This window comes from Numida meleagris, chromosome Z (assembly GCF_002078875.1).
Source record: "Numida meleagris isolate 19003 breed g44 Domestic line chromosome Z, NumMel1.0, whole genome shotgun sequence".
Taxonomy (NCBI): domain Eukaryota; kingdom Metazoa; phylum Chordata; class Aves; order Galliformes; family Numididae; genus Numida; species Numida meleagris.
Window position 1 is genome coordinate 40,219,151 of NC_034438.1, and position 56,110 is coordinate 40,275,260.

The 56,110-nt window shown below is 40.1% G+C and overlaps 1 protein-coding gene and 1 long non-coding RNA gene across 3 annotated transcripts; one reads left to right on the forward strand and one right to left on the reverse strand.

Annotated features, from left to right (window-relative positions):
- Positions 5,043-47,031, reverse strand: RASEF (RAS and EF-hand domain containing). Of its 2 annotated transcripts, XM_021381047.1 has the most exons (18): positions 46,558-47,031; positions 33,203-33,349; positions 32,417-32,507; positions 29,524-29,619; positions 28,328-28,405; positions 27,736-27,851; positions 26,441-26,509; positions 25,224-25,308; positions 24,148-24,239; positions 20,156-20,390; positions 17,870-18,007; positions 17,601-17,748; positions 16,572-16,653; positions 14,522-14,636; positions 13,517-13,636; positions 11,014-11,090; positions 9,008-9,046; positions 5,043-7,987 (listed from the first exon to the last, which is right to left on the reverse strand). In XM_021381047.1, exons 1-18 carry the CDS (start codon positions 46,926-46,928, stop codon positions 7,978-7,980), a joined length of 2,109 nt encoding a protein of 702 aa, XP_021236722.1. In that variant the 5' UTR covers positions 46,929-47,031; the 3' UTR covers positions 5,043-7,977. The 2 variants fall into 2 exon arrangements, with proteins under 2 accessions (XP_021236722.1, XP_021236721.1); XM_021381046.1 differs by having other exon boundaries at positions 5,043-9,046; positions 46,558-47,030.
- On the forward strand, positions 47,043-48,277 carry LOC110389936. Its single transcript, XR_002433467.1, has 2 exons — positions 47,043-47,128; positions 48,102-48,277. It is a non-coding gene; the product is annotated as an uncharacterized LOC110389936 (long non-coding RNA).

Below are 56,110 nucleotides of genomic sequence, written 5' to 3' on the forward strand. Positions count from 1 at the left end.
TCCCTTCCTTCCAGTGTATCGACTGCACCGCTCAGCTTGGTGTCATCTGCAAACTTGCTGAGGGTACACTCGATTCCATCGTCTATGTCATTGATAAAGACACTAAAGAGCACCAGTCCCAGGACTGAGCCTTGGGGGACACCACTCGTGACCGGCCTCCACCCTGACGTAGAACCATTTATCACAACCCTTTGGCTGCGAGTCCATCCCTATCTAAAAAAAAAAAGACATCATAAAATCAGCTACATAGATTTTCCTATCTGAAATCAAACCAATGCTTAACCACTCTCAAGATCACCCATCCACTACCCAGAATGTTCTTTAACTAACTGCCAAAGGAACCATGACACTATTATTTGAGAAAATTTACCCTGAGGCAGAGCAGAGACAGGCTGGGGGATGTCAGGATGCAGAGCTCATGCCCTGGTAGTGTAGTGAAGCAGAAGTGATGGAAGGTAGGAAAGGAATAGTTATCAGTGAAGGGAAATTGAAGAAGGTAGTAATTGGAAGCAGATGAACAAAGGGTGTGGAAAAGCAGACAATAGCGCAAGTATAGGACAGACAGACAAAGACACAGGATAATGTTACAAGTAAAAAGTCTAAAAATAGAAGTAGAGAATTTCAGGGCTTGGAAGCAAAAAAAAAAAAAAAATGTAAGCCTTTCTGGATGTACTGTGCACATCAACTTTAGGTCTTAACAAATATTTGAGCAGATCATGCCTGACCAATCTGGTGGCCTTCTATGATGGAGTGATGGCATTGGTGGACAAAGGAAGGGCAACTGATGTAGTCAATCTGGATTTGTGCAAGGCCTTTAATTTGGTCCCACACCACATCCTTACCTCTAAATTGGAAAGATACTGGTTAAAAGGGTGGAATATGTTGTGGATAATGAATTCGTTGGAAGGCCACAGCTTTCACAGAGGGTTGTGGTAAATGACTCTATATCCACGTGGAGGCCAGTAGAAAGTGGTGTCTTCTGGGGGTCCATTTTGGGACTGCTAGTCTTTCACATCTATCAGTGACCTAGATTACAGGATCGAGTGCACCCTCAGCAAGATTGCAGTTGACACCAAGCTGAGTGGTGCAGTTGGTATATCAAAGGGAAGGGATGCTATCCAGAGGAACACTGACAAACTCGAAAGGTGGGCCCATGTAAACTTTATGAGGATCAACAAAGACAAGTGGAAGGCATAGCATTTGGGTTGGGGCAATCCCAGGTATCAGTACAGACTAGGAGAACTCCTTGACAGCAGCCCTGCCAAGGACTTAGGAGTCTTGGTAGATGAAAAACTTAACATGAGTTACAGCAGCCCCAAATGCCAACAATATTCTGGGTTGCATCAAGAGAGGTGGCAGGAAGGACAAGGGAGGTGACTGTTCCTCTCTGCCCTTGTGAGGTCCCATTTGGAGTACTGTGTCCAAGCCTTGGGCCCCAGTATAGAAGGGATGTGGAGCTTTTGGAGTGGTTCCAGAGAAGGGCCACAAAGATGATCAGAGGGCTGGAGCACCTTGCCTATAAAGACAGGCTGAAGGAACTGGGCTTGTTCAATCTGGAAAAGAGAAGGCTCTGGGGAGACCTTACTGTGGCCTTCCGATATTTAAAGGAGGGAAATCAACTTTATACATGGTTAGATAGTTATAAGACAAGCAAGAATGGTTTTAGACCAAAGGAGGGGAGATTTTCATGAGGTGTTGCTGGGAAATTTTTCACTGAGAAGGTGGTGAGGCATCGGAATGAGCTGCCCAGAGAGGCTGTGGATGCCCCATCTCTGGAGATGTTCGAGACCAGGCTGGATGGGGCTAGATCAAGCTCTGTAGTGCTTGATCTAGCAGTCAACAACCCTGACTGCATCAGGGGTTTGGAACCAAATAATCTTTGAGGTGCCTTCCAACCCAATCCATTCTATGATTCTACAATATTATGATTCTATGATTTTATGATATAACACTTCGCTTAAAGAAGATAATATTTAAAATATGTCCTGATCACTTGGTTGTTTGTGTCATAAATCTCAAATCTAAGTCAAAAGTAAGGGAAAGATTGGTTTTAACAAAATACTATGTCTTAACAAAATATTTACAGGACTTGTATTTAAAGAAAAAGACTCAGTTTAAATCTGCAAGTACCTCTGTCAGTATTAATTTACTCAGTTATTATATTCATTCTTAGGTGCTTTGTTGGTAGGGATTTTAAAGCTTCCCATCTTACTTCAAAAGTATTATTTGAAAGTACAATTTTAACACATTTATTCAACAAAATCCTATCAGTAGCTAATCACTGAAGATATTTCACACTCCACATCACTTGTTCCACCTGTTTCTTCCATTCACTGAAAAAAAATTCTCTCTACACATACACGAAATGATCTGTGCACACTCCTCATTTAAGGACAGATTTCATGCCCATCACAGCACTCCACTGCTCCAATTATTCATGTTGCACTTCAACAAGCACAGTTGTTCAGTGATAACTGTTGTGCTCATATGGTCTATGAAGTCTTTAGGAAAGACACTATTTATTTCTTGGGATTACTTTGCAATCTAAATTGTTCACATAAAGCTTTGAAAAAGGATCATTTTGAGGCCTTTCTACACACAAACTTTTATGCACATTCCCAAGTAATTACGGAGTAAAATATTAAAAATGTTATAACATCTTTCATGTACAAGGGTAGCCCAAAGCACTTGGCAGTAAAATACTAAAATTACACTAGGGGTTTCAAACACACTGATGTTACCATTTATGAAAACTGCTGGTTCTTGTGATCTCTGGTTAGAATGGGAAGAGCTACAGAGCTGGCAGGCATGGAGTATGGTTGAGATGGGAAGTCAGTGGCGCTCAGCTCTGGCTAAAGACAAGTTTAGTGCCACAGCCCTGTTAGCATCAGAACAATATGTACTGAGTTTGTGGTTAAATGAAGACTAGCAAAGGTATTTTCAAAAATAACAACTCCTTCACAAACTGTTTTTGGAGCTTACATTTGGAAGGTTGGATTATTCAGTAAAATCAGTCAAGACCTCAGGCACCTTTTAAGAGGAAATTTTCTCATAAATTTATTGCAAAATATCCAACAATTTTCTCTAACTACTCCAGTAACAGTCACCTCTGTAGAGATATGCTTCTGACATGAACAGAATTATTCCCTAAGAATGACAAAGAGCCTACAGAAGTGGCTATAGACTAAAGGAGAAAGATAGTCATTTTCTGCATTAAAAAAAAAAGAAGAAAAAAGAAAAAAAAAAAGGCCATGAGGTAGTCAGTATTCTGTTCTCAGTGTTGTAGCTTTGTTCTTTTTTTTATTATTTCTCTCTCTTAAATGTTCCCACAACTCTTTCATTCTGGTGCAAACAATTTAACATTTTCCCTCACAGAAATATGGAGTTGGAGCTGGGGAGCAAAGGTAACAAAAACTCTGTGAAGAGAACTTCTTCCATTCTTTTAAGGTCTCTGTTCTTGATTGTCTTTAATCTCCTATTTTCATGCAATTTTTTTTTTTTTAAAAAAAAAGACGTTTTGCAAAAGGAAAACAACAGCTCTTAGCAAAGTATGTCGTTATCTGCACAAACAAATAGAAAAGTGGAAATTTAAAGTTACCAGGTGAGTATTATTATCTGTAACAAGACAACCAGCTTTTGATGCTGCACATCTCATTTTCCTTCGATTACACTAGTTAATGAACTAGAATTCACAGAATCAGTAAGATATAGGCCCTTAATACAGGAACGTAAAAATTGTTTCTGATTGTATAATGATAGTATCAAGCATTAAACATAGCTAAACATTTCTGTTTCAGGAACAATTTTTAATTTGTGCAAATTATACAGAAGGGAAAATTACATTTTAATTCTTATAACTTTCATGGCCAGAAGAAGAATATATTACAGTAATACAGGAGAAAAATACCTAAAGAGGAAAATAAGCACAAAATTGAAATTTGATGCCATAATTATTGGCTCTGTGTTCTGAAGAATGGAATTCCAACTTTGAAAAGACCATTTTGGTAGCGACAGACACCCCACACCAATCCCTACCTCATTCTTCCAGAGCCCACTGCTGGTCAGAGAGGAGGACACATTCATGCTTTAGGTCCAGATCCAACCACCAGTAAAGCTGTACATGATCTTAGAAGGACAGGACTTGGTCTCACACCATACCCACTGTCCCTATCCACACCCTCTTGCTCTAATTCCATTTAAACTGGAAACTCATATGAATGAGAACATAATGCCTTTATGGACTTCAGAGTAAATAGGAAAACATCACAAATCAAAAACTCTTCAAGAACTGACACCAAAGTCAAAGAAACATACACAGTATACAGAGTACTGCTAGCCAGTGCCACTCTAAACTCACCTCAAGGAGTTCAACCTGTTGAAACTCTGCAAGAAGTACAGATGTCAATAGTACTCAGGAAAGCAGCAGCTGCAGCAGCTGTTCTTTCAAGGCTAAATCAGAGCAGTTCTGCCAGCAAATATGAGAACTTAAAAGTCTACAATATTGCTTTTAGGTTGTTGTCTATTTTTTTAATTAACAACCATACCTACGGAGTATTGTCTCTATTAAGAATTAATTTGCAAGAAGATAGCAGACAATAATTTTCTCTTAAGTCCCAATTGTATCAACATTTAAGGTTGTGAGTTTTATCTGAAGAAGCATTTTACTTATATTTGGGGGGCCTTTTTTTCTTTGATGTATGGACCCCTAAGCATTTTCCAGTTGAAATCCAGAGCTCTACACAGATAATATTTGCAATAGCCTTACTTTTTATTATCTTTTTCTTCTTATGATACTAGTATCACATACTAGTGGAGTCTGAGGGGTTAAAGCATCCCTGTGAAGATCCAGCCTTGCTGGAGATTCACATGGAGGGACATGTTTCAGCAGAGATACAAACTGATAACTGCTCAATGAAGCTAAGAATTCAGGGCAGCCAGAGATAATGGTGGTTGCATCACCCCTGTATTAAGCTGACTAGTCACAGATGCTATGTTAGACTACTGCCGATGAGCAGTGACAAAAGAAAACACAATGCAGAACATTAGCTATTGAAGTGTATTTTATTGTACAATAATTTTCAATACAGAAAATGCAGTTCTTTTCAAACATATACAAAATTACAGTGGATGCAGTGATCTGTTCTTTCAAGGAAGAACAAAGTTCATGAACGCCACAGTTCTAATCATAAACAGTATAAAGTTTTTAAAGTTTTAACAATTTAGAGCCTTATATACATATATTGGCGTTATTAAAAGTTGGCGTGTGCAATTGGCACTGAATTTCTTCCCTGTACTAGTAAGAAAATACACCGCTATTTTAAACACTTCACTTCACTGTGGGAAACCTCAAGAGCTTGTGTCAATTGGTTTAATCGGCCACTTGATTAATATGATTAATTTCATATACACTCCCTCATGGCTCTAACTCAAAGGGCAGAAATTTTAGGAAATTGACTCCATTTTACAAACAATATAATGTATTTTCACCTACATACCAGATACAACTAAGCCAAATTCTCTTTAACCATAAGGAAGGTTTTCTCACAAAACAAGAAATGTGGAAGAAAAAAAAAACAGGCAATGATCAATAACAATGTTTCCACTCCTAGGGATATCAGTAAGAAAAGATTTGGCCAGATACTAATACCCTGGGAGAGAAATACTACAGTCTTTAGTTCTGTAAAAATGTTTCTTCAATCTGTAATAAGTCTGCACATGATCAGAGGGATAGCATCATACTATATCAAACCTGGAACAAGCAGTGGTAAGGGGCATCTGAACTGCAGATGAGATATTGGATTTATTTTTTTCATTGCTTATTACAGGTAAGAAACAATTTGGAATTAAGTTTCTTCCTATAATAATAAAGACTATAAAGTCTATAAAGAATATATGAGCAAATAACTTCCTTCTGTTTATGAATCGGGATCTTTCACTGAAGTCTTTTTAATTTACCTAGCATTGTTGTACAGCAGTAGGCTGGGGGAAAAAAAAGAAAACTTTTGTACAAGGACCTATACCTGAACAGATCGCCTGCTCTGGCACAGAATCTGTTAGCTGAACTGGGCATCTGCATCAGTGTACATCTGCATGATGCTCCATGAAGGAGTGGCCTGTATTTTCCTTGGAATACATTTTAACAGGCATACAGGTATAAACCTGTTACTTATTTTTCCTAAAATAACAGAGGATTTTGCAGTCAGTACAAAAATAGATAATGAAAATCATTTAATCCATGTTAGGCCATAATTGCATGTTTAAGAACAATTAACCAAATGTGCAGCATTAAAGCACAAATGTAAGCCACACAGTGGTTAGAACACTCTTTGATCACAACATTTCCAGAGTATCTCAACAGAAATTCTTGCCTCAGAAATGCACTATGCCACTATTAGAAAAGGTCAAAAACAATACAGGACAAAATAATACTTCCGTATCAACTGAAAAAAAATAATAATTTATTTACAGATTGTGAGGAAAGACATGAAAAGCCTTTCCTTTCTGAATAAATACATGTATTAAGGGTATACATCCACTAACTAAAAAAAATAGCTTTGTATAGTTAAATGAATAGTTCACAAGTACTATGTAAAACAATGAAAACATTTAAAGTACAATAGTGCAACCATGTCAGAGCATAAAGCTGATATTTGTCACTTTACATTTCAGGTAGAAGGCAAGGTAACTTTTTTAAAGCAGAACAATGGAAAACCTTAAATATTCATTATTTCCATGTATAAATACACGCTTTTGTTACTACATTTAAATAAATATTCTTTTCCAAGTTCTTTCTCTTTAACACAAATTCATTCTACCCGGTAGTATGTGAATCTTCAGACTTGATGGAGCCGATCATCATAGATTTCTAAAAACAGTTCCAACTGAGCTATAGCTATATCCCCATTCAGTAGTGCTTTTTCCAGTAATTTGAACATTGATCATAAAACTACTCCAAGGTAAAACTTTGTTATCAGTTTCCAACCCTGAATCCTATTTAAAAATAAAACACTGTTGCTTTACATGACACACATAAAAATTACATAGCTTACAAAAAGTGATTCGGTTTATACAGCTTGGCCAAATAACACAAGATTGATTTTGCTAGTTCAAATAAATGAGAAAAAGTATCCAAAATACCCATGGCCCAATTCAGGAGAGAGAAAAAATAAGTCCCTGAACTCATGTCCTTCAACCAAGTTCTCCACAGGGCACAGACCTTCACACACCATTCTGTACGAAAAGAATTTCAGGTGTGAAAGAAGTTACTGCACGTGCACACACATTGCTAACTTTAAAGATCTGAAAGCCACATTTGTAAGGGGCACTCTACAATGAATTACTCAGGTGAAGAGAAGAGGGTAGGGAGTGATCTTCCAGCAGACTACAGCTACTGAAATTAAATGATCTATCCAGCTACTGATAATTACCACAGCCAAATTGTTCTTGGCAGCAGCACATGGTATCAAAAAGGGGAAAGAGCTGTGTATTTTTACCTAGTGGTTTAGTTTTAAAATAAAAGGGGAGAATTAGATTCATTGTTAGAGGGAAATGTTTTACTCAGAGAGTGGTGAGGCACTGGAACAGATTGCTCTGGGTAGGTCTGGACGCCCCATCCCCAGAGGTAAAGGCCAGGTTGGATGGGGCCCTGAGCAGCCTCATCTGGTGTGGGTGGCAATCCTGCCTGTGGCAGACGGTCTCCTCCAGTCCAAGCCATTCTACGAGTCTACAATTCTATGATTGTTGATGATAGAAATACCTACAACTTCTGCTACATCATACGAATGTTGGGAACTATGACAAGCAGTAACAACTCAGATTTAAGAAATCCTTACACCTAAAACTATCATTCACTGCTGAGTATCTTGGAAATTTCTCACAGTCAGGCAACAATATCCTCATTAAGTGGCTGCCATTCATTCCAGCAATTTCTTTTAATGAACAGTTCATAGAGATGCTTGTGCGCATGCAGTAATTCTTTCACCTAAAACTTAAAAAATGCATAAAGAATATACATTATAACAGGCTCCTCTGTACCATTACAATCCCTCAATTAATGTCTGAATGAAAAGCTTTTGAAAAACACAGGAAAATTACAATCTACATCTCTCTATCACACTGTCAGTGATCTAGTCTAAACAAACAGAAAGGTACTGAAACATTAATTCATCTCATCCTCCATATCACAAGTATTATAGGTCTCTCTAGAATTTGGAACTGTAATGGTCCGTGCTAATGTTCCTTTCACTTTTGAGCTGTGTAGGATTAGAAATAAAGTCTACTTTTCATGTCCCAATCAAACCTCAACTCTTCAATTTAAATAAATTCTAACTCACTGCTGTAAAATTACGCCAATAGCCTACATACCTGCCACTGTCTTCTCCCAGTAAACCATCCCACTTTTTGACCTGAACTTGATTTACCTGTAATTAGGCAATCTTTTAATGGCCTAAGGTTTTCTTAGGAAATTCTTCATAAAGGTGTAAGTCAAGGCCAACAAAAAACTAGATACGCAGATATGAGCAAAAAGATTAAATTAAAGTTCTTGGCAGAACTTTTTTTCTTTTCCTGTGAGTGACATATGATACTGTCCTATCATGTTCTGTAAGAAATAATGAGCCCATAAAGAAACAAGCAGGTAAAGAAGATGAAATGTATTACAATATTTCATGCACTGATTACTGTAGCATTGATTCTGAGCTTGCTTCATTTAATTTTGTTGCCTAAGGTTAGTGAAAACAGAGACTAAGGGTCAAAGCAAGTGTATAAATATGAATTAGTAGAAAGAAGTGTCAGGATTTTTTTCCATGGTGTCCAACTTCTAAATACACAAATGTATAAATCCATAGTAAAAAGAATACATAATTTAAATCCTTCATTTTTCCTTTTTTTAAAAAAAAAAGTATACAATTTACTTATGTCAGGAAAAGTGTCTGTGACTTAAGCATTGCAACAGTTTTTCATGAGTGCTGATTTTTTGACAGGTGTCCCAGCCAGGTTGGTTACTGACCTCGTATCATCTTGATTATCACTTCGTTTTCTCACTTCACTGTGAAGAAAGAGAAAAAAAAACAACCACACAATAAAAATACCGTCAATTAATGTATTTTTATTGAAGCTCAAGTTCACTGTTTTGTTTCTTCCAGTATATCTTACACAGCTCAACATCACCTAACTCCCAGGAAAATATTAATACAATTTTTAGTGCACAGAGTCAACATGTCTTCTAAGGTTTCATTTGGGAAATTTATCAATATTTTCATACAAATCACTGTACATATTTCTGATATGTAAGAACTCCACAATGTTCTTTTTTTCCCCCTTTCTTTTGTTCATTTTTCTTTAATGCTTTTACTTCAGTACATTACCATAACAGGATGCATTCATAGCTGAAAATGAAAAACTAAACAACTGCAATTTCATGTATGAATTCATCCTTAGAGGAAAAACAAAAACTGGATGTTTTGTACGCAGACTTAAAAGTTGTGTATGTATGAGAAATTCTGTATCTTTGCAGGGCCACTGTGATAGAGCCTCCCAGAAACTCAAAAGCAAGTTCTAGAATTTCTTCCTACCTCGTCTATGTATTAAATCTATATATATGCATAATTTAAGTCCTCCTTGTATCAGTAGAATAAATTCATGAAGTTTCATTCAGAGCATCACATTATTCAAGAAAACAAACAATAGGAGAAAGGAATCCTACAAAGAGGTAACAGGTTAGTCAGGAGGACTACCTGCTGTAATGATTTTTTTTTTAGAATTTTTTTTTACTTCAAAATAAAATTTTTCTTTCAAATAATAACTATTACTAAACTCAAGAAACTGCAGCCAACCACTCCAGACCAAGGCTCTAGGGAATATCTCAAGCATTTAAGGAACTATGAGCCTACCAAAGAAAAAAAAATTTTGGAGGTTCTGAAAAGAAATGTACAATTGCCAAAACATTTTTATCCTTGAGACAGTTAAACAAATCTATCATGTTTAAATATTAGAGAGAATTTTCCAACTGTGATTAATGTTATGTAACTGTGTTATGTAAGCTCTCTAATTTTATAAGTCACAGATTCCTGGAAATGAGTCATTTAAATCAGCAATTAATGTTGACACTAACAGAAAAATAAAACACCTGTGCTCTTGCAGTATCTCCAGTGGAGCTGTTTTCTTGGAAATACATGTGCTCTTGAAAATCAAATATGAAGAAGCAATAATGCTCTCCAAAAAGCCAGTATTTTTACTCAGGCCACGTTTTAACACTGAATAAACAAATACTGACCAGATGTCATAAAGTTTGATTATTGCATGAGCTAAGTCAAAAAATAAAATTAATACAGTTGTAATTCTAGCCTTGAGTACCTTGAGTTAAACTGAAAAATCTGAGCTTGAGGACTTCCTACTGCCAGCCTTTCAAAATAATGTAGCACAGAACAGACTGGAAAAGTTGTAAAAGTGTAATGTTTGACTCACACTTCACCACAGAAATACCACATTGCTAAATGGATGTAATGCTGAGTTCTGTCTTCTAAATGACTTAGAGAAAGTGACACCAAAGATAATACATGAGATTAGAGTGATCAATATTAAAACTGAATGTGTATTAATAGATAAGAATTAAGAGTTAATTATATGCATAATTGTAAGTATTAGAAATTGATCTACGTATATGAAAGAATTAAGAAAGTAAATCCATGTACCATTAAACATATTATTGATTCACCAACCAAGTTCTAAAATCGTTAGGTCCATAACTAAGCTCAAATTTAAATATCAGTAAATAAGACAACCATGTAACATTTGAAAGCAAAACCGTTGATTATACTGAGAATAAAACCCACCTCGCACTTATCTATAAAGATTTAATATGGCATTCCTTTTTTAATTTCATATGTTGAACTTGATGTTGGTACAATTTTAAATACGTACATGCATGGCTTTGTATGTAAATTTATATACAATGCCCATTTTATAAAATATATCCAGCTGTGCTTATTTGAAAATAGAAACATGACTACTTACCGAGCAAGATGAAGAACTGCTTCTACAATATTAGCTCCATCTTTAGCACTTGTTTCACAGAATAAAGCATTATAAGTCTGTAAGCAAAAAATAAAATATTAAGCCAACTCATCTGAAATTGAGCTGGTTTGTATACGTATATTTAATTAAACATTGTTTCCTCAATAATGAAAGGAGTAATTACACATGCATTTAAATGAATGGGATTTCCTCTGGTATGCCTCATTCTCCAATATATTCACTTCAGTTAAAAACATATAATAGGCTCAATGTCTGAACTCAATCTTTTTGTCCAGAAGACTCCAAAATAGAAATACTTCCTAGGACAGGTTACTGAATTCAATCTGTTAGCTACTCATAATCTACATAATTCCAGTATTCTTGATCAACTTACAGCTTAACCAGAAACTTAACTCCATAATTATCAGCCATGCTACCTGCCTGGATACAACAAATTGTACATTTGATACACAAGAACTCTCTACATTCCTTATTTTTTTTTTCCTTTTGCAGGATTTGTAATATGTACATCTCTTATCCAAAATAAAAATATGAAAAAATATTGTCCATGCTGTTTATCACAGGGCGTTCCTCTTTTTCTTTCCGTAGACATGGCAGAAATGCAAACCAGTCTCTCAAAGGTGAAAGTATTCCACTTAAGAGCTAATAGGAACAATAAAAATGGTGTTTCTTAATATGTTTACAGTAAAAGGAGGACCGGAGTTAACATTAGTTCGTTACTTGACAAGGATGGTCACCTCACAAACAGGGACATAGATAAAGCAGACTTTTCATGTCTTCTTTGCCTCTGTCTTCAACATTAATGATTAGCGCTGGACTCCCTGCAGCCCTGAGGTGGAGGACCACAACTGCAGCAATGATAAACACCCATTCAGCCTGAAACTTGTGCACAACTTGCTGCTCCAGATAGATGCATGTAAGTCCAGGGAACTCAGAGAGCTGTCTGATGTCATTTCAAGACCTCCATCAACTATTTTTCAGTGATCTTTGGAGTCTGGAGAGGTGCTACTCAACTGAAAGTTAATAGATGTTCTTCCAGTTTTCAAGAACAGCGAAAGAAAGAAGACCCAGATAATTTACTACAGGTCTGCCAGTCTCATTTCAGAGACTAATAAAATGATAGAGACTATTCTGTTTCAAGTTACAGACAAACATTCAAAAGGCAAGGCAGTCATTAGTCATAGCCAACACGGGTTCACAGCGTTAAAGTCCTGTTTAGCAAGCTTACTTTCTTTTCATGACACAACTACCTCCAAGGAAAGACAGTTGATTTTTTGGTTTCCAGAAAGCTTCCAATACCATATCTCACAATACCAAAATGTCCAGTATACAGATAGAGAAAAACATAATGTAACCCTGGATATAAGAACAGACTGGGGGACAAGAGTCTGGAGAGAAGCCCCATGGAAAGAGACCTAGGGGTTCTGGTTGACAGCAAGTTGAACATAAGTCAGCAGTGTGCCCTGGCAGGACAAAGAAACAACCATACCCTGTGGTGCACCACCCCAGCACTACCAGCAGGCGAGGGGAGCAGTTGTCTACTCTGCTCTATGTCATGCGGCCCCACCTCCAGCACTGGGTACAGGTGCGGCATCATTACATTAAGAAAGATATAAACTTGTTAGAGTTTAGAAGAGCAAGATGGTGAAGAGTCTAGAGGAGCAGAACTATTTGGAGTGGCTGAGGTCCCTGGGTTTGTTTAGCATAGAAAGGAGGAGGCTGAGGGGAGGCCTCATGGCAGCCTACAGCTCCTCACAGGGAGTAGAGGGGCAGCACTGAGCATTGCTCTCTGGTGATTGTGACAGGATCCAAGGGAAAGGCATGGAGCTACATCGCATGAAGTTCATATTGGCACATTTGGTCTGGATGAGATGGAGTTAACTTTCCCCACAGCAGCCCATATTTTGTTGTGCTCTGTATTTGTAGCTAGAACAGTGTTGGTATCACACCAATGTTTTGTTATTGGTGACCAATGCTGGCACAGCATAAATACTATCTCCAAATTACTCCAAGCAAAACCAGTAGGTTGAGGGCAGCTGACCCAAACAAAATAAAAGGATACGTCATGCCATGCCATATGTCATACTCGGCAATAAAATCAGGAAAAAAGGGGAAAGGGATGGCGTCAGGCTGGAGGGGACCTCTCTTTATGAAAAAGTCTGTCCTCCCAAACAACTGCTATGTATATTGAGGCCCTGCTTCCCAAGACATGCCCATTCTCCTAGTCCATTCACCTTCCAAACATGAAGACCAAGAAGAATATCCCAGAAAATAATAATGTTCAGCTCAGCTGCACTGAAACAAAATTTAGCTCAGCAAGCACCACCAAAACAAAAAAAGCTTTCATGAAAAATGTCCACGAATCCTAATAACTAGATCTGAACAAGTGACCAGTAAATGACTTCTGTTTACAAGTTATTCACAGTTTTCAGATTAAGTTATTAAAACCATTTTATACTGAAAAGAGAGCCACAGATCTTACCATAGCCAGCTTTTCCCCATAGTTTATAGGTACACATTTTTGTCCTTGTTCTGTAACTGCTTGGCGAAGATCTGCTTTGTTTCCTACCACCATAATTGGAATATTCTCATGAGTTGCATCCTGTAAAGAAATTGTTTCCTTATTGCTAGAATTCTCAGAATAAAAAAAAGTTAACTAGCATCATGTCATAATGACATCCTTCCCACAAAAATTCTTATGCACTACCAAAAAACACATAATTTTATATGTTATATAACTGTTCAGAGATAGTACATACTTCAAGAAGCCAGTTTAAACATCAGCCTGCATAGATGTGCATCCATACGCATAAACCCTGTTACACAACCATGAATTTAATGTTCTAGCGGAAACAGTTGTTATATCTAAATGCTTTATGACAAAACTACTGTGGGAAGACTGATCAACTGCTATAGTATTATTAAAAAAAAAAAACCTGCCTTAAGAAGAGGAATTTTGCTAACAGTTTCCTTCCAATTAAACAACTGAGGTACAAAAGAAAAATTCTTTTCATCAAATTCAAGTCTGTATTAAAATAAACAAGTAGTAGCAGAGAGAAATACTGAAAATTTCAATTGGAGAATGGCTAGTTTACAGAATTTAATATACTGATTTAAAATGCAGAAGCTCCAAGGAATAGCCAAGCTATCCAGGAAGGTAACTGAAATGGGCTCTCATGCTTCTTCCAATAGGAAGTGAATGGGAACAGTGATAGTCTTCATATAAAAAATGCATTCATTTTAACACTATGCATATCAGAATATACTTTAATACCATTAGAACTTCCATTTAGCTTGTACTTCCACAAGAGACTGCAGTTTGGCTAATTCCTGAGTTACTCAAGTTTTACCTATTAAACAAAACAATCTAAAAGGTATCTGGAATTCTAAAGCAAAGAGTAAGCTTTTCATGCTTACTTTCTTCAGACAGTCAGACATTAGAGCAATGAAACATAGTTTTAAAGTTGCAGGTATTTAAGGTACTTACCCCAATCATATCGACCCATTCTCGCACATTAAGAAAGCTTTTTTCACATGTTACATCATATAAGAGTAAGACGCCATCAGCTCTTCTGAAGTACGATTTAGCAATACTTCGGAATCTTTTAGGAAAACAAAAAAAAGACCTGTGTAAGGCTGGGGAGTTATATTGCAGAATGCAGCAGAGAGGATTACTGTGCTACATTTGAAAAAAATATAAAGCAATTAATTTCCAGGAATTAATTCCAGGAATTAATTCATCAGTTATAATCATCTTCTCTAATTCACAGAGCACAGTCTACTTAGCAACTGTACAACAACTAGGTAATTACATTACATATTAAAATATCCTTCACAAACTTATTATGTGGGAGGAGAATGACTGTGTCTCCAACTTCCTATGACACTGTTTTAGGCAAAAGTAAACATACACAGCCTAGTACAGAGCTCTGCCACTGAACAGATAAAACGGACTTGGACTTGTCCTGTTCGGTGTCTTTATTGATGACCTACTGAGTACACCATCAGTAAGTTCATAGATGACACCAAGTTGGCAGTCTGGGGGTAGCAAGTCCCTGCAGAGAGATCTGGACAGGCTGGATAGCTGGGCTGAGGCCAATGGGATGAAGTTCAACAAGACCAAGTGCAGAGTCCTGCACTTTGGCCACAACAACCCCAGACAATGCTACAGGCTTGGGGCAGAGTGGCTGGAAGATTGTGCACAGGAAACAGACCTGGGAGTGTCTGTTGACTCTCAGCTGAACATGAGCCAGCAGTGTGCCCAGGTGGCCAAGAAGGCCAATGGCATTCTGGCTTGTATCAGAAATAGTGCTGTCAGCAGGAGCAGAGAAGTGATCATCCCTCTGAACTCAGCACTGCAAGGTCACGCTTCGAGTACTGTGTTCAGTTTTGGGCCCCTCATGCAGGAAAAGACATTGAGGCCCTGGAGAGTGTTCAAAGGGCAATGAAACTAGTGAAGGGTCTGGAGCACAGGCCTTATAAGGAGCAGCTCAGGGAGCTGGAATTGTTCAGTCTGGAGAAGAGGAGGCTCAGCAGTGACCTTATCACCCTCTACAACTACCTGAAGGGAGGGTGTAGTGAGGTGGGAGTCGGCCTCTTCTCCCATGTAACTAGCAATAGGACTAGAGGGAATGGCCTCAAGTAGCACCAGAGGTGGTTCAGGCTGGATATTAAGCAGTACTTCTTCTCTGAGAGAGAGGACAGGCACTGGAACGGGCTGCTCAGGGTCAGCAACCCAAGAGATGTTCAAGAAACATTGAGATGTTGCAGTGAGGACATGGTTTAGTGGAAAAATATTGGTGATAGGTGGACAGTTGGACTGGACAGGTGGACTGGATGATCATAGAGGTCTTTTCCAAACTTGGTGATTCTATGATTCTATGACTTCCAAGATCTTAGATTAAACTCTTTATAGGCCCTACAAGATGTCAGTAAAGTAATGGCTCTGTAAGTAAGTGACATAGGATTTTGTGAAAGCTCTGTGTAGAAAATTGAAGAACATTAGTAGCATAGTCAGTAATCTGCAAAATTCTCCTATATGATTTTTGAGTTTCTGGGAGAAGAAAGATTTTTCATATGCTTAATGCAATGCAAATCAGGATGAGGAATTTCAAGGAAAATATATACGTAAAGAGTATCTCAAATATAAACCTGTCAGAAATACACATCTGTAAGAACAAAGACAGCAAGAGGATAAAAATGGAAGAATCGGTTTACATCTACTCCATATTTTTGTGTTGCAGGAGAAGGACACATGAATCTAATTAATGCTGTGTTGAACCTCATCTAGTTCTCTCCGTGGAAAGATTATCTCAGGCATCACCAAAGCTAACAAATAAATATTCCACCTGTCTCAAATTCTCAGCTGCGCACAGTTACATCTTCCTACACACATCTACATACAGTCATAATGATTTATTTACAATCAGTACACGTTGTACTTATTGGATTTTTTTCACCTAGATGAAAAAATTCAAATTTAATTTAGAAAAAAACCCAAAACATTGGAATGACTTAAGTTGCAGGTAATCACTAACCTCTCCTGCCCAGCTGTGTCCCACAGTTGTAGCACTGTAGGTTCTCCATCAACAATTAGCCTTTTCATTTGAAAATCGACACCTGAAAAGAATAATTTTATATAGTCTAATAAAAAAAATTAACAACCTTAAAAATCCACAGAAAGTTAAATGTTATGCTGCATATAAGAGGATATAGCAGTTATTTCAAACTACATTGCTTGTACTAGATAAAGAGATTCAGTCAAATAGCTCTGAACTGCAATAATCCCCTGAATGTGGAAACATGTATTTCATTTGTCTTTAGAAAAACATTTGAAGGAATATTTGAACCAGACATTTTCCCAGAAGCACTGGCACAAGTTTAGCATTATGATCAACAAACAAGATCCCTTTGTGCTTCATTTTGCAAAACACATCCATAGGTGAAAATGTTTTATAAGACAGACTTTATTTCAAATCCCAACAAAGGAAAAAATAAATTATAACATAACAAAATCCTAAGTTTGAGCCAATAAAACAAATACATAACTATGACTTGACTGGAAAGCAAAAATTCAGTCTTTGGAAACAGTAAGTTAAGTTTGTTATCTTGCATTTAGAACGATATACACAATAAGCCAGTCAGAAATCCCTCCACCTTCAATAACACTTTGAAGAAATGGAGATAAAGAACAATACATGAGACATCACAGGATATCATGAAAAACTAGAGAATTAGAAGACCAGACAGCCACAAAAACTGTGAAAAAGCCTGGACATACATTCCAAGTTCATTACATTGAAACTCCCTTTATTGGTACTTTGATTTGTTCAGCAACAGACTTTGAGCTTTACAAAGAGTAACTACATCAGAGCACTATCCCATTATCCACTCCAAAAAACAGTTGGGCAGTTCTAAGCTTTAATGCTCAGTTAGAGCTTACCACCTAAAAACTGCAAGTCTACTCAGGAAAATCTAGTAATCATAGGGGGTAGTCTTTTCATCCACTACCTTTGCATAACAAGAGTAATATTCACTTTAGTATTTAAGAAGAAGAACAACTGTACCGAGGGTTGCACTGGTACTGCCTCTAAACTCATTCTTGCAAAGTCTCATAAGGAAACTAGATTTTCCCACTGCTGCATCTCCAGCAAGAACAATCTTGTAAGCCTTCTCTGAACTTGGGCATTTTGGAGTGCATTCTGTAGCATCTGACTGGAAAAAAAAAAAAAAAAAGAAACCACCTGGTTCACCTCATATAAAGCTATTTAAAATACTTTATATAGTATTTTAAAAAATAGCTTTTTATTTTCTCTTTCCCTAGAGAACTGGTTACCTGAGGAGTCAGAGCAGATATGTACTTCCTTGTTGAAGCAACTGAGCTGCTTCGACTTACTGGTCTTGAGGGCTTCCAGTCTAATACTGTACTGCTGTTATCAGGACTGTATGCTTCTTCATCCCTGATCTCAGGAACCTGAAAGTATAAGTCAATATGTTAGGTTCAGTGCAAAAATATGCCTTCTGCCTGCAATGACACAGCTAAGACTGACTGAAACCTTTGTTTTTAATAGTTTGGATTAAATAAAGAACCTAACTCAACCGTACGATTCCAGCTGAAACTGTGATTTTTCTCTTCTTCCTTGTGAAAATCTAAACAGCTGTCTTAAGTCACATACTCTCCAAACTAACTAAATAAAACTAATAGCCACTTCTACAGCAAGTTCAAAGGAGAATTCTAAAGAGGATGCATTTCAATATTCTCCCACACATTCCTATTTGTACCCTGAAAACACTACCAAATTCTGAAGAATATGAACTTCTTGTTTCTATGAACTTTTTTGCCTTTCTATGATGGAGTGATGGCATTGGTGGACAAAGGAAGGGCAACTGATGTAGACTACCTGAACTTGTGCAAGGCCTTTGACATGGTCCCACATCATGTCCTTATCTCTAAATTGGAAAGATACGGATTTGAAGGGTGGACTACTAAGTGGATAAAGAATTGGCTGGATGCTTCTAAGCAGAGAGTTGTCATCAATTGTTCTACATCATGTAGAAACCAGTCATGAGCAATGACCCTCAGGGTTCCGTCCTCGAACAAGTGCTCTTCAAGATTTTTGTCAGTGACTTAGACTGTGAGACTGAGTGTACCCTCAGTAATTTTGCTGATGACACTAAGCTGAGTGGTGCAGTCAATAAAAAAGAAGAAGGAGATGCCATACAGAGAGACCTAGACAGGCTTGAAAAGTGGGACCACAAGAACCTAATGAGGTTCAATAAAGCCAGGTGGCAGGGTCAGGACAACCCTAGATATGAGTACAGACCGGGAGATGAATTCCTTGATAGCAGCCCTTGCCGAGAAGGATTTAGGGGTCCTGGTAGATGAAAAACTTAAAATGAGCTAGCAGTGTGGACTTGAAGCCTGGAAGGTCAACTATATCCTGGGCTGCATAAAAAAAAAGGTAGACCAGCAGGGAGAGGGAGGTGACTGTCTACGTCTGTTCTGCCCTTGTGAGGCCCCATCTGCAGTACTGTGTCCAGGGCTGGGGCCCCCAGCACAGGAAGGATGCAGAACTGTTGGAGCAGGTCCAGAGGAGGGACACAAAGATGATCAGAGGACTGGAGCACCTCTGCTATGAAAGGCTGAGGGAGCTGGGATTGTTTCACTTGGAGAAGTGACTCTGGGGAGATCTCATTGCAATTTTCCAGTACTTGAAAGGAGCTTACTAACATGACGGGGATCAACTTTTTACACAGGTATATAGTGATAGGACAGAGGGGGAAGGGATTTAAACTAAAGAAGAAGAAGCTTAAGTTAGATGTTAGGAAGAAATCCTTCACTCAGAGAGAAGGTGGTAAGGCACTGGAACAGGCTGCCCAAAGAATCTGTGGATAACCCTGCCCGGCGGTGTTCAAGGCCAGGCTTGATGGATTTCTGGGCAGTCTGATCTAGTGGTTGGCAGTCCTGCCGATGGCACACGGGTTGGAACTAGATGATCTTTGAAGTCCCCAACCCACTATGATTCTGTGGTTCCAGATACAAATGGTACCACATTTGCTGTCTATTACAGCCTATGTTCTGTCCTTAAATGTGTTGGCTGTTTGGGACACACACTTTCAGTACAGTTTCCAGGTGAAGAAAATTTCCATCGGGAAAATTTCAACTTTGAAAGTAACTGAAAAAAGCAGTAATTTCATAGCTTATTAAACAAAAAAACAAGAGTTTCCCTACAAGACTTTACTCTCTGTGTTATTAATGTCAAGCTCTCATATATGTGATTTTTTCATTCACTGCTATAGCATAGTAAAATAAAACTGAACTGAAAGCTATTTTACTTCTATAGTACCTGCTTTTAAATCATTAGAAAAAGATCTCCTTTTTTTAACTGTTTAACAATTTTCAAAAATACTAAATATACCTTAAAAATGAAGTATTCCTTCAACAGTCTATCAAAAGAAATCAAAACATGTATTTTCTTTTAAAGGAGTAACTAAGAATGTTACAAAAGTCAACCTCTAATTTTACTTAAATACACACACCCCACATACTCAGTTCTAAATGGCCAGTGGGCAAAGATTGACCTAATTCTTGCCTCCAGCCAAAGGTGTTTCTTAGACTTACATCTGTATCAGAAGCATCACCACCATAGTTCTCTTGCATACACTGTGGTCTTTGAAAAATTCTTTGATGCCTGTATTCTACCTCTGAATCATATTCATTTGAATCTCTCAGGGTAGACAAACCACTGTCAAAACAGCTCTCAGGTAAGCTGTCAATTTCACAGTTTATTCTTTGCATGGGGTCACAAAGGGCTAAAGAATCGTAATCTTCATCCACACAAGAAGAATGAGATGACCTAAAAAGTATTGAAAAACAATAAAACAAATAGATTTTATTACACTTTTTTCCAACAAAATCTACACCATTCTGTAATGCTGAATACCTATAAATGCTAACCGTAACATTTAATACATATGGTACTACCTTATTTTGCTTTTATAATTTTTTTTTATCATAGTTCTTGGATGCTCAGATTATAAACTTTATGCATAAATCTCAGTAAGAGTGTTTGTTTATTTATATGTCAAAAAGAATCAGTTTTGCTCTGTCCTGTGGGAAAGGATGTGAAGCACTTCACTGCTACGGTAGACAATATCAACAACAGTCTATAAAGATTGGTGCCAGAGAGGCTGGGATGTTCCAGTGCACAACACAGAAAAGCCAAGATATAGGGTCGTTATGGAATTCATTGTACCATGCAATAACATGCTGAACTGTATAGTTTCCATCTTTGCAGGCTAATGAATAAAGATAGTCTCGGCTGGTCCCTGGCTCAATCCCGGGTTTCGGCACCATTTGTTACAGAACTCCAGCGACCCTTTTAGTATTATTCTTGCACGTAGAGAACCAAAACCCGGTCCTGGCCAAATACCACACACAGTATCAATATGATATGCAGCAAAATGGCCTTTATTGGTAAAAGCTACGGAACTATATAGTATTTCTTATCTTTTTACTAGACTGTTCCAGAAGCTCACGCGGGGCTCCTGGCCAAATTACTGAATCTCCCGCTTCTGACCTGTCACTTCCGAAAGGCCATATACGGAGTTATTATACACCTTGTTATGAAAACAAAGAAGGATGGCCTCTCCTTCTTACAACACGGGTTCAAGTAAAGTAGGTGAACCAATAGCAAGCATATGGGGAAGGGCCTTCCGCCTTACAGCCCAAGCTCTGTTATTCACCTAATACACAACAGATAGGAACAAGCACTATCTATGTTGTGGAATATCATAGTATTCATGCTCTTTGTATTCACATATCTGCTAGCCTATAGAAAATCAGTGAAATACAAATGAAGGGTGCACACTACAGCAAAGTCAAGTTTGCTAGGCATTTACTGGAATAAAAGCCTTTTTTACTGAATTTTCAGCCTCCCTGAAGGAGGGATTCAATACTAGGAATTTCATATGCACTTCAAGCAAGTTAGATCTAGGTGCACTGTAGAGCTAAAGAAGAAAAAATGTACTTACTAATGTAAATTGCTTAGAACATGTTTGAATACAAATCAGTATTTCATAATGCTGATCTGCTATCAGGAGACCAACTATTGAAAATTAGCAGATTTTGAGACATTCATATCTCTTTCTGTCTTTTGATACTACTAAATCATGCCAAGTAACATGCCTAATCATGCCTATTAAGTTTTATTCCTACCACATAAACTCACTTCTGAAGTAGCTTGGAAGGACACCACTAAACTGAGAGGTCTTGGGGAAGGATGAGGATGGGGGATGGGGAAGAAGGGGCTCTAGGGAGCAGCAACTAGCCCGGGGCTCTCTGGTGGATGGTGACTCTTCAACACCAATGTGGAAATCGAGAGCCCCTGCTGCGCTGCCAATGGATATAGCAACGTCTCCGGGCAAGCATGATGCTAAAGGGCTTGCCCCAGGTCTGATGGAGGTGGATCCACCTCCATTGGTTCATCCTCTGGAGGAAGGTCCACCTCCATGGGTTCAGCGTCACTCTCTGGTGGGTCTACTTCCACTGGCTCAGGCTTGCTGCTGCTCTCTAAAAGCCAAAGCTTCTTTGGTGGAGGAGGATCCATCCCCCTCAGGATCAGTATTTGTAGCAGTTGGCAGGGAGGTGGATCATGACATCATAAGGCCATGGTGATGTGACCCTAAGAGTGTCCCATGACAACCAAAACATGGCTGTGTTGGGTGAAGGGAGGCTCTGGTCTAAGAGTTGCCCTGCTTGTCACCAATGGGATTCTGCAGGGCTCCATTTTAAGGCCATTTCTCTTTAATGTTTTCACTGTTGATTCCAATAAAGATCTGGAAGCTGTATTAAGTAAATTTGTGGATGATGCTAAGCTGGGAGGAGTGTTGACTCCCTTGAGGGTAGAGAGGCCTTGCACCAAGATCTGGACAAATTTGAGGGTGGTCATCATCTGCATGAAGAAGAGCAAGTGCTGGGTTCTGCACCTGGGAAGGGGCAGCCCTGGCTCTACGTGCAGACGGAGGCAAGGGGCTGGACAGCAGCCCCACAAAAAAGGGATCTGGGTGTTCTGGTTGGTGGCAACTTGAATCTGAGCTGGCAGTGCACCCTGGCAGCCAGAAGGGTCAACCGTACCCTGGGGTGTGTCAGGCCCAGCACTGCCGGATGAGGGAGGCAGCTGTCCCACTCCACTCTTTGCTGTTCGGCCTCACCTCCAGCCCTGGCTGCAGGTTTGGGTGCCACAACATAAGATGCTATTAGAGAGCATCCAAAAGAGGGCTAGAGAGATGGGGAAGGGTCTGAGGGCACGATGTGTGAGGAGCTGTGTTCTTTGGTTGTCCAGGAAGGGGAGAAACAGGTGGGGATTAGGGACAGGTTCTTCACCAGAGGGCGATGGGCATGGAACAGGCTACCCAGGGCAGTGGGCATGGCCACAAGCTGCTGCAGCTGAAGGGCCATTTGCATTTGGGTAGTCCTTTGTGGAGCCAGGGGTTGGACTTGATGATCCTTGTGGGTCCCTTCCAACTTGGGATATTCTATGATTCTATATTCGAAACATCCAGAGAGATTAGTTAATTCTTCCCTCACTTCAGAAAATTTTTCAGTCTAATATGCAACTTAGATACAATTGCCTCTCTCAACATTTCTCAACAGGGGGAAATAGGTATTATCTGTATTCAGCAGAAGCAATCAGTTTGTGACAAGTAAAGTTTTATAGCCTGCAAACACATGGAGATAGCAGAATAGTGGTACTGAACAAATGTGGACATTATTAGTGCAAAGCAGAAGCCAGCTTAATCCCTGCCAAAGATTTTCATCTCACTGGAAAAATATAAAAGGCTACTATCAACTCTAACTCCTGTAGGATTTGAAGTAACACAAAAAGAACAACAAGATAAAAGAATTTATCAATTGAGTAAGGACACACTTCCAGTTATTTAAAAAAATAAAAATAAAATGTTTCACAAAATAGCAAGATCTAGAGCACTCAACATTGGATCCAGAGCTCTGTGATGTCAATGAGAGCCTCTGCAATGACCTGAACATGATCTCATCAGTGACTTTCAGTAGGTGCGAAACCAAAGAAGCTCTGACCAATAACAATATTTGCTATTAGATAACTTCTTGTTCCCTGTGGCTTTTACTCTGTTAATATCCAAGTGCATTCACTACTTCTGCATGTCAGTGGGAAGTGAGGTTGTTTATTCTTCTAAAAAATTAGGCCAATATGCCTTTGTAATAGTTATTATACGGGAAAAACAGACACATAAGAGAGAAACATGACCAGAAATGTTCTATTTCCTAAATACTAAGGAACATAGGCAACAGAGAGCAGGGGAGATTTAGAATTAACCTAAAAACAGAAAACAGCAAGAGGTTGTCTGAATTCTCTGTTGATTCACTATTACCACTGAATAAAATTTTCTTGAGCTTCCTGATATCATTGAAACCAATGCTGTTGAATTCACCACACTATGGATCCTATCCTACAGTCACATATTTCTTCCGAATCAGGAAGAATTATTTCCTCATTTATTTGAAAATATTTATCTTTTAAAACATTTGTGATGACCTGGTCTTTTTAAACTTAGTAGAAAGCAAACCTGGCTTACCTGTCATAACGTGGGTTTAGAGGAGACTGTCCACCACTACATTTGGGACTGCTTCTAGAAATAGTACTTCCTGGTGAGGTATTTGCTAACCGCTGTGGTAGATAAATAATAAATGCATAACAAGTTTGATGAATACACTGTAAGCATCATATTCATAATGATTCAAGTGTATATCAACAAAATTACTACTGTGCATTTTCATCTATGTCCAACCACTCATTTTTAAATAAGCTTCATTCTTTAAATAGGATTAGAAGTCTAAAGGCCACTACATCATACACCATTTAGGTTCCATTGTTGCCTTAATGCTCGACCTGCTAGCCACATTCAACCATAAAAAAATGGAATTTCCAAAAGGATTATTACATTGAATATGCATTGTGAGTAGAGTGAAAACAGAAATGTCACTAGCTGAGATAGAATTTGCTTTCCTTGTGTATGTTTCTGGGCATGTCAGAAGGAAATCCTGTTTTCAATCTTCCTGTCCAGTATTGTTACTGTAGTCCCATTTTTCTGTCTAAATTATTTTTAAACCGTTATTTGCACTTCCAGTGATGCCCAATTAATAGTTTAAAGTTTAGAAGGCTTTCTACAACCAGAAAAGTTCCAAAAAGCTCCAAAAAATCCAAAAAAGCCCTAAAGGTCTGAGTGAGGTCCGTATTATCAACAGTCGCTCTTAGTTGTCATCCCACTTACTTGTCTGGATGGAAGTTGAAATTAGGTTCAGATCTTGTTACAAATAAGGTAGTTTTCTGAAAATTTATGTTTTCAGTGATAAAGAGCTCCCATATACGAAATTCAAATACACTTCCTTCACTGTGAAACAAATTGCTAATTTATTCACCTCATCAGATACATTTGGCTATGAATTCAGTATTTTCTAAAGCACCGAATGCTTCGCTGTAGCAAAAGCTCTGTAGTTTCACATTAAAATCTACTGAAATCCAACACCAGTCCCAGGTACGATCACTGAATGTAGCTTTTTCAGAGTACACATTGAAGTATAAACAAACTTGTACTTGGTGTGTTATTTCTTATGGCTACTCATATAACATAGCAAAATTATAATTACATACCAATGATCTGTTGAACTTGCTGAAACTGTTTTCAAGTGCAGTTCTTAAACCATCATTACTGTCATGTAGTTTTCTATTAGCTGATCTAACAAGGAAATATAGTTTAACTTATGGAAGTATAACAAATAAAAAAATTATATAACATAAAGCAAAGAAAATTTGAAAGTAATACACATTTTAAAATAAAATGTTTTATTCTGCTTTAGATTAATAGTAAGGATTAATGTGGGACCAGAATTTTGTTCCTGTGTGCTGAAACAAATGACTCAATGTACAAAAAGCACCAGAAAGTCTTCCTAAGTCTTCCCATAACTAGCAGTGCAGAAAAAAAAAAGAGATGATTTCAGACGGCATGAGCAGAACATGAATAGGCTGCCAAAAACTTGGGGGTACAGTAGTTACCTGCTGCACAATTACGATAGGCTAAAAGGAAAAATCAGAAAGGCAACTAATACCATTCAAAATGAATTCAGCCTTCTAAATGTATTTGTAGAAGTGGAATCTCATATACTTTTTTTTGTTTGAGGAAAGGAGAAGCTTAAACAAAAACATCCGAGAGAAACACAGAACTCAGATGGGAGGCAGCCCAGCTCCATGCCATCAGAGCACTGGGCAAGAGGGGCTAAGCCACCAGCAGCGCCTGGCCCTGTGCAGACCAACCTGACCTCAGCAGGTGCCCCATCCCAAGCAGTGGGTTTGTCAGTGCTGCTGATCCGTTCCCCTTGTACCAGTCTATTTTCCATCTCTTATTGAGAATACACATTCTAAATGACTTCTAATGGCACAGCCATAATTTGCCCGTATTTTTCCAAGTCATGCCAAGGGCTGTATTTACTACTTCATCCACAATGAAAGGAAACCACTGCTTCCATTGCAGTCATGCTGGTATGAGAGCACAGCTAAGACAAGCACCATTTTCTACCAACCCAAGGCCTATTGGTGATAGGTGGATAGTTGGACTGGATGATTTTGGAGGTCTTTTCCAACTTTGGTGATTTGATTCTATGATTCTATCTGGCTCAAGTATACAGAACACAAACTTAAGGTGAAATGATATAGATCAGCAGACTACATTTCATGAGAACTGAAGCCATCTTAGTATTTGATATTTTTTCCCAAATCTCATCCCAGTCTTTTGCAGAACAATAGAAATGTTTACCTGTGCCTATGGTGGGACAATGTTTATTAAAAAAATATCTGAACAGCTGAGAACTTACTGAAGTATTTCAATTTGTCTTTCCAGATTATCTCTGTCTTCAGTATACTCCCGAATCATTTCTAGGTCTCTACAAAAAAAAAAAAAGAAGCAGCAGCTATATTTCATAGAGCATTCTTTTTTTATTCTGTGTTGGGGACAACAGACTTTTTCAAGGCATTTCTGAATTAAATTTTTCAGATTTCTAGAATACATTAAAAGCATTTTTACACAAAATAAAATCATTTGCTAACTTCATTGATCTCTGCCAGTACAACTCAACAAAAACTGTGGATGAAAGGTAAAGGTGAGGGGTGCAGGGTGGCATTGTTGGGTTGAGCTGAGCTGGACAGAGGCCTTGGGTATCCCGTGGCCGCACGAGATGAGGGGCAGCATCCAAACTTCAGCAAGGTAAGAGTCTGCTGCTTCACCCTTGTCACAGCACGCCTTGGTCTGAGAGGATGTCATGGTTTCAGCTGGGATAGAGACCTGAAAAGCGGACTTTCAGTAAAAAAGGGGGCTATAAGAAGGAAGGGAACAGACTCTGCAACAGAATCTGTTGTGACAGGACATGGGGAAATGGTTTCAAACTTATAGAGGGGGGTTTAGAATGGGTGTAAGAAAAGTTTGTTATGATAATGGTGGTGAAGCACTGCAACAGGTTGCCTAGAGATGTGGTGGATGCCCCATCCCCGGAGACGCACAAGGTCAGGCTGGATGGGACTCTGAGAAACCTGATCTAGCTGTAGGAGTCCCTGTTCAGTGCAGGGGAGTTGGACTAGATGGCTTTTAAAGGTCCCTTCCAACTCAAACAATTCTATAATTCTATGATCAATGAAATAATCATATGAAAGGACTCAATGCCCCTTGAAATACCTTTTACGTTATATGAAGATTACAATTTAGTAACACTGTCATAAAGACTCTTCTAAATCAATCTGAATATCTAGAAGCAGTGCTTATTTGCTCTAGACAAACTAGCTGAGATGGGTGTGGAAGGCTTCCAAAACTATTTTTGCTAATATTTATAGAGATACTCTTCAGATTGAATGTCATGGTGGAAAAAATTTGTACGCTTAACTGAAGTCCCCATTAGACTTCCTTGAACAATTATGAGTGTTTGCATAATGTCCAGAACTAGTTCTTTCAGATATCTGATAAGCAAAATGAACAGTAGTCATGGTAGACTTTGTATGGCATCAAATATGCACCCACCAATGGCAAACTTAGAAAATAAGTTACTGACTTAAAAGATTATAACTACATGAAACAAAAAGATTCTTTTTGTGGTGACAATAATCAAGTAAAAGCATTTACCTCTCAGTGTTCAAAGTCTGATCCGCATATTCACTTTTCAAGCTATCTAACTCACTCTGGAGAAAAGCGATATTTGTTTGCGCTTCTAAGAGGTCTTTCTTAAGTTTCTGATTTTCCTGTACACGAGATATTAAATATTGGCTGTCACAATCATCTCCACAAAATGCTGACACATTGTAATGCTTAAATAAAAACCAACATAATACATAAAAATGAAACACTAGGAAATCTCAGCAAAGATGGGAAAAGAGAATGAAACATCAGAGAAGTCAGTAAACCAGTAGGCAAGATTCACTGAAATTTGACTTTTGGATTTCACAGTGCCACAAAAATGGGATTATGCCATTTTAAGCCATTTCTAAATGTGATAGTTAGAATGTGCATGAATATTATCTAGAACTGTTTTTTCCAAGTTAGAGATCCTCATACAACTATCAATAACCTTAGATGTTTCTCTCTCATCTCACTTGTTAAATTATGCATTTAATTTAAATTGTTTTATTAAATAGTATTAAATATGAAAAAACAATCTATATTGCAAGAAGAATAAAACTGAAGCTAAATTAATGTATTAATGATAAACACTTCTTACCAGCAACATATCATGTATTCTCTTTTTCAGTTCAATCACATCTTCCCTGCTATTTATGTTTCTGGATTGCTCCTCAAGCTAAAAGAATTATAAAATCACCCAATTAACATACATACTTGATTATTCTTTCAAAGTACGTAAAATGTAATGGAAATCATAACAAATAACTCCAAGAATGTGTCACAGCTATTAAAGATTTAAAAATCTACAGTGTTCCCAGCTGCATGAGTTGGAAACATTATTGCAAAAACTTCTTGTCTTCTGTAAGATTTTTTAAATTAATACATTACAAATATTTAATTTCTACTTTGCACTCTGGAATTTGCTGTAGGTATTGAATGTGTACAGCCTGCAGCACAAAACCCAGCAACTGAGAAGACTGTAACAGCTGTATCCCCACCAACAAATATATACATATGTACTATTTCATCTAATGTCAATTCTGTATAGTATTTTTATCAAAAGCTTCCATGTTTCTTGTGAGAAATTTCCATTTCTATCAGTGCTTTTCTAAGTTCAATTCAATATGAAGAAATGAAAATAAATCCTCAGTGGTTGCAAAAATTCTGGTCAAATTTACAGCAAAAACTAATCACAAAATTAAACCTAGAGTATAAAATAATCCAATCCAATATTCATATCTAAGATGTCAATTTATCTTTCAGTTGGGCTTTGAATTAATCAGTTAGGTTGGAATTAGATTTAGGCTAGTAATAACTAATTCCACTAGTAATTTTTTTTTAAAATTAGAGCTTAAACTTATCTCAAACTTTAAAATTTGAAAGAAATGTGCTCACTGACAACAAATCCGTATTAGTTCAATATACTGCATTTGTGTTGCCAATTTCATCTAAATCTATTAATTACAATTACTTAGAGGCAATATATTAGATGTTTCTAACGTATCACATACAAGACTAGTTAACTGCAGTGGAAGTATCTTGATGGACCTTGAAAATTATTCAGAAAGAGAATTTGATTATCCAGTCTCTTCACTAAGTATTTCAGTAAGTTATACAAAATGTATACAACAGCATAGAACTACAACACAAATCAAAAAACTTATTTGAAATTGCCTTTTACCTGTGCACATAAACCTAAAGGGCTGCACTGTGATTATCCATCCTGGGGAAGGCCCTTCATAAGGTATGCATCTCTTACACTAAAAATTCAAGTCATGAGTTCAAGTTGCTTACCTTTTTAAGTTTTTTTATTGTCACCTGAAGATCCCCAACTTCAGTATCATACTGGCGCTTCAACTCATTTAGTGCTTCTTCAGCTTTTCGTTTCTCCTATAATATTTGTTATCTTATTAAATGTTGAGACAGGTTTCAAATGTTTCTTAAAAGATGCATCCACCAATTTGGAAAGCCAAACATTTTTCCCAGTAGATTAATGTGTGCAATTTTGTCTTAACATTAAGTCAACCACCCCTTCCTTAGATTCACAGACACTGGTTCTACTACTGCAGTCCTCTTATAAAAGACTCAGAGAAACAAAACATTGAGGTAAAAGCAAAGATAGGGGTTCCGCACTGAATTCAGAGCTTGTTTTCACATCAGTCTCCTGCACTTAGCATTTTAAATGTATTAAACAAAGCCAAAAGAAAGATGTTCAGATTTCATTTTTACATATATGTAGGTGTGTATTACATATATATAGATGTCTGTACAGAAAGACGTGCAGGTCAGAGCATTCCACCCTGATTTTCAAACCAGCCTTCTGCACTGTGAGATACAACAGGCTAGTAACAGCACTACTGTGCCAGCATTAGTTACTCGCTTACTTCAAACTTTTTTGTTTGGAAGCATTTGACTATTACAGGCTCATGTTCAGTGAAAGCCATGCTGATGGCAGCATCCTTAGTCATGGGAGTTTCACACAGCAGTTAGTCTTAAACCAACCACACTACTGGGGAAATCATTTTAATTCAAACAAAGAGACTTGGGACTGGGACAAAGAAGACCTTAAGGCTGACAGGAAAAGCATGCATTCAGCTCTGCCTAGCACTCCTGGGTGCAGAGGTGTATAGTGTGCAGGACAGGGAGACAGATGGCAGCAGCAGGACGTGCTGCCAGACTGGCAGGCTGTGCTTCCAAACAAGAGACAGCAGGTGTGGACTTTGCTCAGAATACAGTCAGATGCTGACATCTGTGTGTTAAAATGATAGTCAGTCAAAGTAATCAGCTTAAGCTGGATTCTCTGACTGCTGGCACCTGTACCAGACTCCTAAGTATTATTTGGTAACTATTTGCTTCCCTGAAGAAATAAAATAGAGGATAGGCTCACACTGCAGATACCATCATGCAAAGGCAGGTGTCACAGTGGCGTGAGATCACTCTAACAAACAATGGTCATGAGTACAGGCTCTAAGATTAATGGCTGAGCACAATCCCACAAAGTAAATATCTTACATTTGCTCTCAGGGCGTTTTAGGAGGTGGAGTATTAGGAGCTATGAGCTACAGAGAATGTATATGAGTAAAAATGAATAAAGCACTGCAGGAAACAAGTCCCAGCCCATCTTTGATATCTGAGTGTGAAAGGTGAAACCTCCATCACAGCTCAGTGACAATCTGAAAACTAACACTGATAAAATCTGCAACCTGTTGCCTTGTCATTTTTTCAGCACTTCAATCCAAAGAATAGATTTAGCATAAGTGCTGCAAACTATAAGGCATTTTGCTGCATCACGAGGGTCATTTTAGAAACTAAAACATAAACTATGTACAGATAATAGATAGCAGACTTTTATGTAAAGATCATGCCTAATTGCAGAGGTTCTCAGACTGAATGAATGCACACATCCAGGTCATCTTTTTACAGCAGGGAATAACGTTTATAGGGCTTTTTCCAGTGACTAACCACTTCATGGAGAACAGAAATTTTCCAAAGCAAATGCCTATGTTTTCTAAACAAAAATGCATATGCTCCAGGGGAATAGTAAGTTTTTCTGTTCTGAGTTTCATTATAATTAGTTAAATATACATATGCTATTTTGCTGGGATGGGATCTTGAACATTTTTGTGCTTTGTATTTTGTTACTACGAAAACAACAGACTTTGATGGTAGGAATGTTTCCTCTTGTACAGAAAAAGACATTTGAAGCAAATCTGTCAGAACACTTTTTTCCTTCACAGCTCAATTACTAAGAGATATTTAAAATCAACCCATTGGCTGACTGAACTTTGTTGCTTCCTATTTTGCAAATGCTTTTGTGAAAGAACGCATACCAAATGTGTAAAGGTTCAGTAGATAGTTTTTGCTACTTAAGTAATGATCACAGCCAGAATACACATTTTAACTAGTGAACTTCTTTTCTCCACATTAGAATACTTTGCATGAACTGTTCCTCTCACACTTATTACAAAGCTAGGTTTATCACATAAATTTAGTAACAGTTCAACAGGAAGCAGGCAAGGTGATTTTCTTATACTGCTTTCTGCTTAGAATTAGACACTTGTGGCTCTACTCAAGTTTTCAGTATGAGAGGGGAAAAGGATTCTTGTACTTTGCATCAAGACTGCAAGTGAGCTGAAACAACACCGAAAACCTGAGCACACTGAAACAAGCGAACTCCCCATCAACTGAGAGGTGCAGGCCCTCACACTGTTATCACACTCTCTCACCTCTAGAAGTCTCCAAACTACAACTGCAGAATCAGAATGCATCAGCAGGGGAAAGAAAGGTTACTGCTTCAGTCAGATGTAAAAATGAGAAACAAATGATCTAAGCATTAATTAATTAAATTCTTCCACCATTGCAAGTTGGTTCCATCATTTTCAGGTGAAAGGCCACTTTTTTCTAATCAGTTACCAGTACCGTTCTCAAAAATAAACTCCTTTGCATGAACATTTTCTTACAAAAGATTTTTTTTTCTTGCTTTCTGACATCTGAGCAGCCATTCCCCTTTGGGTAAGCATTAAGAGAACACATTTCCCGTCTCATAGGTAGTTTCTTTTCGACCAGGCTCTGTTCTCAGTGCCTTTGAGTCAGCCCAGCAGCATCAAAGACTTACTTGGCCATTAATCCTGCATAAACCCACAGAGAGTTTGGTCACTATGAAATTGTGCAAATAAAAAATACTCACTTCCTTTTTAACTTTATGCTCTGCAGCCTGTATCCGTTGTTCCATCTCTTCCTCCAGCTCACTGAGCTGAACTGCTGCTTTATCCTGAGCTCTAAAATTTAAAAGTAAATATTGTTTTAGGAATTGTCATGTGTCTTGACAGAAAATTGTGTGAAATATGTTTGCTGAAATGAATTAGATAGACAAATATGGAAACAATTTTTAACAATGGAAACAATTTTTAACAACGTTTAACAATGGCCAGACCTTGAAACTGATGTGATTGGGAAAAAAAATCACAAATTAATTTGAAAATACATGCAAATTAGATTTTAAATTATAGCTGATAGCAAATGATTAGTGTGAAAGACATCCTAGACTTAAAATTAAGTTACAAAGATAAAAAGCCTCTCTGGTTATCCTATGACAAGACTTCAAGACAATAACTACAGCAACTTGCAGCATCCATACAACAAGATCTCTATCCTGAGCTAATCTCCTTGAAGCTGGAGAAGCAAAACTATGTTTTTTAAGATGAAATTGTAGTGGGAGTGTACGCTAAACCACAAAGTTACAGACATGAAGAGTAGTCCAAATGCTTAAGGCATTAGATGTAAGAACAAAGCCAGGACCTATTCAAAACATGAACAGGGAACATTTACACAAATGTGTGTGCATGTAAACAACTTTTGAACTCTGTTTATGAAAATTCTGTTTGGCATATTTTGGCACTAACCAATAGTAGTTTGATCCAACAATATAGGATAGAGAAAAAAGTAACAGAACTAGAGGGAAGATTCACTATACCTTTTCACAGCAATGGCCAAGGTTTCCATCTCTGTGCTTTGAAGTTTGATCTCACGGATGAAATTCTTAATGACATGCTCATATGGCTGGATTAATCTTGGTTCCACTATGTGTATGTTCTGATACAGAACACTGACTTGCTCTTGTCTGAAAAAGACAGATACTTTTTTAACACACTTGGAACAATGCTCTGTAGAGGTTTGAAAAATACTATAAATTGAAGTGTACCTCTTTATTGCCTATTTTTTAAATGTAACAAGTACAGACTCTGAATATTCAGCAAGATAGATCTGAATTCTAAATTATTTTTATGCTTTCCATTTGTTTAATATAGCTACTGCAGAAAAACCTCTTTTAGCTTAAGTAAATTTTTTGTACTTATATTTGTGATACACTGAAGAGTATGCCACTGGACCAATCCATAATGTAAATCAAGATTGTTGGTGGATATAACAATAAACTATACACTGTGGAGAGGTTTACTGCTATAGGAAACTGCATAAAAATATGAAAGGGGGTAAGAATACCCACTACCTAAGTAAAAAAAAAAAAAAAGCGACATCACTACAGGGAGTAAAATGAACAGAAAACAACAACCCTGCAATAATATGGGTAATAATAAATAAGCATGGCCTGCAAAACTCACCTGATAGATGTAAAATCTACCTATGGAAGCATGGAAGAAAACACAGCTACCCACATAAAGCTCGATGCTCCCTTAGCTATTGGATTTCCTCCACATCTCTTGTACAAATAATGTGATGGGAGTTGTAGGAGAACAGAAAACATAGCTCTCTCATTTAAAACAAATTATTTTGGTCCTGATGTCTACACCTCTACTAATGACAGCCTTGTTTAGCACCACAAAAAAAAAATTCTATTTGGTAAAAAGTTAATTCCGTATATGACTCTTACATGAAAGACAATGGACATATCTCAGAAGGGAAAAAGAAAAAAGTCTATGTAGATCCTTGAGTAATTAAAAGCTCTCTTGAAATGTATACTGCTTCTTAAAGGCTGCTCCAGTCCGAGAACAACATTTTCTGATTCCTATTTGACCAGATTTCATTTTAAGTGACTGTACACGGTTTTAATTGTCAATTACAATTTAATTGCTGACAAGATGCAAAGACAAATAATACTGTTAAGCACCGAAACATTGTTACACATATTATTACATAAACAGCCCTAATTTCTGGTCACATAACACTGTGACATATCATGTCACAGTTTAAGTTACACGGCACTTCCATAAGGCAATTTATCAGAGAAAATTGTACAACAGAATTTAGCAATCCCAAGGACAACTGAAGCTGATTGCCATGCAGACAATATTCCAAAACATGAGCAAGTATTCAAGAGCTTACAGATCAAACAAAGGGGGAAAAAAAGCAAAAAAAAAAGAGCAGGTCTACAAATGTACAGGAAGCAGACCAGTAATGAGGAAACACAGCATACCAGCTGCAGAAAGGCAAACAAAAATAATGTTTTGCAATTACTAGTCCCACAGCATTTATAACACATCATGAATGCCTGTCCCCTTTTTATTCTTATAGGAAAGCTTAACCTTTGATTTAAAGATCCTCCGTGTTAGACAGCCGACATTTTCCTGTCTCTCATAAAGGTAGTGCTGATTAACCCATTAACTACAACCATGATATCAACAATCACTGTGATTTCACACCTGAAGCACTTTTACAGTTCAGATTATCAGCATTCCAGAACTTTGTTTACTTTTTTTCCCACTGAAAGTATAACTTATTTTACTACAACAGTGGTATAACTGTCATTTTAGCTCAGAGCCTATTTTAAACAACTGAAATATTTCAAGAAACCATAAAATCTGTTTCTAGCTGAAATGCAGATGTTTATTTTAATATACAGAAACATAACAATAGCACATAAAAATACAGATTTACTGAGGCCAGGGGAATTTGTATGCACATGCAACTTTCTCTCTTGCAAAAAAAGGCTTCTGTTTTAGGTGTGCTTAGCATCTCCAGAAGTTAATTTAAACTCAAGGCCGTACTCTATGTATACATACAATTTTGTTTTCACAACGTACTTAAACAGAGTAATATTAAGGTTCACAAATAGTCATGATATTATACAGATTTATCTGATCAGATGCTATTTTACAAACTATGTAAAAGAAGATATTGTTAAAGAAATCCCCTAATGTACGTTTACTCAATATTTCACCTTTAAAAAACAGTCACAGACATTTTCCTTAGCAACCACACTGAGTTAAAACAACTCCAAGAGAAATACTAAAACCAGGATTTAAAAAAAAAAAGGCTTTTCCCTTAAAATCTGCCCTCCTTCTTCTCTGTAATACATTCAGAGGTATGTGAGATTTCTGTGCTGAAGGATTACTGCACAACAGAGAATTTCAGAATGGTTCTGATGACGGTAAATATCACAAAACACATTGGTGATTCATGTTCACTGGATCTCAGTTAAAACACAAGTATATGGCAGATTTGTAGTATTTAAACAGTAACTTCCAAGTACAAGCAGCTGGACAAACAGTAAGTTTAGTGTCACGAGGTGATACCATTTATAGCATTCCTACCGTACTTCCATTACGGTTAATTAGCCTTGAAGCCAGAGCATGACTGTACTTTAAACATTACAAAACACAATCTCTCATAATCCCTCTATTTGAAATTCCATTTACTTAGATAGCTGGGTATGGTAACATATGCTGCATTTCATGAATTTTTAGCACTTCAGCAGTTGTGCTTCAAAGCTGCAAATGCCTCACTAAAACAGCTAACAAACTATTCCAGTATAGTTTCAGATTTTATACAGAAGTAGCTGCTGTGCATATTTGGAACTAGCTGCTGAAGAATGCCACTTCTTCACACAGCGTGGATGTTCCCAAACTTCTTCAGCAGTGTGGCATGTAAAATGGAAATGACAATAGCCACAGCAAGGTGGGCAGTATCATATAATCACAGAATGCTTTGGGTTGCAAGGGACCTTTTAAGATTATCTAATTTCACCCCTCCACTGCTATAGGCATTGACATCTGCTACTAGACCAAGTTGGTATAAGCCCCACCCAGCCTGGCCTTGAACGCCTCCAGGAAGGGGTCATCCACAACCTTTCTGGGCAACCTGTTCCAGTCTCTCATCACTATTACTGTAAAAAATTTCTTCCTAATATCTAGTCTAAATTAGAAGTTATACATCCTACATGGCAGATACACTCAACACAATCTAGGCCTCTGGAACCAGTGCCCAGAAGAGGTGGTGGATGCCCTGTCCCTGGAGACACACAAGGTCAAGCTGGACCAGGCTCTGAGCAACCTGATCTAGCTGAGGTGTCCCTGTTTAGTGCAGCGGAGTTGGACTAGATGACCTTCAAGAGTCTCTTCCAACTCAAACAGTTCAACGATTCTATATATGATTTTTAGGAATAAAAAACATAAACACAAGATCTATGTTATAAAGTTATATTTTTATCTTCAATTTCAGCATTGCCAAGGAGATGTCTACTAAGAACCTTATTTCCTAGAAAGCGAACAAACAGTGGCAAAACTGCTTTTTACCTGATACTAAGACAGAACATTCGTTACCTGAGCAAATGTTTATCTGAGTCTTTTCCAACTCACAAGTTAGCAAATTGTGGCCAGATATTTAAGGACATATATCACCTTTTTCACAGGAATATAAGCACGTTATCTTTCTCACCTCATCTTGTGCTGGATTAGTCATTTGCTGCCTTCAGATAAAAACAAAGTTATATCCATAAAGCTACACAGTATCTCAGTCTGCACTAAGAGTCCAGTGATAAAAAACAGCACATTCGTATCACCAGAAGTCTCCTGCTTCATGGACTGGTACTGCCTGCAGTGCAACAGAAGGTACAGTCTCTTACATTGAGGAACCAGCGAATCAACCATTACTTTGGACTTTTCCTACAATACTTTATGCTAGAATCAAAAATGTCTGCCATGGAACAGCGTAAGGAATTTCTGAAATTTTTGTTCGCTTTATAAAAATGCCTCTCACTCTCCCTTGCAGCTTTTTGTAAAAGCTTATGCAAATGCACATACCAGAACTGAAGATAAAAATCAGTCTCTCTACACTGCTATGCCGCTGCCATACTGCTGTCTGCTTGCTTTAGGATGCAGTAGTAAAAAGCACAGAAGAGTTACTGTGAGAATTAATTCTGCCTGTGAGATGAAAAAAATTCTTATATTTATTATTCCTCCTCAGATCACTGACTGGTTACCGTACAGATGGACTCAAAATACCTGTGACCTTGTTTTATGAAGGTTTGAAAACAAAACAAGGCCCATTCAAACACAGTCATGCAGAATCCTGGAAAGCACCTGCAAGGCTCTTTTAGACTTAAATCAGCCACTAAAACTCTCAGTGACACTCACATGAGTGCATCTATGGCAGCTTTACAGGAAATCTTAGTTAAAAAAATGACTCAACAAATAATGTAAGCAACAGAAAAACAGGAGAAATTTGTCATGCAACAAAATTAATGGAACACTACTTAAATGTTTATGTCTTCCAGTACCTGAAGGGGTCCTACAGGAAAGCTGGGGAGGAACTTTTTATTAGGGCATGTAGTAACAGGATGGGAAGAAATTGTTTTAAACTGGAAAAGGGTAGATTTAGACTAGATATTAGGATGAAATTCTTTACTGTGAGGGTGGTGAGACACTGGAACAGGCTGCCCAGAGAGGTTGTGGATGCCGCCTCCCTGGAAGCATTCAAGGCCAGGCTGGATGGGGCTTTGAGCAACCTGCTCTAGAGGGAGGTGTCCCTGCCTACAGCAGGGGGGTTGGAACTAGATGATCTTTAAGGACCTTTCCAGCCCAAACCATTCTACGATTCTATGATTCTAAGAGGAATTGTTGTTAATCATTTCGTTCCATATTGTAAATCACTCCTGTTTTCACATGCCACACTAAGTACTAGTGATGCCACTGCAGCAGGGCAAAATGGTTGCAATGGACATTGCCAGATTTATTTGTTTGTTTCCAGTTCCCACTGAATACATGCTATTTCTTTCTGCATATTTGTCAGTTATTGAAAATTTTTTATCAAGGAAAAATCAGACCTTACTGTGATGACTGATGAACACTCAATAGTCTTTGCAGTACGAGAAAGAAATAAAAAGTTATTGATTCAGTTTCAATAAAATTCATGTGAAATGCTCAGCTGTGCCCTATAAAATTAGTCTTTCTATAAAAGCAGAAATCCTATCTTAAACTGATTTATCTGCACCCCTTTAAGTTCCGCACTGACTGAACTGATCAGAGGGCTGGAGCACCTCCCCTACAAAGATAGGCTGAGGGAGCTGGGCTCATTCAGCCTGGGGAAGAGAAGGCTGCGGCGTTACCTCATTGCAGCCTTCCAGTACCTAAAGGGAGCCTACGAACAGGAGGGGAGTCAACTCTTTACAAGGGTTGATAATGGCAGGACAAGGGGAAATGGCTTTAAGTTGAAGGAGGGAAGATTTAGGTTGGATATCAGAGGGAAGTTCTTTACTGTGAGAGTGGTGAGGTGCTGGGACAGGCTACCCAGAGAGGCTGTGGATGCCCCATCCCTGGAGGTGTTCAAGGCCAGGTTGGATGGGGCCCTGGGCAGCCTGGTCTAGTATTAGATGTGGAGGTTGGCGGTCCTGCCTGCAGCAGGGCGATTGGAGCTTGATGATCCTTGAGGTCCCTTCCAACCCAAGCCATTCTATGATTCTATAAACTATAGACATTCAAAATTGCAAATGCATAGAAAGAGCATGTTTAATACAACACATGAAAGAAACTGTCCCATTGGATCTTCTGGCTGTATGCTTGCACTGCCTACCTCATGTGCCCTTTTGCTGCTTCTACAAAGTACAGGCATAAAGCATGAATGGCTCAAGAAAGTATAGTACACTAGAATGGTACTGCCCTGGCTTTACCTTACTTCATACAGGTACCCTGTAAAATTAGTATATGAAATTAGTATATGAAAAGTGTTTTCACATCTTCACATAAGAGTTTCTGTATTACATAAAGCTATTGTATTACAGAAAAAAAATAAATCTGCCCCAAGAATAATGCCATCTGTAATATAATAGATGAAAAATACCAAAGTAGAATACAAGAGGAGCAGAGAAAATGGAAAAAAAAAAAAAAAAGAAAAGCAGGGTTTAGATATATCAGATACTTAGATTACATTACATGGCATAATTCCCTCTAGACCAATTAATATCAACTCATTGTACTGTCCTGGATGGCTGAATGTACAGTGGCTGTTTGCCTGCTGGTCCGCACTCTGAATGCAGTTCAAAGAAAGTTGGTGGAATGTATCAAAAAACGTCTAAGTATTTGCTCAGCTTCTTACATATATTCCCTTTGTAATTGCCAAGGAAAGGAGGCCATGTTACGTGGTCCACTTAGTCTCATCTTACCAGGCGTATTTGCAACACCATTTTCCACCACTTAAAGGACAAACTGCAGCAAGCTAGTGGAAAACAGAAGAAAATCAAAGATTTGCCAGTAATGTTACAAAACCACTTTTCCTTGTATGATAACAATTTAGTTTTTCTTCCTTCCATCGCTATTTGGTGTATAATTACCTGCCTCTGCTTTAGAAAGGTAGAGATTTACAAACTGCAACATAGCAAGATGAGATATAAGCTCACTGGGACTAGAGGTGTCTCTCTGGGCTGGGGTTTTAATGAGGGGTAAGAAAACTTGACCGAATTATAGAATCAGAATATCCCACGTTGGAAGGCACCCACAAGGATCATTGAGTCCAACTCCTGGCTCCACACAGGACCACCCAAAAATCAGACCATATGTCTGAGACTGGTGTACAAACGCTTCTTGAACTTCAGAGGCTTGGGGCCATGACCACTGCCCTGAGGAGCCTGTTCCATGCCTACCACCCTATGGCGAAGAACCTTTTCCTGATATCCAATCAGATCCTCCCCTGTCACAGTTTCATAACATTCCTTCAGATCCTATCCTTTTGTTCTACAACAAAAATCTTTACATTGAATCCAAAGAATCCCTTGACAGTTTTCTGACATTAGTCTTCACTTCTGTCCTCTTCCTTGTCCATACTGTTATTGTCTTTCAGGAACTGGAAAAACATGGTTTTTATTTTTACAGGTGCAGAATGTGCTCCTGTTTCTAAGCTTTAGAATGGTCTCTATTGCATCTCTCTTCCCACTGTAGCTTGTAAAATCACTCATTGTCTGTAGAACCTCTCTTCTAATGTGGATATGAAGGGATGAAATGTAAGGTGATCTCAGCCAGGAAGGCCTGAGTTAGAGGAAGAGAAAGGGGCATTACAATCTGACAATTGTCCTTACACTGGAGATCAATAACCTCTGTTAGCTACCAAGGATAGAGAAATACCTTGTTCAGAAAAGCAGACATGCTGGATATGCCATCATGTTAACCATCAGAAAAGATCCACAAAATCTGTTTGAAATAGGAAAAGTTCTACTGCTGTCACAGATGAGTGCCTAACACACAAGTGTACAACCTCTTGGCTTGCCAGGGCAGCAAGAAGCGAAGAGGAATTGTCTTGAGCCACATAAATGCAGGTTGCTTCAAAAGTAATTATTTACTCATTTAGTATTTATTAAGTATTTATTTATTTCCATGGAAACAACAACTAGTACAATGAGCACAATGACATTATTTAATAGAGCAAATTCACAGCTACAAAACAATATTTTTCTTTATAGTCAGCACTATTAGCTCAGTATTTTCACCAGTGATGAACAAGAGCCTACATGATGTGCTCACAAAAACCTGCACAGCAGAGGTGACCCACTGTCACTCTTGCCACTGCTGAAATGCACTACCCATCACCTCACTGTGTTCATATTCACTGCTTTGTCTCCATAAATGCTTGGCAAGAATCAATGAATGTCAGTGGGTGCCTTTTTTTGCACATGGAGGAATTCAGTGACATCCCTTTGCTTCATACGCACTTCCATATCAGACACCATTCTGTCAAACTGTCCCTCTGCTGACATCTGTCACACAGCAACAAAAAGTAATGGAATACTGATGGGAAAGTTCAACCTCTACTGTCTGCCACCAACATCCACCTCTGACGCTGTGGGTCAAAAGAATAACACAGATAGATAGTATTCTTTTCAGAGCAGCACTCGTAAAATATATCATATAGTTGATGCATATAAGTAACAAAATTTATTTTAATTTTTAATATTTTTATTAAAACACACAAAAAAGGGAGGAAAACAAAACATAAAACAAGTGGGATATTTGATCTTGTTTTTGTGAAACTAATGCATCAGTCTGGTTCAATGGCAGTGCCTGCAATTCTTAGTGAGCTCTCAAGGTGTTTCTCAGGTACTTTTAATGAAATTTTACTCCTCCTGTGTTTCATCCTTGAAAACAATTGCTCACAAATGTACCTGATGCAAAAAACAACGACATGAGTAAGGTGTGATTGTGAAGCACTTTCTCTCTCATAAAAGTCTGGTAGAGAGACATGATCAGATTTTTCAGCTGAACATCTGATTGCAACTCTACACATTCCATTTAAAAAATGTATTTATGCTGAATTAAAAAGGAGTCAGAAATATATCAAAAAATTGTTTACTTTTTTTGGAGCTCCTGAAACCTATTTTCAAATTCCCTTACAGCAATGGAAAGCACAGCTGCATATTTTTTGCTGTTCACAGGACTTTTAGCCAATGTATCAAAATGCATACAGTTATTTGCCATCACTTGAGTCGGCACTGCACTGTGCCCTCTCCATCCTCTGGTTTCAGCCCAGACGGTGCTGACTGCACACTGCAAGCTGGGCCAGGCTATGCAGTGAGGCAGAGCCGCTGCCATGATGGCATGGGGTGGGGAGCTGAGCCAGGCTGCATGCGGCCCATGGGATGTGGGTTGAACAGGTCTGGCCTAATACTTTCTCCCTGATTACATGCCTTGAGGAAACACATGATTCCATGAAATCTTCATACAGAATAAACTTCCAGGTGTTTCTCAAGATGAAATATAGCGTGTTTTTCACTACCACCTTAACCTATCCCTTCACAGATTGTTTTATGTCAAAAGAAGAACAAATCTACAACCTCCATGTGAGAGTCTAGGCAAGAAAACAATTCTGATTCTCAGAGAAGGAATTTTTAATGTTTCCACAGAAAAAGTACTGTTCTCTGCCTAAAGGCAAAGGTGTAGCTCGGAGCAGGTAGTGGGACTGGAGTAGAAAAAAGCCTGTCATACAGGAGGAAAAGATGAAGTCCATGGAAAAGGAGAACATCCCAAGGGATAGACTTAAGGCACAGGATCTTGAGTAACAAATATTTCAGGAAAACAAATGCTGTAGAGCCTAAGTTCTTTCACACAGAAGTTGTTCTGGTTAAAAGGAAGAAAAAAAAGCAGGAAAACTGAAGGTGGCTCTGAAGATGTTCTAGCTCACAGAAAGGCATCTGTCACACTTTCAGCAGAGTGCATTTGCCAGTTCCTTGTAATGAGATGTATTAAAAGACTAGATGTGATTACTGAAGCACAGATCCTTTCTCTAGCACTGTGACAAAGGAGTCCCAAACATCTGCTTTTCCTCAGGCTTTGTCTTCATTACCTCCCTAAGAAACACACATCCACTTCATAGGAAATCTCCAGTGTTCGTCACCTCTTGGAAGAAAATGCAATCTGCCAGCAAGACCTGAAGCTGTGCTCTGTATTGGCTTTATCAAAAATCCATTATGGCTCATGACAGCACAAGTGGAACAGGTTTTGGACTGGTTTTTCTGTAGCTCCTCTCCTCTCATGCAGCCCAGCACTATATGCCATGAGTATCATCTTCCCTTGCACCCAGTTCATTTTAAAAACAACTCTTCTCATTTTATCATGGCTCCAAATCCACATTTTCTATACTGATCCAGTTTGCCTAATATCAGACAAATATCACCTGCTATTGTTAAAAGGGATTCCATTTATTCCAGCAATACACAAGAATGTACACAATACACATTTGAAAATCTTAGTTCTTTCTGATTTAAGATCTTCAAAATAAAGAGTTCAGAATTTGTTTCCTGAGAAGTTTTTGGCTATGATCCTGACAAAGATAACTGTCACAGAGCTCCTAAGAGTTCTCTTGAAGTGTCAGCAGATGTTGGATTATTCTCTGCTCCAAGATGAGGAATGGAAAAGCACTGCCATCAGGAGACAATTACGCATCTTTAAGGGAGCATATACATGCTAAGAGAGTAGAGGGAATCTTTTCGTATTACCACTGAAATCCAAACAGATTTGAGGATGATCACACATTAAAACAAAATGGAACACTAATTAACACAGCTAACAGCTAAAGCCTTCCAGCACAAACAGTACACTGGAGTACTCCTGCCTGGAGCACCACATAGATACATTTCTTAATGCTGCTTCTGCTCCTGTGTCACTGCCAGCACTTCTTAGAGGAATAAACCAGCAAATAGGTCTGAGTTCCCAATAAAACAGATCTCCTGCGGCTCACACACGTATACTCCATTTGGAAATTCACTATGTACAAACCAAAAGCATTGCCATCTTTTGGGCTTAAAAACACAGGAAGAGGAGTTGTATTTCAAATGAAATGAATGCCAAAAATAATGTAAAAAAAAAAAACCTCTACATACAATTCCACTAAAATCTGGCTTCAGACATTATACTGGATCACCAGCCTGGAAAGACTTTCCAGTTTTTTGTGCTCAAGGCACAACTGTCCACTAAGTTTGCATGAAGATGAGGACCAACAGTAATTTGACTCACAATGACCCCCTCACCAAAATATATAACTGAACCCAGCCCTGAATATCTGCTCAGATGGGGAGGGAAGAAGCTAGACTGAAAACAAACTTTTTGATGCCATTACCCCTTGTTTAACTACAGAAGATCACAGTATAAGCTCACAGAACTGTGCAACCCATATACCAAACTACAGAGAGGCATGATCCATTCCATTGTAACAGTATTTTTTAAATATTAACTCAATCCAAAATGTTCTGGAACTAGGCAGTACTTAACAGTAAGCAATATCTATCTGATATCTACTTCTCCATTATGGGCTGAGATAAGAAATTAATCAGTGTTACTAGGGTTTATATGCCTTTATGGTGGCTTATTCATGGTTTTCAAAAGCTCATTTGCAAAAAAAGAGGCTGAACCGTGTGTACTAATGAAAGATTCCCTCTTGATTTCCATCTCTCACATTCCATCCCCCACGCCTTGATTTTTTCTTTAGAAACCACAGCAGCATGAAAGCATGTGCCAGTGCTGTGCTAGAGTGGGGCCAGAACACAGAGCACCTGGAGAGAACAAACCCCCAAATCCAACGTGGCTGAGATCAGAAAAACAGACTCCACTCATCCGCACTGCAGGAGCTTCTGCCTCGTAGTTACTTTTCTCATGATTTTCCAACAAATGTAACTGCAAACATATGAACGGTGATAAACCACAGTGCAAGAACACCGACTGCTCTACGCACTAACATAGGTCTGACTTTTGAAAACAGGTAAAGAAAAAATTGAACTGATAAACAACTAAAAATAAATAATTTAAGTAAAACAATAAGTAACATTTTTGAAGTACTTTTCATAATTTTGTTATATTCTTCCATTTAAAACCCTTCCACGCACAGACTCCTCTGACAATTTTAGGATATTCACTATTACTCACACACTTGATCCAAATGTTTTCAGTGGGACTATTCACATAAAGAAAAAATTTACTAATATTTCAACAACCAAAAAAAAAGCGTGCCACAAACGGAAAAAAAAGCTGAGTTGCAACAAAGGTCTCCTTCCCCAGCTTCAGGACAGGAGAGAGAAAGAACAAGGAAAACAAAGGGCACACTGTTCTTGGGCTGACGCTGGCACACACCTAACAAGCACAGCCAACTAGGAAGGGTGTTCCAAGGTATTAACGAAGCTGAGCAGGAATGGGAAACATTTACATCAGGCAACAGCCCACCTGACACATATACTTAATTACTGACGTCCAGGTCTGTTTGCAAGCTGACGCATTAGAATCCCAAAGTAACATAATGAAATGACATGTCTGCACAGTGAGGTGTCAGAGCAAAGAGTCCGGCTGCACTCACACTGCTGCTGCTGCAGCACTGAGATGGGCTTATCACCGAAAGGAGAGAGATGCTTTCACATGCCATCACTGGTCCTCAGTCATGCTCTTACATCACCTATGGAGTTTCTGTCTGGCTTTAGGCTAAGATCTGAACTGCTGCTGCAGACTCTCTAACAAGAGGCTTAACTTCTCTTTGTCTCTGTTTACAGCAAGGAAGGCATCACAAACTCGGTATAAAAGATCAGATCATTGAGAAGTTACTGATATGCATGGAACATACCAGTATAAGCAGTGTTACTTATACTCTCCTTCCAGAAAAAAAGAACAAAAGAACAATCTCCTCAGGTTGCAGACATGAGGGTTCTGTAACTCTCTCAAGTTCTCTGAAGAGATAAACAGACTTCAAAGTAGCTAGAACCATATTACTGGACCAAGAAGTGATTTGAGGAGCATTATATGAAGACCAGGATTATATATTGGCCTATGATTTGAAATGTGCAAAGCAGCAAACTGTAATTCGACATGAGTGGCAGAAAACGTACAGACTTTTAATTGTCTCCTGTTCATCTCACACTTCAGCTCTATGTAAGTCCCTTTGCATGCAGCCACGCATCTATCCTAACTCTGATCTCCCGCCAAAACCTTAAAACTCTAATCACTTGTTTTTCAGTTTAAATTGAATATTTCAAGTGAAGCAGAATTACTCTGCATTTTTACGGGCAACATTTTTGCAACAACTTAGAGCACCTCCGGTTTCAGGCAGGTTACTGCCAACGCCCTGCAGCGAAACGCGGCCGAACGGCTCTGTGCCGGCAGAACCGATTTACCCTCACTTCCCGACAGCGCCCTTCATCCCGCCCGCACCGGCGGCGGAGGCTCCTGAGGGAGCAGCCCGTTGCCGGAGTGCTGGGATGCCGTGATGTGCGTGGCGCCCGCCTCTCTGCCCGAGAGTCCCGCCTGGGTTGATCAGAAAGCAGCGAGAGGGAAAAGTTGTGCACAGAGGAAAAGAAGAAAAAAAAGAAGAAGAAGAAAGAAGAAAACGAAAAGGAAAACGAAAAAAGAAAAAGGAAAATAAAAAGGAAAAAAGAAAGGAAAAAAGAAAAAGAAAAGCACAAGAGCTGGAAACCCCGGAACCAGAGCGCAGAACCCCTTTCACAGGGCCGCTCCCGCAGGACGGCGCTCCAGCGGCGCAGGGCTGCCCTCGGGGCTCCGCAGCCGCCGGGCACACATGGCTGGGGGGCCCCGCTGCGCCGTCAGCAGAGCGGAGTCTCTGTGCTCCCGGACTTACCTGGGGATGTACCTGGCCTCGTCCCCCAGCCGCACCTCGAAGTCTCTCCAAGGCTGCTCCAGCCCCGCGGCGTTCCACGTCGCCGCGGCCTCCTCGCCCTCCTCCTCCGGCTCCGGTTCCCCTGGGCCGCCGCTGGACCGCCGCCGGGTGGCGCCGCGGAAGCCATGGGCGAACTCCCTGAAGGTGATGGCCCCGTCACGGTCGCTGTCGAGGCGCTGGAAGATCGCCTCGGCCTCGGCCGGCCGCACCCGCAGCTCGGCGCAGAGCGCCGCGAAGTCCTCGCGCTCGATGCGGCCCGAGCCGTTGGCATCGCAGGCCAGGAAGAGCGTGCGCAGGCGGGACTGCTCGTCCCCCGCCGCCTCGGCGTCCATCACCCCCGCTGGCAGTGCTGCCGCGCGGCTCCTGTGAGAGAGGCGGTGTCCCGAGCTGGCGGCACCACTCCGCCGGGCGTTCGGCGGGGCGGGGCGGGCCGGCCGCGCTCCCCGCTCCGCCCCGGTGCCCGTCGAGGCGGAGGGAGGCGGGCCGCGGGCGGTGGTGGACGGCTGCAAGGGTAGTGGTGTCTCCGGGCGAGGTGGGTTGGCCGCGCGGGGGTTGCTGTGGGGCGCGGGCTGTGCCGCCGCCTTCTGCCCCGGTGCGCAGCTCGGCCCTCCTCGCCGCCCCCCAGGAGCCCCCCACGGGCCGGAAAGGTCCCGAGGAAGGAGCGGGCGGGTGCCGGGCCCCGGCTGCCCTTGGCTGGTGCAGGGCGCTCCCGGCAATGCTAACGGCACCGGCAAATCAGAGGCACTGCGATAACAGCGCGGCCCGTTCACCTGCAATAGCTGAATGGGAATGCCGACGCTGTGCAGCTGCCATAAAGTCTTACACCTCAGTCCCCTCTTCCAGTAATGCAGTAACACTTGCTAGGTTCACGGCAACGAGCCCCGGGTTACCCGAGGTTTCCATACATAGATCCTTACTGACCACCTAGGCGTTGCATGTTAAATCATAGAATACCCTGAGTTGGAAAGAACCCATGAGAATCACAGAGTTCAATGCCTACACTGTAAAGAAAGTGCATGCTACTATCTCGCCACCTGTGATTTAGAGAAGCACATTGTTAAAACAGTAAGGAAAAAGCTGTGTGCAAATCAGTGAACCAAAGGAGCCATATTCTAGTGCTTAGCATAGAAGAATTCTATACTGTACTGTCTGTCTTGACAAGTCAAGACCATTCACTTTCTTGAAGTCTTTGGTAAAATTTCAGGTTTCATTGGAACCTCAGAGGAGGATCAGGTTGGAGGTTAAGGTTCTTCACCAGAGGGCAGTGGGCATGGAACAGCTTCCCCAGGGCAGTGGGCATGGCCCCAAGCTGCCGGAGTTCAAGGAGCATTTGGATAATGCTCTCAGGCATAGGGTCTGGATTTTGAGTGGTCCTGCGTGGAGCTGGGAGTTGGATTCAGTGGTCCTTGTGGGTCCCTCCCAAGTTGGGATATTCCATGATTCATTTAAATTCTTAACATGAATGTTTTTAATTTGCCTGCACTTATTTCTGTGTCTATCTGCAGATGTAAACTGCGTATGCCAAAGTTGTGATAGAGTTAAACAGAATGCAATTCCACCTGCTAACGAAACCGTGTTTCCTTATTGACTGAAGTACAGCCCCAGGGCAAGGACGTGATCCAGCAGAGCACAAACTATTCAGCTGACCTCTCATTTGAATAAATCACATATGGTAAATGGAGTATAAAATGCTTCTCTGCCTAAGAGGTGTGGAATGTCCTCGAAGCAAATTATAATTATTTTACAGATTTTGATTATTTTTTGCCAGAGTTAGACAGAGTCAGCTTAAAATTGTGCCATCAATCTATCTCTAGTCAATGAGAAGGTATATGAAGCTTTCCCTTGTACTCTAGATAAATGCAGCCATTTAGTAATTTGAAATACAAATTTTAGTTTAAAGATAACAGAGAATCTTAAGGACTTTGATATATGATTTATTTTTGTCACTACATTTCTGTTACAATTCTACTAAGTGTAGCAAAGCAATAAAATCCTTGGATTCTCATACTGTAGCAAAATCTAGAGTTTTAGTAAAGCAGAGTTAATTTAACAGCAGAGTTCTTTCTGTTCTATATTTTCTAATCTGCCAAATTTTTGTACTCAAAGAGTCAACTGAGTCAATCATAGGGTCCTTACAGGGTTGATGATGCTATTGCTCAGCCACCAAATAAGGCATATTTATCCTGTTCACACCCACCAGCCCTCTGTAATAGACTGACACTCAGCTTTCATTGTTGACAGGCTCCTGATCTGAATTGCAACAGCATCATCAAGGGTGGAATGGGTTTCACTGCACAAGTAGTTCCGAGTTAAACTCATATGCTCACCTTATTTGCTCTTCTGGCTGCAGGCTTATGAGGTGATGTTTGTCCTGTATCCTAACCATGCTCTTACTCACTCCATTGTGCATAGTTCTTGGGCTAGTGCTTACATCGGCTGCCAAGTAGAGGACATACACTTTGGACATACTGACCCCCTTTTTTTTTTTTCTCCGAGATTTATCATGATATTTTCCCAACTGTTTATATATAATGCTGTTCTTACATGACTTTGGGTTTTAGAACCCAAGGCAACAGCATGGAGCTGTGATGGGGGGGGGTCATTTGGGTTATCAGGAAAAAATTCTTCACCAGAAGCTGGTGGACATGGAACAGGCTCTCCAGAGCAGTGGTCATGGTCTCTGGCTGCCACAGTTCAAGGAGCATTTGGACAATCCTCTCAGACATAGGGTTTGAATTTTCAGTGGTCTTGTGTGGAGCCTGGGGTTGGACTTGATGATCCTTCGGGTCTCTTCCACAGAATCACACAGAATCACAGGAGTTAGAAGGGACTTCTAGAGATCATCGAGTCCAACCACCCTGCTAATGTATGTACTATACAATAGGTCACACAGGTAGGCATCCACATGGGTCTCAAATATCTCCGTTGAAGGAGACTCCACAACCTCTGTGGGCAAACTGTTCAAGTGCTCTGTCACCCTTACTGTAAAGAAGTTCTTCCACATGCTAGTTCAGAACTTCTTATGTTCAACTTTTTGGCCATTGTTCCTTGTCCTATCACTACACACCACTGAGAAGAGCCTGGCCTCATCCACTTGCTTCCCACCTCCCTTCAGATATTTATAAATATTAATCAGATACTCCCTCAGTCTTCTTTTCCCGAGGCTTAACAGACCCAGGTTACTCAGTCTTCCCTCATATGGGAGATCTCCAGGTTCTTTATCATCTTTGTGGCCCTTTGCTGGTCTCCTTCTAGGAGATCCCTTTCTTTTTTGTAGTGGGGAGCCCAGAACTCAACACAGTATTCTATGCAGCCTCACCAGGCCAGAGTAGAGGGGGAGGATCACCTTCCTTCACCTGCTGGCCACTCTCTTCTTAATGCACCCCAGGCACGCTGCTGACTCGTGGCCAACCTTTTGTCCACCAGGACACCCAGGTCCTCTGCAGACCTTCTCTCCAGCAGATCAGCCCCTAAGCTATACTGATTCAACACAGCATATTCTGTGATTCTATTTACTTTCCTTCAAATGCTGCAAAGCTCTGCATTTGTGTCTTCTTAAGCAGCATGATGTTTCTACTTATGTGGCACAAGTGAAAAACAAATGGAAATCTTCACTTTAGTATTCAGTTTTGAATCAAGACATACAAATGTATTGTAATGTTTGCCAATGCAATATCCACATGTTTCAGATTTCTTCATACACAGGCAGCCACCTGTGGGTCCAGTGAATAACTGCGGTGAGTTTATATGGCAAGGTTTAGTCATCAGGGAGGGCTGGGGGAACTTTTTCACTGTATGTTCTATCCTGCAGAAGAAAGGGCATGAGACCTGTGCTGTGACACTAAGCTGCCTACCAGTAGTAAACCACAACATCATAAAAGAGAATTTGCTCCTCAGTGTCTTTCATTTTTCCCGTTACAGAAATTTTTGCCCATGGTACTAGGATGAAGTACTGCATGCCATTTAGCCATTTAGACATTGGATAGGTATATCCTGCAAAAGAGATGGTGCCTTCAGTATTGCACAATGCCAGATAACAGTGCTTTCTTGGCAGACCTTGGTTCAGTTAGAATGTCACTTCACACCAGAACAGAGATAGCAAAGAAAATATGCTTTATTTGATGAGGCCTAAGACTGAGTATTGAAGGCAAGATTCAATAGGCAGGCAATGACATGTGAGTGCTTTCTTCTGAAATGATGTGCCTTCTCCTGGGAAATTTTCCTTCAACCTATCTCTAAATTAAATAACTATACAAAAGCCAAGTATTTTTTTTCAGTGCCCTACTAGGGGAGATATGGTACAGGAGAGTTTCAAATGCATAGGCAAGATACCAAGGCTACCGGTACAGATACACTCCAAATGTAATTTCAGTCTATTTTGTTTTATCATGTCAAGGAACACACCAACTAGATTCAGCACCTACTTGGCTGAGGAAGCATAAAAAAAAACATGAAACCATGCTCAGGAATGTCAGGGAAGCTTAAGATAAGGCACGAACAAAACAGTCATTGTATCGCTATGAAGGTGTCCTAACATGCAGAAGGGGAAATTGTGGGTTTTGATGCAGTTATGGACACAGTGGTTAAATGGTGGGAGTTAAAAGAGATATGGAAACCAGAAACAGGAAGTATGGCATCACATGAAATCATTGTCCCAGGGAAAAAAAAAAAAAAAAACAAAAAAAAAACAGAGGGAAAAAAAAAAAAAGCAGAGGGACAAAGCAAGATAAGCTAGACAGCTCTTAAATTTTCCAGTTTTATTCAGGGATACACCTCATGTGAACCCCAAAGAGTACATACTTATATCCCAAACATAGGTGGATTATAGACCATTGCTACATAATGTCATTCCCTGACATGTAAATTATAGTACTACTGAATATGGTTCACTCTTATTCTCTTCTATTAAAAACTATGGATGGTATGTGCAGAAACTAAGTAACTTAAATGACATTGCAAAGGAAAAAAATCTTAGGCTTAGATTTTACCAAAAAAAAAAAAAGAGAGAGAGGGAGACACAAAGTAAAATAAAGGCTCTTTTTCAAAGTGCTGGTACCAAAGCCAAAAATATCTTTCAGAATACACTGAACTTTCATTTGGGAAAATTCATTTTTTCATCATAGCATTTGGGACAGCATGATCAAAGAAGACATTCGTTTTATTGACTTCTTTAACAGATACCAGATCAGGACTGCAGAAAACATAAGAGATGGTGCATCTCCAGTCTGTAGGAGAGTGAACTGACCATTAATAAGAGGATGGGGGGGATAGTGAGCCTTCCTATGATAAGGTGCGGGATGACGTGGATGGGGTGCTAGCAGGGGCCTTGAATAACCTGCTGCCTTGAGGAGTGTTAGCAACACTGCAGCACGTATGAAATTCGTGATGATGAGGCAGTGACTGCTGGGGCAATAGGAGAAGGCAATGGGGAAAATCAAGGGAAATACTTAAAAGGAATTAAGGGGTTATACTTTACGAAAGTGATGAGACCAGCTGCCCAGCTGAAGTGCCTCTACACCTATGCACACAGCTGGGGAAACAAACAGGAGGAGCTGGAAGCTACTGTGCTACTAGAAAACCACCATACAGTTGCCATCACCAAAATCTGGTGGGATGACTCCCATGACTGGAGTGTGGCTATCAATGGCTACAAGCTGTTCAGAAGGGACAGGCAAGGAAGGAAGGGAGGAGGTGTTGCTATCTGCATGAGGAAAGGAGTAGAATGTGAAGAGCTGTCCCTAAAGAGGAGCCATGAGCAAGCTGAAAGCCTATGGGTAACAGAAACTGAGGCAGCAAAGGGAGTTTCATGATTGATGTCTACTACCGTCACCTGATCAAGTAAAGCCTGTCGATAAGGCCTTCTACCTCCACCTACAGGAGACACCATGACTGCTAGCGCTTGTCCTGCTGGGGGACTTCAACCACCCAGATATCTGCTGGAAAAGCAGCATGGTGAGCTGTAGGCAATCCAGGAGGCTCCTGGAATGCATTGAGGATAAGTTCCTGAGCCAAGCAGCAAATGGCCCCACCAGGGGGAATGTAATACTGGACCTGTTGCTCACCAGCGCAAATGAACCGATTGGTGACATCAGGATTGGAGGCAGTGTGGACTGTAATGACCATGCTATGATGGAGTTCACAATCCTGAGGATATAAGACAGTCAATGAGTAAAATGAGGGCACTAAATTTTAGGAAACCTAACTTCCAGCTCTTCAGGGAGTTAGTAAACAAAACACCCTGAGAAACTGTCTTCCTGGGCAGAGCAGAGCTGGTAGATCTTTAAGGAAGCTTTCCTCAGGGCACAAAAGCTCTCCATCCCCAGATGTAGCAAGTCAGGAAAGGAAGGCAAGAGACCAGCATAGCCAAACTGGGACCTGCTCGTTGAACTGAAGAGCAAAAAGAAAATGCACATGGAAACAGGTACTGTGGGAAGAGAATAATAAAGCAGCTAGGCTGTGTAAGGATGGGGTCAGGAAAGCCAAGGCCCAACTTGAACTAAACTTGGCAAGAGGTGCCAAGAGAACAAGAAAGGATTCTACAGTTACCTCAACCAGAAAAGGAAACTCCAGGAGGGCATACCCCCCGTCTAGTGAGTGACACAGGCAAGCTGGTAACAACAGACAAGGAGAAGGCTGAGGTACTCAGCAACATTTTTGCTTCAGTCTTCTCTGATAACTGCTAGTCACACAGCCCTCAAACTCTTGGTTTGGAAGGAGGGTATTGGGGAAGCAACGTCCCTCCTGCTGTGAATGAAGATCAGGTTTGTGACCACCTGAAAAACATGAGCATCCACAAGTCTGTGCATCCTGTTTGACCAACCTAGTGGCCTTTTATGATGGTGTAATTGCATCAATGGACAAGGGAAGAGCCACTGATGTCATCTATCTGGACTTCAGTAAGGCCTTTGACATAGTACCCCACAACATCCTTCTCTCCAAATTGGCAAGACATGGATTTTGTGGGTGGACTGCTTGATGGACAAAGGACTGGCTGCAGGATCAAACCCAGAGAGTGGTGGTCAATGGCTCAGTGTCTGGATGGAGATCATAGAATCACAGAATCATAGAATTGCTCAGGTTGGAAAGGACCTTCAAGATCATCAAGTCCAACCACAACCTAACCATACTACTCTAACAACCCACCGCTAAATCATGTCCTCGAGCACCACATCCAAATGGTTTTTAAACACATTCAGGGATGGTGACTCAACCACCTCCCTGGGGAGCCTGTTCCAGTGCTTAACAACTCTTTCTGTAAAGAAGTTTCTCCTGATATCCAACCTAAACCTCCCCTGGCACAACTTGAGGCCATTTCCCCTTGTCCTGTCACCTGTCACCAGTGAGAAGACACCAGCCCCGCTCTCACTGCAATCACCTTTCAGGTATTTGAAGAAAGCAATGAGCTCTCCCCTCAGCCTCCTCTTCTCCAGACTAAACAGCCCCAGTTCCTTTAGTCACTCCTCGTAGGGCATCTTCTCCAAGCCCTTCACCAGCCTTGTTGCCCTTCTTTGGACCTGCTCCAGCACCTCCATGTCCTTTCTGTACTGAGGTGCCCAAAACTGAACACAGTACTCGAGGTGAGGCCTCACTAATGCCGAGTACAGGGGCAGGATGACTTCCCTAGTCCTGCTCACCACACCATTCCTGATCCAAGCCAGGATGCCATTGGCCTTCTTGCCCACCTGGGCACACTGCTGGCTCATATTCAGCCAACTGTCCATCAGCACACCAAGGTCCCTTTCTGTCAGGCAGCTTTCCTGAGCTTTTCCTTTTCCAGCCGCTCCTCCCCAGGCCTGCAGGGTTGCCTGGGGTTGTTGGCCCTGTTGAAACTCATATGGTTTGCCTTGGCCCATCGATGCAGTCTATCCAGGTCCCTCTGTAGAGCCTTTCTACCCACAGGCAGATCAACACTCCCTCCCAACTTGGTGTCGCCTGCAATCTTACTGAGGGTGCACTCAATCGCCTCATCAAGATCACTGATAAAGATGTTGAATAGAAGAGGCCCCAGCACCGAGCCCTGGGGGACACCGCTCATGACTATCTGCCAACTAAATGTAACTCCACTGACCACAACTCTCTGGGCCTGGCCATCCAGCCAGTGTTTTACCCAGCAGAGCAAATGCCCATCCAAACCATGGGCAGCCAGCTTCTCCTGAGGATGCTGTGGGAGACAGTGTCAAAGGCCTTATTGAAGTCCAGGTACACCACATCGACAGCCTTGCCTTCATCCACTAAGCTGGTCACCTTGTCATAGAACGAAATCAGGTTTGTCAAACAGGATCTACCATTCATAAACCCATGCTGGCTGGGCCTGATTGCCTGGTTGACCTTTAACTGATCCACAATGTATCCTGAGATTATCCGTTCCATAACCTTCCCTGGCACCGAGGTGAGATTGATAGGTCTGTAGCTACCAGGATCATCATTCTGGCCCTTCTTGAAGACGGGAGTCACAGTTGCTAGTCTCCAGTCAACCAGGACATTCCCTGTTAGCCAGGACTGTCAAAAGATGATGGAGAGACGCCTGGCAACCACATCCGCCGACTCCCTCAGCACTCTAGGGTGTAATCCATCTGGCCCCATGGACTTGTGAGTGTCCAGCTTGCGGAGCAGGTCCAAAACCATCTCATCATGGATTGTGCATGGCCTATTATGTTCCCCATCCCCATCTGCCAGCTCAAGGGGCTGTGTGCCCAGGGCACAAGTCTTACTATTAAAGACTGAGGCGAAGAAGGCATTAAGTACCTCAGCCTTATCCTGATCCTTGGTCACTCGCCTTCAGCATCCAACAAGGGATGGAGATTCTCCCTAGCCCTCCTTTTACTGTTGATGTATTTATAGAAACATCTATTGCCGTTCTTCACCTTAGTGGCCAAGTTCAGTTCTAGCTGAGCTTTGGCTTTTCTAATTTTCTCCCTGCACAGCTTCACTATGTACCTGTAATCGTCATAAGTTGCTTGCCCCCTCTTCCAAAGACCATAAACTTTCCTTTTGTTCCTGAGTTCCAGTTTAAGTTCTCTGTTCAGCCAGACCGGTCTTCTACCCCAACAGCTCGCCTTCTGTGACTTGGGGATGGCCAGCTCCTGCACCATTAAAATAACTTCCTTAAAGTATTCCCAGCTGTCCTGGGCTCCCCTGCCCTACAGAACTACTTCCCAAGGGACTCTCTCAACCATGCTCTGAAAGAGGCCAAAGTCTGCCCTTCGGAAGTCCAAGGTTGCAGTTTTGCTGACTCCCCTCTGAGGTTCAACAAAGATTGAGAAGTCTATTATTTCATGATCACTTTGCCCCAGACAGCCTCCAACCTTTACATCCCCCACAAGGCCTTCTCTGTTAACAAGCAGCAGGTCCAGGATTTTGCTTCCCCTTGTTGGCTCCTTCACCAGCTGTGTCAGGAAGTTGTCTCCGACACACTCTAGGAACCTCCGGGACTGTTCCCTTTCTGCCATATTATAATTCCAGCAGATGTCTGGGAAGTTGAAGTCCCCCATGAGAACAAGGGGTAGAGACCTCG

Bases quoted from the DNA above. Each gene is read 5' to 3' on its own strand.
- RASEF (XM_021381046.1), bottom strand. From the start codon at position 46,928: ATGGACGCCGAGGCGGCGGGGGACGAGCAGTCCCGCCTGCGCACGCTC. The intron at 17,749-17,869 runs GTAACCAGTTCT...TTTTTTTTCCAG, and splicing joins TATCTGCTCTGACTCCTCAG to TCAGATGCTACAGAATGCAC. The intron at 9,047-11,013 runs GTAAGTAGTCAT...CTTTCTTCACAG, and splicing joins GCAGTTCTTCATCTTGCTCG to TGAAGTGAGAAAACGAAGTG.